This window comes from Nothobranchius furzeri, chromosome 2 (genome assembly GCF_043380555.1).
Source record: "Nothobranchius furzeri strain GRZ-AD chromosome 2, NfurGRZ-RIMD1, whole genome shotgun sequence".
In the NCBI taxonomy this organism is placed as follows: Eukaryota; Metazoa; Chordata; class Actinopteri; order Cyprinodontiformes; family Nothobranchiidae; genus Nothobranchius; species Nothobranchius furzeri.
Window position 1 is genome coordinate 52,055,366 of NC_091742.1, and position 52,106 is coordinate 52,107,471.

The 52,106-nt window shown below is 52.2% G+C and overlaps 6 protein-coding genes across 6 annotated transcripts; all 6 read left to right on the top strand.

Annotated features, from left to right (window-relative positions):
* Positions 1–15,910: 15,910 nt before the first annotated feature.
* LOC139062006 (integumentary mucin C.1-like) lies at positions 15,911–19,983 on the top strand (the record flags this gene model as incomplete). The annotated part of the gene is made up of 5 exons (XM_070542063.1): positions 15,911–16,723; positions 17,477–17,947; positions 17,994–18,184; positions 19,629–19,697; positions 19,854–19,983. Coding segments are annotated over 5 exons (1,674 nt in total), but the record flags the coding sequence as incomplete, so codon positions are not given.
* A 3,508-nt stretch (positions 19,984–23,491) lies between these two features.
* LOC139062010 (mucin-5AC-like) lies at positions 23,492–27,531 on the top strand (the record flags this gene model as incomplete). Its single annotated transcript, XM_070542069.1, has 4 exons — positions 23,492–24,013; positions 24,536–25,531; positions 26,613–26,719; positions 27,258–27,531. Coding segments are annotated over 4 exons (1,899 nt in total), but the record flags the coding sequence as incomplete, so codon positions are not given.
* Positions 27,532–28,828: 1,297 nt separating this feature from the next.
* LOC139062012 (integumentary mucin C.1-like) lies at positions 28,829–35,520 on the top strand (the record flags this gene model as incomplete). Its single annotated transcript, XM_070542070.1, has 6 exons — positions 28,829–29,407; positions 30,408–30,430; positions 30,867–31,054; positions 31,116–31,945; positions 32,940–33,151; positions 35,289–35,520. Coding segments are annotated over 6 exons (2,064 nt in total), but the record flags the coding sequence as incomplete, so codon positions are not given.
* Positions 35,521–36,316: 796 nt separating this feature from the next.
* Positions 36,317–40,817, top strand: LOC139062013 (mucin-5AC-like; the record flags this gene model as incomplete). The annotated part of the gene is made up of 3 exons (XM_070542074.1): positions 36,317–37,076; positions 37,998–39,484; positions 40,758–40,817. Coding segments are annotated over 3 exons (2,307 nt in total), but the record flags the coding sequence as incomplete, so codon positions are not given.
* A 281-nt stretch (positions 40,818–41,098) lies between these two features.
* Positions 41,099–43,731, top strand: LOC139062014 (mucin-7-like; the record flags this gene model as incomplete). Its single annotated transcript, XM_070542077.1, has 2 exons — positions 41,099–41,686; positions 43,546–43,731. Coding segments are annotated over 2 exons (774 nt in total), but the record flags the coding sequence as incomplete, so codon positions are not given.
* Positions 43,732–45,094: 1,363 nt separating this feature from the next.
* On the top strand, positions 45,095–47,248 carry LOC139066296 (mucin-5AC-like; the record flags this gene model as incomplete). Its single annotated transcript, XM_070548736.1, has 1 exon — positions 45,095–47,248. A coding segment is annotated over one exon (2,154 nt), but the record flags the coding sequence as incomplete, so codon positions are not given.
* Positions 47,249–52,106: the final 4,858 nt, after the last annotated feature.

Below are 52,106 nucleotides of genomic sequence, written 5' to 3' on the forward strand. Positions count from 1 at the left end.
ATCAACCACAACTGCACCAACAACCACAGCTGCTTCAACTACAACCACAGCTGCATCAACAACAACCACAGCTGCACCAACAACAAACACAGCTGCACCAACAACAACCACAGCTGCTCCAACAACAACCACAGCTGCTCCAAAAACAACCACAGCTGCACCAACAACAACCACAGCTGCACCAACAGCAACCACAGCTATACTAACAACAACAACAACCATAGCTGCACCAACAACAACCACAGCTGCACCAACATCAACCACAGCTGCACCAACAACAACCACAGCTGCCCCAACAACAACCACGGCTGCACCAACAACAACCACAGCTGCTCCAACAACAACCACAGCTGCACCAACAGCAACCACAGCTGCCCCAGCTACAACCACAGCTGCACCAACAACAACCACAACTGCACCAACAAACACAGCTGCTTCAACCACAACCACAGCTGCCCCAGCTACAACCACAGCTGCACCAACATCAACCACAGCTGCACCAACAACAACCACAGCTGCACCAACAACAACCACATTTGCTCCAACAACAACCACAGCTGCACCAACAACAACCACAGCTGCACCAACAACAACTACAGCTGCCCCAACAACAACCATAGCTGCGCCAGCAACCACAGCCGCTCCAGCATCAACCACAGCTGCTTCAACAACAACCACAGCTGCACCAACAACAACCACAGCTGCACCAACAACCACAGCTGCTTCGACTACAACCACAGCTGCCCCAGCTACAACCACAGCTGCCCCAACAACAACCACAGCTGCCCCAGCTACAACCACAGCTGCTCCAACATCAACCACAACTGCACCAACAACCACAGCTGCTTCAACTACAACCACAGCTGCACCAACAACAACCACAGCTGCACCAACAACAACCACAGCTGCACCAACAACAACCACAGCTGCACCAACAGCAACCACAGCTATACTAACAACAACAACAACCATAGCTGCACCAACAACAACCACAGCTGCACCAACAACAACCACAGCTGCTCCAACAACAACCACAGCTGCTCCAACAACAACCACAGCTGCACCAACAACAACCACAGCTGCACCAACAACAACCACAGCTATACCAACAACAACAACAACCATAGCTGCACCAACATCAACCACAGCTGCACCAACATCAACCACAGCTGCACCAACAACAACCACAGCTGCACCAACAACAACCATAGCTGAACCAACAACAAAAGCTGCTTCAACAACAACCACAGCTGCCCCAGCTACAACCACAGCTGCTCCAACATCAACCACAACTGCACCAACAACCATAGCTGCACCAACATCAACCACAGCTGCACCAACATCAACCACAGCTGCACCAACAACAACCACAGCTGCCCCAACAACAACCACGGCAGCACCAACAACAACCACAGCTGCTCCAACAACAACCACAGCTGCACCAACAACAACCACAGCTGCCCCAGCTACACCCACAGCTGCTCCAACATCAACCACAACTGCACCAACAACCACAGCTGCTTCAACTACAACCACAGCTGCCCCAGCTACAACCACAGCTGCACCAACAACAACCACAGCTGCACCAACAACAACCACAGCTGCTCCAACAACAACCACAGCTGCTCCAACAACAACCACAGCTGCACCAACAAAAACCACAGCTGCTTCAACAACAACCACAGCCTCACCAACAACAGCCACAGCTGCACCAACAGCAACCACAACTGCACCAACAACCACAGCTGCTCCAACATCAACCACAACTGCAGCAACAACCACAGCTGCTTCAACTACAACCACAACTGCCCCAGCTACAACCACAGCTGCACCAACAACAACCACAGCTGCCCCAGCTACAACCACAGCTGCTTCAACAACAACCACAGCTGCACCAACAACAACCACAGCTGCACCAACAACAACCACAGCTGCACCAACAAAAACCACAGCTGCACCAACAACAACCACAGCTGCACCAACAACAACCACAGCTGCTCCAACAACAACCACAGCTGCTCCAACAACAACCACAGCTGCACCAACAACAACTACAGCTGCACCAACAACAACCACAGCTATACCAACAACAACAACAACCATAGCTGCACCAACATCAACCACAGCTGCACCAACAACAACCACAGCTGCCCCAACAACAACCACGGCTGCACCAACAACCACCACAGCTGCTCCAACAACAACCACAGCTGCACCAACAACAACCACAGCTGCCCCAGCTACAACCACAGCTGCTCCAACATCAACCACAACTGCACCAACAACCACAGCTGCTTCAACTACAACCACAGCTGCCCCAGCTACAACCACAGCTGCACCAACAACAACCACAGCTGCACCAACAACAACCACAGCTGCTCCAACAACAACCACAGCTGCTCCAACAACAACCACAGCTGCACCAACAAAAACCACAGCTGCTTCAACAACAACCACAGCTGCGCCAACAACAACCACAATTGCACCAACAACCACAGCTGCTTCAACTACAACCACAGCTGCCCCAGCTACAACGACAGCTGCACCAACAAAAACCACAGCTGCACCAACCACAACCACAGCTGCACCAACAACAACCACAGCTGCTCCAAAAACAACCACAGCTGTACCAACAACAACCACAGCTGCCCCAACAACAACCACAGCTGCGCCAACAACCACAGCCGCTCCAACATCAACCACAGCTGCTTCAACAACAACCACAGCTGCACCAACAACAACCACAGCTGCACCAACAACAACTACAGCTGCCCCAACAACAACCATAGCTGCGCCAGCAACCACAGCCGCTCCAGCATCAACCACAGCTGCTTCAACAACAACCACAGCTGCACCAACAACAACCACAGCTGCACCAACAACCACAGCTGCTTCGACTACAACCACAGCTGCCCCAGCTACAACCACAGCTGCTCCAACATCAACCACAACTGCACCAACAACCACAGCTGCTTCAACTACAACCACAGCTGCACCAACAACAACCACAGCTGCACCAACAACAACCACAGCTGCACCAACAACAACCACAGCTGCACCAACAGCAACCACAGCTATACTAACAACAACAACAACCATAGCTGCACCAACAACAACCACAGCTGCACCAACAACAACCACAGCTGCTCCAACAACAACCACAGCTGCTCCAACAACAACCACAGCTGCACCAACAACAACCACAGCTGCACCAACAACAACCACAGCTATACCAACAACAACAACAACCATAGCTGCACCAACATCAACCACAGCTGCACCAACATCAACCACAGCTGCACCAACAACAACCACAGCTGCCCCAACAACAACCACGGCTGCACCAACAACAACCACAGCTGCTCCAACAACAACCACAGCTGCACCAACAACAACCACAGCTGCCCCAGCTACAACCACAGCTGCTCCAACATCAACCACAACTGCACCAACAACCACAGCTGCTTCAACTACAACCACATCTGCCCCAGCTACAACCACAGCTGCACCAAGTACAACCACAGCTGCACCAACAACAACCACAGCTGCTCCAACAACAACTACAGCTGCTCCAACACCAACCACAGCTGCACCAACAAAAACCACAGCTGCTTCAACAACAACCACAGCTGCACCAACAACAGCCACAGCTGCACCAACAGCAACCACAACTGCACCAACAACCACAGCTGCTTCAACTACAACCACAGCTGCCCCAGCTACAACCACAGCTGCACCAACAACAACCACAGCTGCACCAACCACAACCACAGCTGCACCAACCACAACCACAGCTGCACCAACAACAACCACAGCTGCTCCAACAACAACCACAGCTGTACCAACAACAACCACAGCTGCACCAACAAAAACCACAGCTGTACCAACAACAACAAAGATAGCTGCACCAACAACAACCACAGCTGCACCAACATCAACCACAGCTGCACCAACAACAACCACAGCTGCACCAATAACAACCACAGCTGCACCAACAACAACCACAGCTGCCCCAACAACAACCACAGCTGCGCCAACAACCACAGCCGCTCCAACATCAACCACAGCTGCTTCAACAACAACCACAGCTGCACCAACAACAACCATAGCTGAACCAACAACAAAAGCTGCTTCAACTACAACCACAGCTGCCCCAGCTACAACCACAGCCGCACCAACAACAACCACAGCTGCCCCAGCTACAACCACAGCTGCTCCAACATCAACCACAACTGCACCAACAACCATAGCTGCACCAACATCAACCACAGCTGCACCAACATCAACCACAGCTGCACCAACAACAACCACAGCTGCACCAACAACAACCACGGCTGCACCAACAACAACCACAGCTGCTCCAACAACAACCACAGCTGCACCAACAACAACCACAGCTGCCCCAGCTACAACCACAGCTGCTCCAACATCAACCACAACTGCACCAACAACCACAGCTGCTTCAACTACAACCACAGCTGCCCCAGCTACAACCACAGCTGCACCAACAACAACCACAGCTGCACCAACAACAACCACAGCTGCTCCAACAACAACCACAGCTGCTCCAACAACAACCACAGCTGCACCAACAAAAACCACAGCTGCTTCAACAACAACCACAGCCTCACCAACAACAGCCACAGCTGCACCAACAGCAACCACAACTGCACCAACAACCACAGCTGCTCCAACATCAACCACAACTGCAGCAACAACCACAGCTGCTTCAACTACAACCACAACTGCCCCAGCTACAACCACAGCTGCACCAACAACAACCACAGCTGCCCCAGCTACAACCACAGCTGCTTCAACAACAACCACAGCTGCACCAACAACAACCACAGCTGCACCAACAACAACCACAGCTGCACCAACAAAAACCACAGCTGCACCAACAACAACCACAGCTGCACCAACAACAACCACAGCTGCTCCAACAACAACCACAGCTGCTCCAACAACAACCACAGCTGCACCAACAACAACTACAGCTGCACCAACAACAACCACAGCTATACCAACAACAACAACAACCATAGCTGCACCAACATCAACCACAGCTGCACCAACAACAACCACAGCTGCCCCAACAACAACCACGGCTGCACCAACAACAACCACAGCTGCTCCAACAACAACCACAGCTGCACCAACAACAACCACAGCTGCCCCAGCTACAACCACAGCTGCTCCAACATCAACCACAACTGCACCAACAACCACAGCTGCTTCAACTACAACCACAGCTGCACCAACAACAACCACAGCTGCTCCAACAACAACCACAGCTGCTCCAACAACAACCACAGCTGCACCAACAACAACCACAGCTGCTCCAACAACAACCACAGCTGCTCCAACAACAACCACAGCTGCACCAACAAAAACCACAGCTGCTTCAACAACAACCACAGCTGCGCCAACAACAACCACAATTGCACCAACAACCACAGCTGCTTCAACTACAACCACAGCTGCCCCAGCTACAACGACAGCTGCACCAACAAAAACCACAGCTGCACCAACCACAACCACAGCTGCACCAACCACAACCACAGCTGCACCAACAACAACCACAGCTGCTCTAAAAACAAACACAGCTGTACCAACAACAACCACAGCTGCCCCAACAACAACCACAGCTGCGCCAACAACCACAGCCGCTCCAACATCAACCACAGCTGCTTCAACAACAACCACAGCTGCACCAACAACAACCACAGCTGTACCAACAACAACAAAGATAGCTGCACCAACAACAACCACAGCTGCACCAACATCAACCACAGCTGCACCAACAACAACCACAGCTGCACCAACAACAACCACAGCTGCACCAACAACAACCACAGCTGCACCAACAACAACCACAGCTGCACCAACAACAACCACAGCTGCCCCAACAACAACCACAGCTGCGCCAACAACCACAGCCGCTCCAACATCAACCACAGCTGCTTCAACAACAACCACAGCTGCACCAACAACAACCACAGCTGTACCAACAACAACAAAGATAGCTGCACCAACAACAACCACAGCTGCACCAACATCAACCACAGCTGCACCAACAACAACCACAGCTGCACCAACAACAACCACAGCTGCACCAACAACAACCACAGCTGCACCAACTACAACCACAGCTGCCCCAGCTACAACCACAGCCGCACCAACAACAACCACAGCCGCACCAACAACAAGCACAGCTGCCCCAGCTACAACCACAGCTGCTCCAACATCAACCACAACTGCACCAACAACCACAGCTGCTTCAACTACAACCACAGCTGCACCAACAACAACCACAGCTGCACCAACAACAACCCCAGCTGCACAAACAACAACCCCAGCTGCTCCAACAACAACCACAGCTGCTCCAACAACAACCACAGCTGCACCAACAACAACCACAGCTGCACCAACAACAACCACAGCTATACCAACAACAACAACAACCATAGCTGCACCAACAACAACCACAGCTGCACCAACATCAACCACAGCTGCACCAACAACAACCACAGCTGCCCCAACAACAACCACGGCTGCACCAACAACAACCACAGCTGCTCCAACAAAACCCACAGCTGCACCAACAACAACCACAGCTGCCCCAGCTACAACCACAGCTGCTCCAACATCAACCACAACAGCACCAACAACCACAGCTGCTTCAACTACAACCACAGCTGCCCCAGCTACAACCACAGCTGCACCAACAACAAGCACAGCTGCACCAACAACAACCACAGCTGCTCCAACAACAACCACAGGTGCTCCAACAACAACCACAGCTGCACCAACAAAAACCACAGCTGCTTCAACATCAACCACGGCTGCACCAACAACAACCACAGCTGCACCAACAACAACCACAACTGCACCAACAAACACAGCTGCTTCAACTACAACCACAGCTGCCCCAGCTACAACGACAGCTGCACCAACATCAACAACAGCTGCACCAACAACAACCACAGCTTCACCAACAAAAACCACAGCTGCACCAAACACAACCACAGCTGACCCAACAACAACCACAGCTGCGCCAACAACCACAGCCGCTCCAACATCAACCACAGCTGCTTCAACAACAACCACAGCTGCACCAACAACAACCACAGCTGCACCAACAACCACAGCTGCTTCAACTACAACCACAGCTACCCCAGCTACAACCACAGCCGCACCAACAACAACCACAGCTGCCCCAGCTACAACCACAGCTGCTCCAACATCAACCACAACTGCACCAACAACCACAGCTGCTTCAACTACAACCACAGCTGCACCAACAACAACCACAGCTGCACCATCAACAACCACAGCTGCACCAACAACAACCAAAGCTGCTCCAAAAACAACCACAGCTGCTCCAACAACAACCACAGCTGCACCAACAACAACCACAGCTATACCAACAACAAAAACAACCATAGCTGCACCAACAACAACCACAGCTGCACCAACATCAACCACAGCTGCACCAACAACAACCACAGCTGCCCCAACAACAATCACGGCTGCACCAACAACAACCACAGCTGCTCCAACAACAACCACAGCTGCACCAACAACAACCACAGCTGCCCCAGCTACAACCACAGCTGCTCCAACATCAACCACAACTGCACCAACAACCACAGCTGCTTCAACTACAACCACAGCTGCCCCAGCTACAACCACAGCTGCACCAACAACAACCACAGCTGCACCAACAACAACCACAGCTGCTCCAACAACAACCATAGCTGCTCCAACAACAACCACAGCTGCACCAACAAAAACCACAGCTGCTTCAACAACAAACACAGCTGCACCAACAACAACCACAGCTGCACCAACAACAACCACAACTGCACCAACAAACACAGCTGCTTCAACTACAACCACAGCTGCCCCAGCTACAACCACAGCTGCACCAACATCAACAACAGCTGCACCAACAACAACCACAGCTGCACCAACAAAAACCACAGCTGCACCAACAACAACCACAGCTGCCCCAACAACAACCACAGCTGCGCCAACAACCACAGCCGCTCCAACATCAACCACAGCTGCTTCAACAACAACCACAGCTGCACCAACAACAACCACAGCTGCACCAACAACCACAGCTGCTTCAACTACAACCACAGCTGCCCCAGCTACAACCACAGCCGCACCAACAACAACCACAGCTGCCCCAGCTACAACCACAGCTGCTCCAACATCAACCACAACTGCACCAACAACCACAGCTGATTCAACTACAACCACAGCTGCACCAACAACAACCACAGCTGCACCATCAACAACCACAGCTGCACCAACAACAACCACAGCTGCTCCAAAAACAACCACAGCTGCTCCAACAACAACCATAGCTGCACCAACAACAACCACAGCTATACCAACAACAAAAACAACCATAGCTGCACCAACAACAACCACAGCTGCACCAACATCAACCACAGCTGCACCAACAACAACCACAGCTGCCCCAACAACAACCACGGCTGCACCAACAACAACCACAGCTGCTCCAACAACAACCACAGCTGCACCAACAACAACCACAGCTGCCCCAGCTACAACCACAGCTGCTCCAACATCAACCACAACTGCACCAACAACCACAGCTGCTTCAACTACAACCACAGCTTCCCCAGCTACAACCACAGCTGCACCAACAACAACCACAGCTGCACCAACAACAACCACAGCTGCTCCAACAACAACCACAGCTTCTCCAACAACAACCACAGCTGCACCAACAAAAACCACAGCTGCTTCAACAACAACCACAGCTGCACCAACAACAACCACAGCTGCACCAACAACAACCACAACTGCACCAACAACCACAGCTGCTTCAACTACAACCACAGCTGCCCCCGCTACAACCACAGCTGCACCAACAACAACCACAGCTGCACCAACCACAACCACAGCTGCACCAAGAACAACCACAGCTGCTTCAACAACAACCACAGCTGCCCCAGCTACAACCACAGCTGCTCCAACATCAACCACAACTGCACCAACAACCACAGCTGCTTCAACTACAACCACAGCTGCCCCAGCTACAACCACAGCTGCACCAACAACAACCACAGCTGCACCAACAACAACCACAGCTGCTCCAACAACAACCACAGCTGCTCCAACAACAACCACAGCTGCACCAACAAAAACCACAGCTGCACCAACAACAACCACAGCTGCACCAACAACAACCACAGCTGCACCAACAACCACAGCTGCTTCAACTACAACCACAGCTGCCCCAGCTACAACCACAGCTGCACCAACAACAACCACAGCTGCAACAACAACAACAACCACAGCTGCTCCAACAACAACCACAGCTGTACCAACAACAACCACAGCTGTACCAACAACAACAAAGATAGCTGCACCAACAACAACCACAGCTGCACCAACATCAACCACAGCTGCACCAACAACAACCACAGCTGCACCAACAACAACCACAGCTGCTCCAACAGCAACCACAGCTGCACCAACAACACCCACAGCTGCCCCAACAACAACCACAGCTGACCCAAAAACAACCACAGCTGCACCAACAACAACCACAGCTGCCCCAACAACAACCACAGCTGTGCCAACAACCACAGCCGCTCCAACATCAACCACAGCTGCTTCAACTACAACCACAGCTGCACCAACAACAACCACAGCTGCACCAACAACCACAGCTGCTTCAACTACAACCACAGCTGCACCAACAACAACCACAGCTGCACCAACAACCACAGCTGCTTCAACTACAACCAAAGCTGCCCCAGCTACAACCACAGCCGCAACAACAACAACCACAGCTGCCCCAGCTACAACCACAGCTGCTCCAACATCAACCACAACTGCACCAACAACCACAGCTGCTTCAACTACAACCACAGCTGCATCAACAACAACCACAGCTGCACCAACAACAAACACAGCTGCACCAACAACAACCACAGCTGCTCCAACAACAACCACAGCTGCTCCAAAAACAACCACAGCTGCACCAACAACAACCACAGCTGCACCAACAGCAACCACAGCTATACTAACAACAACAACAACCATAGCTGCACCAACAACAACCACAGCTGCACCAACATCAACCACAGCTGCACCAACAACAACCACAGCTGCCCCAACAACAACCACGGCTGCACCAACAACAACCACAGCTGCTCCAACAACAACCACAGCTGCACCAACAGCAACCACAGCTGCCCCAGCTACAACCACAGCTGCACCAACAACAACCACAACTGCACCAACAAACACAGCTGCTTCAACCACAACCACAGCTGCCCCAGCTACAACCACAGCTGCACCAACATCAACCACAGCTGCACCAACAACAACCACAGCTGCACCAACAACAACCACAGCTGCTCCAACAACAACCACAGCTGCACCAACAACAACCACAGCTGCACCAACAACAACTACAGCTGCCCCAACAACAACCATAGCTGCGCCAGCAACCACAGCCGCTCCAGCATCAACCACAGCTGCTTCAACAACAACCACAGCTGCACCAACAACAACCACAGCTGCACCAACAACCACAGCTGCTTCGACTACAACCACAGCTGCCCCAGCTACAACCACAGCTGCCCCAACAACAACCACAGCTGCCCCAGCTACAACCACAGCTGCTCCAACATCAACCACAACTGCACCAACAACCACAGCTGCTTCAACTACAACCACAGCTGCACCAACAACAACCACAGCTGCACCAACAACAACCACAGCTGCACCAACAACAACCACAGCTGCACCAACAGCAACCACAGCTATACTAACAACAACAACAACCATAGCTGCACCAACAACAACCACAGCTGCACCAACAACAACCACAGCTGCTCCAACAACAACCACAGCTGCTCCAACAACAACCACAGCTGCACCAACAACAACCACAGCTGCACCAACAACAACCACAGCTATACCAACAACAACAACAACCATAGCTGCACCAACATCAACCACAGCTGCACCAACATCAACCACAGCTGCACCAACAACAACCACAGCTGCACCAACAACAACCATAGCTGAACCAACAACAAAAGCTGCTTCAACAACAACCACAGCTGCCCCAGCTACAACCACAGCTGCTCCAACATCAACCACAACTGCACCAACAACCATAGCTGCACCAACATCAACCACAGCTGCACCAACATCAACCACAGCTGCACCAACAACAACCACAGCTGCCCCAACAACAACCACGGCAGCACCAACAACAACCACAGCTGCTCCAACAACAACCACAGCTGCACCAACAACAACCACAGCTGCCCCAGCTACACCCACAGCTGCTCCAACATCAACCACAACTGCACCAACAACCACAGCTGCTTCAACTACAACCACAGCTGCCCCAGCTACAACCACAGCTGCACCAACAACAACCACAGCTGCACCAACAACAACCACAGCTGCTCCAACAACAACCACAGCTGCTCCAACAACAACCACAGCTGCACCAACAAAAACCACAGCTGCTTCAACAACAACCACAGCCTCACCAACAACAGCCACAGCTGCACCAACAGCAACCACAACTGCACCAACAACCACAGCTGCTCCAACATCAACCACAACTGCAGCAACAACCACAGCTGCTTCAACTACAACCACAACTGCCCCAGCTACAACCACAGCTGCACCAACAACAACCACAGCTGCCCCAGCTACAACCACAGCTGCTTCAACAACAACCACAGCTGCACCAACAACAACCACAGCTGCACCAACAACAACCACAGCTGCACCAACAAAAACCACAGCTGCACCAACAACAACCACAGCTGCACCAACAACAACCACAGCTGCTCCAACAACAACCACAGCTGCTCCAACAACAACCACAGCTGCACCAACAACAACTACAGCTGCACCAACAACAACCACAGCTATACCAACAACAACAACAACCATAGCTGCACCAACATCAACCACAGCTGCACCAACAACAACCACAGCTGCCCCAACAACAACCACGGCTGCACCAACAACCACCACAGCTGCTCCAACAACAACCACAGCTGCACCAACAACAACCACAGCTGCCCCAGCTACAACCACAGCTGCTCCAACATCAACCACAACTGCACCAACAACCACAGCTGCTTCAACTACAACCACAGCTGCCCCAGCTACAACCACAGCTGCACCAACAACAACCACAGCTGCACCAACAACAACCACAGCTGCTCCAACAACAACCACAGCTGCTCCAACAACAACCACAGCTGCACCAACAAAAACCACAGCTGCTTCAACAACAACCACAGCTGCGCCAACAACAACCACAATTGCACCAACAACCACAGCTGCTTCAACTACAACCACAGCTGCCCCAGCTACAACGACAGCTGCACCAACAAAAACCACAGCTGCACCAACCACAACCACAGCTGCACCAACAACAACCACAGCTGCTCCAAAAACAACCACAGCTGTACCAACAACAACCACAGCTGCCCCAACAACAACCACAGCTGCGCCAACAACCACAGCCGCTCCAACATCAACCACAGCTGCTTCAACAACAACCACAGCTGCACCAACAACAACCACAGCTGCACCAACAACAACTACAGCTGCCCCAACAACAACCATAGCTGCGCCAGCAACCACAGCCGCTCCAGCATCAACCACAGCTGCTTCAACAACAACCACAGCTGCACCAACAACAACCACAGCTGCACCAACAACCACAGCTGCTTCGACTACAACCACAGCTGCCCCAGCTACAACCACAGCTGCTCCAACATCAACCACAACTGCACCAACAACCACAGCTGCTTCAACTACAACCACAGCTGCACCAACAACAACCACAGCTGCACCAACAACAACCACAGCTGCACCAACAACAACCACAGCTGCACCAACAGCAACCACAGCTATACTAACAACAACAACAACCATAGCTGCACCAACAACAACCACAGCTGCACCAACAACAACCACAGCTGCTCCAACAACAACCACAGCTGCTCCAACAACAACCACAGCTGCACCAACAACAACCACAGCTGCACCAACAACAACCACAGCTATACCAACAACAACAACAACCATAGCTGCACCAACATCAACCACAGCTGCACCAACATCAACCACAGCTGCACCAACAACAACCACAGCTGCCCCAACAACAACCACGGCTGCACCAACAACAACCACAGCTGCTCCAACAACAACCACAGCTGCACCAACAACAACCACAGCTGCCCCAGCTACAACCACAGCTGCTCCAACATCAACCACAACTGCACCAACAACCACAGCTGCTTCAACTACAACCACATCTGCCCCAGCTACAACCACAGCTGCACCAAGTACAACCACAGCTGCACCAACAACAACCACAGCTGCTCCAACAACAACTACAGCTGCTCCAACACCAACCACAGCTGCACCAACAAAAACCACAGCTGCTTCAACAACAACCACAGCTGCACCAACAACAGCCACAGCTGCACCAACAGCAACCACAACTGCACCAACAACCACAGCTGCTTCAACTACAACCACAGCTGCCCCAGCTACAACCACAGCTGCACCAACAACAACCACAGCTGCACCAACCACAACCACAGCTGCACCAACCACAACCACAGCTGCACCAACAACAACCACAGCTGCTCCAACAACAACCACAGCTGTACCAACAACAACCACAGCTGCACCAACAAAAACCACAGCTGTACCAACAACAACAAAGATAGCTGCACCAACAACAACCACAGCTGCACCAACATCAACCACAGCTGCACCAACAACAACCACAGCTGCACCAATAACAACCACAGCTGCACCAACAACAACCACAGCTGCCCCAACAACAACCACAGCTGCGCCAACAACCACAGCCGCTCCAACATCAACCACAGCTGCTTCAACAACAACCACAGCTGCACCAACAACAACCATAGCTGAACCAACAACAAAAGCTGCTTCAACTACAACCACAGCTGCCCCAGCTACAACCACAGCCGCACCAACAACAACCACAGCTGCCCCAGCTACAACCACAGCTGCTCCAACATCAACCACAACTGCACCAACAACCATAGCTGCACCAACATCAACCACAGCTGCACCAACATCAACCACAGCTGCACCAACAACAACCACAGCTGCACCAACAACAACCACGGCTGCACCAACAACAACCACAGCTGCTCCAACAACAACCACAGCTGCACCAACAACAACCACAGCTGCCCCAGCTACAACCACAGCTGCTCCAACATCAACCACAACTGCACCAACAACCACAGCTGCTTCAACTACAACCACAGCTGCCCCAGCTACAACCACAGCTGCACCAACAACAACCACAGCTGCACCAACAACAACCACAGCTGCTCCAACAACAACCACAGCTGCTCCAACAACAACCACAGCTGCACCAACAAAAACCACAGCTGCTTCAACAACAACCACAGCCTCACCAACAACAGCCACAGCTGCACCAACAGCAACCACAACTGCACCAACAACCACAGCTGCTCCAACATCAACCACAACTGCAGCAACAACCACAGCTGCTTCAACTACAACCACAACTGCCCCAGCTACAACCACAGCTGCACCAACAACAACCACAGCTGCCCCAGCTACAACCACAGCTGCTTCAACAACAACCACAGCTGCACCAACAACAACCACAGCTGCACCAACAACAACCACAGCTGCACCAACAAAAACCACAGCTGCACCAACAACAACCACAGCTGCACCAACAACAACCACAGCTGCTCCAACAACAACCACAGCTGCTCCAACAACAACCACAGCTGCACCAACAACAACTACAGCTGCACCAACAACAACCACAGCTATACCAACAACAACAACAACCATAGCTGCACCAACATCAACCACAGCTGCACCAACAACAACCACAGCTGCCCCAACAACAACCACGGCTGCACCAACAACAACCACAGCTGCTCCAACAACAACCACAGCTGCACCAACAACAACCACAGCTGCCCCAGCTACAACCACAGCTGCTCCAACATCAACCACAACTGCACCAACAACCACAGCTGCTTCAACTACAACCACAGCTGCACCAACAACAACCACAGCTGCTCCAACAACAACCACAGCTGCTCCAACAACAACCACAGCTGCACCAACAACAACCACAGCTGCTCCAACAACAACCACAGCTGCTCCAACAACAACCACAGCTGCACCAACAAAAACCACAGCTGCTTCAACAACAACCACAGCTGCGCCAACAACAACCACAATTGCACCAACAACCACAGCTGCTTCAACTACAACCACAGCTGCCCCAGCTACAACGACAGCTGCACCAACAAAAACCACAGCTGCACCAACCACAACCACAGCTGCACCAACCACAACCACAGCTGCACCAACAACAACCACAGCTGCTCCAAAAACAACCACAGCTGTACCAACAACAACCACAGCTGCCCCAACAACAACCACAGCTGCGCCAACAACCACAGCCGCTCCAACATCAACCACAGCTGCTTCAACAACAACCACAGCTGCACCAACAACAACCACAGCTGTACCAACAACAACAAAGATAGCTGCACCAACAACAACCACAGCTGCACCAACATCAACCACAGCTGCACCAACAACAACCACAGCTGCACCAACAACAACCACAGCTGCACCAACAACAACCACAGCTGCACCAACAACAACCACAGCTGCACCAACAACAACCACAGCTGCCCCAACAACAACCACAGCTGCGCCAACAACCACAGCCGCTCCAACATCAACCACAGCTGCTTCAACAACAACCACAGCTGCACCAACAACAACCACAGCTGTACCAACAACAACAAAGATAGCTGCACCAACAACAACCACAGCTGCACCAACATCAACCACAGCTGCACCAACAACAACCACAGCTGCACCAACAACAACCACAGCTGCACCAACAACAACCACAGCTGCACCAACTACAACCACAGCTGCCCCAGCTACAACCACAGCCGCACCAACAACAACCACAGCTCCCACACTAACAACCACAGCTGCTCCAACATCAACCACAACTGCACCAACAACCACAGCTGCTTCAACTACAACCACAGCTGCCCCAGCTACAACCACAGCTGTACCAACAACAACCACGGCTGCACCAACAACAACCACAGCTGCTCCAACAACAACCACAGCTGCACCAACAACAACCACAGCTGCACCAACAACAACCACAGCTGCTTCAACAACAACCACACTTGCACCAACAACAACCACAGCTGCACCAACAACAACCACAGCTGCACCAACAACAACCACAGCTGCTCCAACAACAACCACAGCTGCACTAACAACAACCACATCAGCACCAACAACAACTACAGCTATACCAACAACAACAACAACAACAACAACACCAGCTGCACAAACAACAACCACAGCTGCACCAACATCAACCACAGCTGCATCAAAAACAACCACAGCTGCACCAACAACAACCACAGCTGCTCCAACAACAACCACAGCTGCACCAACAACAACCAAAATTGCACCAACAACAACCACAGCTGCCCCAACAACAACCACAGCTGCACCAACTACAACCACAGCTGCACCAACAACAACCACAGCTGCCCCAACAACAACCACAGCTGCTCCAACAACAACCACAGCTGCTTCAACAACAACCACAGCTGCCCCAGCTACAACCACAGCTGTACCAACAACAACAACCATAGCTGAACCAACAACAACCACAGCTGCACCAACATCAACAACAGCTGCACCAACAACAACCACAGCTGCACCAACAACAACCACAGCTGCTCCAACAACAACCACAGCTGCCCCAACAAAAACCATAGCTGCACCAACAACAACCACAGCTGCCCCAACTACAACCACAGCTGCCCCAGCTACAACCACAGCTGCTCCAACATCAACCACAACTGCACCAACAACCACAGCTGCTTCAACTAAAACCACAGCTGCTCCAACATCAACCACAACTGCACCAACAACCACAGCTGCTTCAACTACAACCACAACTGCCCCAGCTACAACCACAGCTGCACCAACAACAACCACAGCTGCACCAACAACAACCACAGCTGCTCCAACAACAACCACAGCTGCACCAACAACAACCACAGCTGCACCAACAACAACCACAGCTGCTTCAACAACAACCACAGCGGCACCAACAACAACCACAACTGCACCAACAACCACAGCTGCTTCAACTACAACCACAGCTGCCCCAGCTACAACCACAGCTGCACCAACAACAACCACAGCTGCACCAACAACAACCACAGCTGCTCCAACAACAACCACAGCTGCTCCAACAACAACCACAGCTGCACCAACAACAACCACAGCTGCACCAACAACAACCACAGCTGTACCAACAACAACAACCATAGCTGCACCATTAACAACCACAGCTGCACCAACATCAACCACAGCTGCACCACCAACAACCACAGCTGCACCAACAACAACCACAGCTGCTCCAACAACAACCACAGCTGCACCAACAACAACCACAGCTGCACCAACAACAGCCACAGCTACCCCAACAACAACCACAGCTGCACCAACAACAACCACAGCTGCACCAACAACAACAAAAGCTGCACCAACAACAACCACAGCTGCACCAACAACAACCACAGCTGCGCCAACAACCACAGCCGCTCCAACATCAACCACAGCTGCTTCAACAACAACCACAGCTGCACCAACAACCACAGCTGCTTCAACTACAACCACAGCTGCCCCAGGTACAACCACAGCCGCACCAACAACAACCACAGCTGCCCCAGCTACAACCACAGCTGCTCCAACATCAACCACAACTGCACCAAAAACCACAGCTGCTTCAACTACAACCACAGCTGCCCCAGGTACAACCACAGCTGCACCAACAACCACAGCTGCACCAAAAACAACCACAGCTGCTCCAACAACAACCACAGCTGCTCCAACAACAACCACAGCAGCCCCCAAAACAACCACAGCTCATCCTACTACAACTACAGCTGCACCACCAACAACCAAAGCTGATCCTACTACAACTGCAGCTGCCCCAACAACAACCACAGCTGCTTCAACAACAACCACAGCTGCCCCAGCTACAACCACAGCTGTACCAACAACAACAACCATAGCTGCACCAACAACAACCACAGCTGCACCAACATCAACAACAGCTGCACCAACAACAACCACAGCTGCACCAACAACAACCACAGCTGCTCCAACAACAACCACAGCTGCCCCAACAAAAACCATAGCTGCACCAACAACAACCACAGCTGCCCCAACTACAACCACAGCTGCCCCAGCTACAACAACAGCTGCTCCAACATCAACCACAACTGCACCAACAACCACAGCTGCTTCAACTAAAACCACAGCTGCTCCAACATCAACCACAACTGCACCAACAACCACAGCTGCTTCAACTACAACCACAACTGCCCCAGCTACAACGACAGCTGCACCAACAACAACCACAGCTGCACCAACAACAACCACAGCTGCTCCAACAACAACCACAGCTGCACCAACAACAACCACAGCTGCACCAACAACAACCACAGCTGCTTCAACAACAACCACAGCTGCCCCAGCTACAACCACAGCTGCACCAACAACAACCGCAGCTGCACCAACAACAACCACAGCTGCTCCACCAACAACAACCACAACTGCACCAACAACCACAGCTGCTTCAACTACAACCACAACTGCCCCAGCTACAACCACAGCTGCACCAACAACAACCACAGCTGCACCAACAACAACCACAGCTGCTCCAACAACAACCACAGCTGCACCAACAACAACCACAACTGCACCAACAACCACAGCTGCTTCAACTACAACCACAGCTGCCCCAGCTACAACCACAGCTGCACCAACAACAACCGCAGCTGCACCAACAACAACCACAGCTGCTCCACCAACAACCACAGCTGCTCCAACAACAACCACAGCTGCACCAACAACAACCACAGCTGCACCAACAACAACCACAGCTGTACCAACAACAACAACCATAGCTGCACCAACAACAACCACAGCTGCACCAACATCAACCACAGCTACACCAACAACAACCACAGCTGCACCAACAACAACCACAGCTGCTCCAACAACAACCACAGCTGCACCAACAACAACCACAGCTGCACCAACAACAGCCACAGCTACCCCAACAACAACCACAGCTGCACCAACAACAACCACAGCTGTACCAACAACAACAACCATAGCTGCACCATTAACAACCACAGCTGCACCAACATCAACCACAGCTGCACCAACAACAACCACAGCTGCACCAACAACAACCACAACTGCTCCAACAACAACCACAGCTGCACCAACAACAACCACAGCTGCACCAACAACAGCCACAGCTACCCCAACAACAACCACAGCTGCACCAACAACAACCACAGCTGCACCAACAACAACCAAAGCTGCACCAACAACAACCACAGCTGCACCAACAACAACCACAGCTGCGCCAACAACCACAGCCGCTCCAACATCAACCACAGCTGCTTCAACAACAACCACAGCTGCACCAACAACAACCACAGCTGCACCAACAACCACCGCTGCTTCAACTACAACCACAGCTGCCCCAGGTACAAAGACAGCCGCACCAACAACAACCACAGCTGCCCCAGCTACAACCACAGCAGCTCCAACATCAACCACAACTGCACCAAAAACCACAGCTGCTTCAACTACAACCACAGCTGCCCCAGGTACAACCACAGCTGCACCGACAACAACCACAGCTGCACCAAAAACAACCACAGCTGCTCCAACAACAACCACAGCTGCTCCAACAACAACCACAGCAGCCCCCAAAACAACCACAGCTCATCCTACTACAACTACAGCTGCACCACCAACAACCAAAGCTGATCCTACTACAACTGCAGCTGCCCCAACAACAACCACAGCTGCCCTAACAACAACCACAGCTGCTTCAACAACAACCACAGCTGCCCCAGCTTCAACCACAGCTGTACCAACAACAACAACCATAGCTGCACCAACAACAATCACAGCTGCACCAACATCAACAACAGCTGCACCAACAACAACCACAGCTGCACCAACAACAACCACAGCTGCTCCAACAACAACCACAGCTGCCCCAACAAAAACCATAGCTGCACCAACAACAACCACAGCTGCCCCAACTACAACCACAGCTGCCCCAGCTACAACCACAGCTGCTCCAACATCAACCACAACTGCACCAACAACCACAGCTGCTTCAACTAAAACCACAGCTGCTTCAACTAAAACCACAGCTGCTCCAACATCAACCACAACTGCACCAACAACCACAGCTGCTTCAACTACAACCACAACTGCCCCAGCTACAACCACAGCTGCACCAACAACAACCACAGCTGCACCAACAACAACCACAGCTGCTCCAACAACAACCACAGTTGCACCAACAACAACCACAGCTGCACCAACAACAACCACAGCTGCTTCAACAACAACCACAGCGGCACCAACAACAACCACAACTGCACCAACAACCACAGCTGCTTCAACTACAACCACAGCTGCCCCAGCTACAACCACAGCTGCACCAACAACAACCGCAGCTGCACCAACAACAACCACAGCTGCTCCACCAACAACCACAGCTGCTCCAACAACAACCACAGCTGCACCAACAAAAACCACAGCTGCACCAACAACAACCACAGCTGTACCAACAACAACAACCATAGCTGCACCAACAACAACCACAGCTGCACCAACATCAACCACAGCTGCACCAACAACAACCACAGCTGCACCAACAACAACCACAGCTGCTCCAACAACAACCACAGCTGCACCAACAACAGCCACAGCTACCCCAACAACAACCACAGCTGCACCAACAACAACCAAAGCTGCACCAACAACAACCACAGCTGCACCAACAACAACCACAGCTGCGCCAACAACCACAGCTGCTCCAACATCAACCACAGCTGCTTCAACAACAACCACAGCTGCACCAACAACAACCACAGCTGCACCAAAAACCACAGCTGCTTCAACTACAACCACAGCTGCACCAAAAACAACCACAGCTGCTCCAACAACAACCACAGCAGCCCCCCAAACAACCACAGCTCATCCTACTACAACTACAGCTGCACCACCAACAACCAAAGCTGATCCTACTACAACTACAGCTGCCCCAACAACAACCACAGCTGCCCTAACAACAACCATAGCTGCTGCTACTACAACAACAGCTGCCCCAACAACAACCACTGCTAGCACAACAACAACAACCACAGCTGCCCCAGCTACAACCACAGCTGCTCCAACATCAACCACAACTGCACAAGCAACCACAGCTGCTTCAACTACAACCACAGCTGCACAAACAACAACCACAACTGCACCAACAACAACCACAGCTGCTCAAAAAAACACCACAGCTGCTCCAACAACAACCACAGCTGCTCCAACAACAACCACAGCTGCCCCAGCTACAACCACAGCTGCTCCAACATCAACCACAACTGCACCAACAACCACAGCTGCTTCAAATACAACCACAGCTACACCAACAACAACCACAGCTGCACCAACAACAACCACAGCTGCACCCACATCAACCACAGCTGCTTCAAAAACAACCACAGCTGCACCAACAACAACCACAGCTGCACCAACAACAACCACAGCTGCTCCAACATCAACCACAACTGCACCAACAACAACAGCTGCTTCAACTACAACCACAGCTGCCCCAGCTACAACCACAGCTGCACCAACAACAACCACAGCTGCACCAACAACAACCACAGCTGCTCGAACAACCACCACAGCTGCACCAACAACAACCACAGCTGCGCCAACAACAACCACAGCTGTACCAACAACAACAACAACCATAGCTGCACCAACAACAACCACAGCTGCACCAACATCAACCACAGCTGCACCAACAACAACCACAGCTGCACCAACAACAACCACAGCTTCTCCAACAACAACCACAGCTGCACCAACAACAACCACAGCTGCACCAACAACCACAGCTGCCCCAACTACAACCACAGCTGCCCCAACTACAACCACAGCTGCCCCAACATCAACCACAACTGCACCAACAACCACAGCTGCTTCAACTACAACCACAACTGCCCCAGCTACAACCACAGCTGCACCAACAACAACCACAGCTGCACCAACAACAACCACAGCTGCTCCAACAACAACCACAGCTGCTCCAACAACAACCACAGCTGCACCAACAACAACCACAGCTGCTTCAACAACAACAACAGCTGCACCAACAACAACCACAACTGCACCAACAACCACAGCTGCTTCAACTACAACCACAGCTGCCCCAGCTACAACCACAGCTGCACCAACAACAACCACAGCTGCACCAACAACAACCACAGCTGGACCAACAACCACAGCTGCTCCAACAACAACCACAGCTGCTCCAACAACAACCACAGCTGCACCAACATCAACCACAGCTGCACCAACAACAATGACAGCTGCACCAACAACAACCACAGCTGCTCCAACAACAACCACAGCTGCACCAACAACAACCACAGCTGCACCAACAACAGCCACAGCTGCCCCAACAACAACCACAGCTGCACCAACAACAACGACAGCTGCACCAACAACAACCACAGCTGCACCAACAACAACCACAGCTGCCCCAACAACAACCACAGCTGCGCCAACAACCAGAGCCGCTCCAACATCAACCACAGCTGCTTCAACTACAACCACAGCTGCCCCAGGTACAACCACAGCCGCACCAACAACAACCACAGCTGCCCCAGCTACAACCACAGCTGCTCCAACAACAACCACAGCTGCCCCAGCTACAACCACAGCTGCTTCAACTACAACCACAGCTGCCCCAGCTACAACCACAGCTGCACCAAAAACAACCACAGCTGCACCAACAACAACCACAGCTGCTCCAACAACAACCACAGCTGCTCCAACAACCACAGCTGCACCAACAACAACCACAGCTGCACCAACAACAACCACAGCTGCACCAACAACAACCACAGCTGCTCCAACAACAACCACAGCTGCTCCAACAACCACAACTGCACCAACAACCACAGCTGCTTCAACTACAACCACAGCTGCCCCAGCTACAACCACAGCTGCTTCAACAACAACCACAGCTGCACCAACAACAACCACAGCTGCACCAACAACAACCACAGCTGCACCAACATCAACAACAGCTGCACCAACAACAACCACAGCTGCACCAACAACAACCACAGCTGCTCCAACAACAACCACAGCTGCTCCAACATCAACCACAACTGCAGCAGCAATCACAGCTGCTTCAACTACAACCACAACTGCCCCAGCTACAACCACATTTGCACCAACAACAACCACAGCTGCCCCAGCTACAACCACAGCTGCTTCAACAACAACCACAGCTGCACCAACAACAACCACAGCTGCACCAACAACAACCACAGCTGCACCAACAACAACCACAGCTGCACCAACAACAACCACAGCTGCACCAACAAAAACCACAGCTGCACCAACAACAACCACAGCTGCACCAACAACAACCACAGCTGCTCCAACAACAACCACAGCTGCTCCAACAACAACCACAGCTGCACCAACAACAACCACAGCTATACCAACAACAACAACAACCATAGCTGCACCAACATCAACCACAGCTGCACCAACAACAACCACAGCTGCCCCAACAACAACCACAGCTGCACCAACAACAACCACAGCTGCTCCAACAACAACCACAGCTGCACCAACAACAACCACAGCTGCCCCAGCTACAACCACAGCTGCTCCAACATCAACCACAACTGCACCAACAACCACAGCTGCTTCAACTACAACCACAGCTGCCCCAACAACAACCACAGCTGCACCAACAACAACCACAGCTGCTCCAACAACAACCACAGCTGCTCCAACAACAACCACAGCTGCACCAACAAAAACCACAGCTGCTTCAACAACAACCACAGCTGCGCCAACAACAACCACAACTGCACCAACAACCACAGCTGCTTCAACTACAACCACAGCTGCCCCAGCTACAACGACAGCTGCACCAACAAAAACCACAGCTGCACTAACCACAACCACAGCTGCACTACCCACAACCACAGCTGCACCAACAACAACCACAGCTGCTCCAAAAACAACCACAGCTGTACCAACAACAACCACAACTGCCCCAACAACAACCACAGCTGCGCCAACAACCACAGCCGCTCCAACATCAACCACAGCTGCTTCAACAACAACCACAGCTGCACCAACAACAACCACAGCTGTACCAACAACAACAAAGATAGCCGCACCAACAACAACCACAACTGCACCAACATCAACCACAGCTGCATCAACAACAACCACAGCTGCACCAACAACAACCACAGCTGCACCAACAACAACCACAGCTGCACCAACAACAACCACAGCTGCCCCAACAACAACCACAGCTACGCCAACAACCACAGCCGCTCCAACATCAACCACAGCTGCTTCAACAACAACCACAGCTGCACCAACAACCACAGCTGCTTCAACTACAACCACAGCTGCCCCAGCTACAACCACAGCCGCACCAACAACAACCACAGCTCCCACACTAACAACCACAGCTGCTCCAACATCAACCACAACTGCACCAACAACCACAGCTGCTTCAACTACAACCACAGCTGCCCCAGCTACAACCACAGCTGTACCAACAACAACCACAGCTGCACCAACAAGAACCACAGCTGCTCCAACAACAACCACAGCTGCTCCAACAACAACCACAGCTGCACCAACAACAACCACAGCTGCTTCAACAACAACCACAGCTGCACCAACAACAACCACAGCTGCACCAACAACAACCACAGCTGCTCCAACAACAACCACAGCTGCACCAACAACAACCACAGCTGCACCAACAACAACTACAGCTATACCACCAACAACAACAACAACAACCACAGCTGCACCAACAACAACCACAGCTGCACCAACATCAACCACAGCTGCATCAACAACAACCACAGCTGCACCAACAACAACCACAGCTGCACCAACTACAACCACAGCTGCACCAACAACAACCACAGCTGCACCAACAACAACCAAAATTGCACCAACAACAACCACAGCTGCCCCGACAACAACCACAGCTGCACCAACTACAACCACAGCTGCACCAACAACAACCACAGCTGCCCCAACAACAACCACAGCTGCTCCAACAACAACCACAGCTGCTTCAACAACAACCACAGCTGCCCCAGCTACAACCACAGCTGTACCAACAACAACAACCATAGCTGCACCAACAACAACCACAGCTGCACCAACATCAACAACAGCTGCACCAACAACAACCACAGCTGCACCAACAACAACCACAGCTGCTCCAACAACAACCACAGCTGCCCCAACAAAAACCATAGCTGCACCAACAACAACCACAGCTGCCCCAACTACAACCACAGCTGCCCCAGCTACAACCACAGCTGCTCCAACATCAACCACAACTGCACCAACAACCACAGCTGCTTCAACTAAAACCACAGCTGCTCCAACATCAACCACAACTGCACCAACAACCACAGCTGCTTCAACTACAAACACAACTGCCCCAGCTACAACCACAGCTGCACCAACAACAACCACAGCTGCACCAACAACAACCACAGCTGCTCCAACAACAACCACAGCTGCACCAACAACAACCACAGCTGCTTCAACAACAACCACAGCGGCACCAACAACAACCACAACTGCACCAACAACCACAGCTGCTTCAACTACAACCACAGCTGCCCCAGCTACAACCACAGCTGCACCAACAACAACCACAGCTGCACCAACAACAACCACAGCTGCTCCAACAACAACCACAGCTGCTCCAACAACAACCACAGCTGCACCAACAACAACCACAGCTGCACCAACAACAACCACAGCTGTACCAACAACAACAACCATAGCTGCACCATTAACAACCACAGCTGCACCAACATCAACCACAGCTGCACCAACAACAACCACAGCTGCACCAACAACAACCACAGCTGCTCCAACAACAACCACAGCTGCACCAACAACAACCACAGCTGCACCAACAACAGCCACAGCTACCCCAACAACAACCACAGCTGCACCAACAACAACCACAGCTGCACCAACAACAACCAAAGCTGCACCAACAACAACCACAGCTGCACCAAAAACAACCACAGCTGCGCCAACAACCACAGCCGCTCCAACATCAACCACAGCTGCTTCAACAACAACCACAGCTGCACCAACAACAACCACAGCTGCACCAACAACCACAGCTGCTTCAACTACAACCACAGCTGCCCCAGGTACAACCACAGCCGCACCAACAACAACCACAGCTGCCCCAGCTACAACCACAGCTGCTCCAACATCAACCACAACTGCACCAAAAACCACAGCTGCTTCAACTACAACCACAGCTGCCCCAGGTACAACCACAGCTGCACCAACAACAACCACAGCTGCACCAAAAACAACCACAGCTGCTCCAACAACAACCACAGCAGCCCCCAAACCAACCACAGCTCATCCTACTACAACTACAGCTGCACCACCAACAACCAAAGCTGATCCTACTACAACTACAGCTGCCCCAACAACAACCACAGCTGCCCTAACAACAACCACAGCTGCTTCAACAACAACCACAGCTGCCCCAGCTACAACCACAGCTGTACCAACAACAACCATAGCTGCACCAACAACAACCACAGCTGCACCAACATCAACAACAGCTGCACCAACAACAACGACAGCTGCACCAACAACAACCACAGCTGCTCCAACAACAACCACAGCTGCCCCAACAAAAACCATAGCTGCACCAACAACAACCACAGCTGCCCCAACTATAACCACAGCTGCCCCAGCTACAACCACAGCTGCTCCAACATCAACCACAACTGCACCAACAACCACAGCTGCTTCAACTAAAACCACAGCTGCTCCAACATCAACCACAACTGCACCAACAACCACAGCTGCTTCAACTACAACCACAACTGCCCCAGCTACAACCACAGCTGCACCAACAACAACCACAGCTGCACCAACAACAACCACAGCTGCTCCAACAACAACCACAGCTGCACCAACAACAACCACAGCTGCACCAACAACAACCACAGCTGCTTCAACAACAACCACAGCGGCACCAATAACAACCACAACTGCACCAACAACCACAGCTGCTTCAACTACAACCACAGCTGCCCCAGCTACAACCACAGCTGCACCAACAACAACCACAGCTGCTCCAACAACAACCACAGCTGCTCCAACAACAACCACAGCAGCCCCCAAAACAACCACAGCTCATCCTACTACAACTACAGCTGCACCACCAACAACCAAAGCTGATCCTACTACAACTACAGCTGTCCCAACAACAACCACAGCTGCCCTAACAACAACCACAGCTGCTGCTACTACAACAACAGCTGCCCCAACAACAACCACTGCTAGCACAACAACAACAACCACAGCTGCCCCAGCTACAACCACAGCTGCTCCAACATCAACCACAACTGCACCAGCAACCACAGCTGCTTCAACTACAACCACAGCTGCACAAACAACAACCACAACTGCACCAACAACAACCACAGCTGCTCAAAAAAACACCACAGCTGCTCCAACAACAACCACAGCTGCTCCAACAACAACCACAGCTGCCCCAGCTAAAACCACAGCTGCTCCAACATCAACCACAACTGCACCAACAACCACAGCTGCTTCAACTACAACCACAGCTACACCAACAACAACCACAGCTGCACCAACAACAACCACAGCTGCACCCACAACAACCACAGCTGCTTCAAAAACAACCACAGCTGCACCAACAACAACCACAGCTGCACCAACAACAACCACAGCTGCCCCAGCTACAACCACAGCTGCTCCAACATCAACCACAACTGCACCAACAACCACAGCTGCTTCAACTACAACCACAGCTGCCCCAGCTACAACCACAGCTGCACCAACAACAACCACAGCTGCACCAACAACAACCACCGCTGCTCGAACAACAACCACAGCTGCACCAACAACAACCACAGCTGTACCAACAACAACAACCATAGCTGCACCAACAACAACCACAGCTGCACCAACATCAACCACAGCTGCACCAACAACAACCACAGCTGCACCAACAACAACCACAGCTTCTCCAACAACAACCACAGCTGCACCAACAACAACCACAGCTGCACCAACAACCACAGCTGCCCCAACTACAACCACAGCTGCCCCAACATCAACCACAACTGCACCAACAACCACAGCTGCTTCAACTACAACCACAACTGCCCCAGCTACAACCACAGCTGTACCAACAACAACCACAGCTGCACCAACAACAACCACAGCTGCTCCAACAACAACCACAGCTGCTCCAACAACAACCACAGCTGCACCAACAACAACCACAGCTGCTTCAACAACAACAACAGCTGCACCAACAACAACCACAACTGCACCAACAACCACAGCTGCTTCAACTACAACCACAGCTGCCCCAGCTACAACCACAGCTGCAACAACAACAACCACAGCTGCACCAACAACAACCACAGCTGGACCAACAACCACAGCTGCTCCAACAACAACCACAGCTGCTCCAACAACAACCACAGCTGCACCAACATCAACCACAGCTGCACCAACAACAATGACAGCTGCACCAACAACAACCACAGCTGCTCTAACAACAAACACAGCTGCACCAACAACAACCACAGCTGCACCAACAACAGCCACAGCTGCCCCAACAACAACCACAGCTGCACCAACAACAACCACAGCTGCACCAACAACAACCACAGCTGCCCCAACAACAACCACAGCTGCGCCAACAACCAGAGCCGCTCCAACATCAACCACAGCTGCTTCAACTACAACCACAGCTGCCCCAGGTACAACCACAGCCGCACCAACAACAACCACAGCTGCCCCAGCTACAACCACAGCTGCTCCAACAACAACCACAGCTTCCCCAGCTACAACCACAGCTGCTTCAACTACAACCACAGCTGCCCCAGCTACAACCACAGCTGCACCAACAACAACCACAGCTGCACCAACAACAACCACAGCTGCTCCAACAACAACCACAGCTGCTCCAACAACCACAGCTGCACCATTAACAAGCACAGCTGCACCAACAACAACAACAGCTGCACCAACAACAACCACAACTGCACCAACAACCACAGCTGCTTCAACTACAACCACAGCTGCCCCAGCTACAACCACAGCTGCACCAACAACAACCACAGCTGCACCAACAACAACCACAGCTGGACCAACAACCACAGCTGCTCCAACAACAACCACAGCTGCTCCAACAACAACCACAGCTGCACCAACAACAATGACAGCTGCACCAACAACAACCACAGCTGCTCTAACAACAAACACAGCTGCACCAACAACAACCACAGCTGCACCAACAACAGCCACAGCTGCCCCAACAACAACCACAGCTGCACCAACAACAACCACAGCTGCACCAACAACAACCACAGCTGCCCCAACAATAACCACAGCTGCGCCAACAACCAGAGCCGCTCCAACATCAACCACAGCTGCTTCAACTACAACCACAGCTGCCCCAGGTACAACCACAGCCGCACCAACAACAACCACAGCTGCCCCAGCTACAACCACAGCTGCTCCAACAACAACCACAGCTGCTTCAACTACAACCACAGCTGCCCCAGCTACAACCACAGCTGCACCAACAACAACCACAGCTGCACCAACAACAACCACAGCTGCTCCAACAACAACCACAGCTGCTCCAACAACCACAGCTGCACCATTAACAACCACAGCTGCACCAACAACAGCCACAGCTGCCCCAACAACAACCACAGCTGCACCAACAACAACCACAGCTGCCCCAACAATAACCACAGCTGCGCCAACAACCAGAGCCGCTCCAACATCAACCACAGCTGCTTCAACTACAACCACAGCTGCCCCAGGTACAACCACAGCCGCACCAACAACAACCACAGCTGCCCCAGCTACAACCACAGCTGCTCCAACAACAACCACAGCTGCCCCAGCTACAACCACAGCTGCTTCAACTACAACCACAGCTGCCCCAGCTACAACCACAGCTGCACCAACAACAACCACAGCTGCACCAACAACAACCACAGCTGCTCCAACAACAACCACAGCTGCTCCAACAACCACAGCTGCACCATTAACAACCACAGCTGCACCAACAACAACCACAGCTGTACCACCAACAACAATCATAGCTGCACCAACAACAACCACAGCTGCACCAACATCAACCACAGCTGCACCAACAACAACCACAGCTGCACCAACAACAACCACAGCTGCTCCAACAACAACCACAGCTGCACCAACAACAACCACAGCTGCACCAACAACAGCCACAGCTGCCCCAACAACAACCACAGCTGCACCAACAACAACCAAAGCTGCACCAACAACAACCACAGCTGCACCAACAACAACCACAGCTGCGCCAACAACCACAGCCGCTCCAACATCAACCATAGCTGCTTCAACAACAACCACAGCTGCACCAACAACAACCACAGCTGCACCAACAACCACAGCTGTTTCAACTACAACCACAGCTGCCCCAGGTACAACCACAGCCGCACCAACAACAACCACAGCTGCCCCAGCTACAACCACAGCTGCTCCAACATCAACCACAACTGCACCAAAAACCACAGCTGCTTCAACTACAACAACAGCTGCCCCAGGTACAACCACAGCTGCACCAACAACAACCACAGCTGCACAAAAAACAACCACAGCTGCTCCAACAACAACCACAGCAGCCCCCAAAACAACCACAGCTCATCCTACTACAACTACAGCTGCACCACCAACAACCAAAGCTGATCCTACTACAACTACAGCTGCCCCAACAACAACCACAGCTGCCCTAACAACAACCACAGCTGCTGCTACTACAACAACAGCTGCCCCAACAACAACCACTGCTAGCACAACAACAACAACCACAGCTGCCCAAGCTACAACCACAGCTGCTCCAACATCAACCACAACTGCACCAGCAACCACAGCTGCTTCAACTACAACCACAGCTGCCCCAGCTACAACCACAGCTGCACAAACAACAACCACAACTGCACCAACAACAACCACAGCTGCTCAAAAAAACACCACAGCTGCTCCAACAACAACCACAGCTGCTCCAACAACAACCACAGCTGCCCCAGCTACAACCACAGCTGCTCCAACATCAACCACAACTGCACCAACAACCACAGCTGCTTCAACTACAACCACAGCTAAACCAACAACAACCACAGCTTCACCAACAACAACCACAGCTGCACCCACAACAACCACAGCTGCTTCAAAAACAACCACAGCTGCACCAACAACAACCACAGCTGCACCAACAACAACCACAGCTGCCCCAGCTACAACCACAGCTGCTCCAACATCAACCACAACTGCACCAACAACCACAGCTGCTTCAACTACAACCACAGCTGCCCCAGCTACAACCACAGCTGCACCAACAACAACCACAGCTGCACCAACAACAACCACAGCTGCTCGAACAACAACCACAGCTGCACCAACAACAACCACAGCTGCGCCAACAACAACCACAGCTGTACCAACAACAACAACCATAGCTGCACCAACAACAACCACAGCTGCACCAACATCAACCACAGCTGCACCAACAACAACCACAGCTGCACCAACAACAACCACAGCTGCTCCAACAACAACCACAGCTGCACCAACAACAACCACAGCTGCACCAACAACCACAGCTGCCCCAACAACAACCACAGCTGCACCAACAACAACCACAGCTGCTCCAACAACAACCATAGCTGCTCCAACAACAACCACAGCTGCACCAACAACAACCACAGCTGCACCAACAACAACCACAGCTGCTCCAACAACAACCATAGCTGCTCCAACAACAACCACAGCTGCACCAACAAAAACCACAGCTGCTTCAACAACAACCACAGCTGCACCAACAACAACCACAACTGCACCAACAAACACAGCTGCTTCAACTACAACCACAGCTGCCCCAGCTACAACCACAGCTGCCCCAACATCAACCACAACTGCACCAACAACCACAGCTGCTTCAACTACAACCACAACTGCCCCAGCTACAAGCACAGCTGCACCAACAACAACCACAGCTGCACCAACAACAACCACAGCTGCTCCAACAACAACCACAGCTGCACCAACAACAACCAAAGCTGCTTCAACAACAACAACAGCTGCACCAACAACAACCACAACTGCACCAACAACCACAGCTGCTTCAACTACAACCACAGCTGCCCCAGCTACAACCACAGCTGCACCAACAACAACCACAGCTGCACCAACAACAACCACAGCTGCACCAACAACAGCCACAGCTGCCCCAACAACAACCACAGCTGCACCAACAACAACCACAGCTGCACCAACAACAACCAAAGCTGCACCAACAACAACCACAGCTTCACCAACAACAACCACAGCTGCGCCAACAACCACAGCCGCTCCAACATCAACCACAGCTGCTTCAACAACAACCACAGCTGCACCAACAACAACCACAGCTGCACCAACAACCACAGCTGCTTCAACTACAACCACAGCTGCCCCAGGTACAACCACAGCCGCACCAACAACAACCACAGCTGCCCCAGCTACAACCACAGCTGCTCCAACATCAACCACAACTGCACCAAAAACCACAGCTGCTTCAACTACAACAACAGCTGCCCCAGGTACAACCACAGCTGCACCAACAACAACCACAGCTGCACAAAAAACAACCACAGCTGCTCCAACAACAACCACAGCTGCTCCAACAACAACCACAGCAGCCCCCAAAACAACCACAGCTCATCCTACTACAACTACAGCTGCACCACCAACAACCAAAGCTGATCCTACTACAACTACAGATGTCCCAACAACAACCACAGCTGCCCTAACAACAACCACAGCTGCTGCTACTACAACAACAGCTGCCCCAACAACAACCACTGCTAGCACAACAACAACAACCACAGCTGCCCCAGCTACAACCACAGCTGCTCCAACATCAACCACAACTGCACCAGCAACCACAGCTGCTCCAACTACAACCACAGCTGCCCCAGCTACAACCACAGCTGCACAAACAACAACCACAACTGCACCAACAACAACCACAGCTGCTCAAAAAAACACCACAGCTGCTCCAACAACAACCACAGCTGCTCCAACAACAACCACAGCTGCCCCAGCTACAACCACAGCTGCTCCAACATCAACCACAACTGCACCAACAACCACAGCTGCTTCAACTACAACCACAGCTACACCACCAACAACCACAGCTGCTCCAACAACAACAACAGCTGCACCCACAACAACCACAGCTGCTTCAAAAACAACCACAGCTGCACCAACAACAACCACAGCTGCACCAACAACAACCACAGCTGCCCCAGCTAAAACCACAGCTGCTCCAACATCAACCACAACTGCACCAACAACCACAGCTGCTTCAACTACAACCACAGCTGCCCCAGCTACAACCACAGCTGCACCAACATCAACCACAGCTGCACCAACAACAACCACAGCTGCACCAACAACAACCACAGCTTCTCCAACAACAACCACAGCTGCACCAACAACCACAGCTGCCCCAACTACAACCACAGCTGCCCCAACATCAACCACAACTGCACCAACAACCACAGCTGCTTCAACTACACCCACAACTGCCCCAGCTACAACCACAGCTGTACCAACAACAACCACAGCTGCACCAACAACAACCACAGCTGCTCCACCAACAACCACAGCTGCTCCAACAACAACCACAGCTGCACCAACAACAACCACAGCTGCTTCAACAACAACAACAGCTGCACCAACAACAACCACAACTGCACCAACAACCACAGCTTCTTTAACTACAACTACAGCTGCCCCAGCTACAACCACAGCTGCACCAACAACAACCACAGCTGTACCAACAACAACCACAGCTGGACCAACAACCACAGCTGCTCCAACAACAACCACAGCTGCTCCAACAACAACCACAGCTGCACCAACAAAAATGACAGCTGCACCAACAACAACCACAGCTGCTCTAACAACAAACACAGCTGCACCAACAACAACCACAGCTGCACCAACAACAGCCACAGCTGCCCCAACAACAACCACAGCTGCACCAACAACAACAGCAGCTGCACCAACAACAACCACAGCTGCACCAACAACAACCACAGCTGCCCCAACAACAACCACAGCTGCGCCAACAACCAGAGCCGCTCCAACATCAACCACAGCTGCTTCAACTACAACCACAGCTGCCCCAGCTACAACCACAGCTGCTTCAACTACAACCACAGCTGCCCCAGCAACAACCACAGCTGCACCAACAACAACCACAGCTGCCCCAGCTACAACCACAGCTGCTCCAACAACAACCACAGCTGCCCCAGCTACAACCACAGCTGCTTCAACTACAACCACAGCTGCCCCAGCTACAACCACAGCTGCACTAACAACAACCACAGCTGCACCAACAACAACCACAGCTGCTCCAACAACAACCACAGCTGCTCCAACAACCACAGCTGCACCATTAACAACCACAGCTGCACCAACAACAACCACAGCTGTACCAACAACAACAACCATAGCTGCACCAACAACAACCACAGCTGCACCAACATCAACCACAGCTGCACCAACAACAACCACAGCTGCACCAACAACAACCACAGCTGCTCGAACAACAACCACAGCCACACCAACAACAACCACAGCTGCACCAACAACAGCCACAGCTGCCCCAACAACAACCACAGCTGCACCAACAACAACCAAAGCTGCACCAACAACAACCACAAGGTCACCAACAACAACCACAGCTGCGCCAACAACCACAGCCGCTCCAACATCAACCACAGCTGCTTCAACAACAACCACAGCTGCACCAACAACAACCACAGCTGCTTCAACTACAACCACAGCTGCCCCAGGTACAACCACAGCCGCACCAACAACAACCACAGCTGCCCCAGCTACAACCACAGCTGCTCCAACATCAACCACAACTGCACCAAAAACCACAGCTGCTTCAACTACAACAACAGCTGCCCCAGGTACAACCACAGCTGCACCAACAACAACCACAGCTGCACAAAAAACAACCACAGCTGCTCCAACAACAACCACAGCTGCTCCAACAACAACCACAGCAGCCCCCAAAACAACCACAGCTCATCCTACTACAACTACAGCTGCACCACCAACAACCAAAGCTGATCCTACTACAACTACAGCTGCCCCAACAACAACCACAGCTGCCCTAACAACATCCACAGCTGCTGCTACTACAACAACAGCTGCCCCAACAACAACCACAGCTGCCCCAGCTACAACCACAGCTGCTCCAACATCAACCACAACTGCACCAACAACCACAGCTGCTTCAACTACAACCACAGCTACACCAACAACAACCACAGCTGCACCAACAACAACAGCTGCACCCACAACAACCACAGCTGCTTCAAAAACAACCACAGCTGCACCAACAACAACCACAGCTGCCCCAGCTACAACCACAGCTGCTCCAACATCAACCACAACTGCACCAACAACCACAGCTGCTTCAACTACAACCACAGCTGCCCCAGCTACAACCACAGCTGCACCAACATCAACCACAGCTGCACCAACAACAACCACAGCTGCACCAACAACAACCACAGCTTCTCCAACAACAACCACAGCTGCACCAACAACAACCACAGCTGCTTCAACAACAACAACAGCTGCACCAACAACAACCACAACTGCACCAACAACCACAGCTTCTTTAACTACAACTACAGCTGCCCCAGCTACAACCACAGCTGCACCAACAACAACCACAGCTGCACCAACAACAACCACAGCTGGACCAACAACCACAGCTGCTCCAACAACAACCACAGCTGCTCCAACAACAACCACAGCTGCACCAACATCAACCACAGCTGCACCAACAAAAATGACAGCTGCACCAACAACAACCACAGCTGCTCTAACAACAAACACAGCTGCACCAGCAACAACCACAGCTGCACCAACAACAGCCACAGCTGCCCCAACAACAACCACAGCTGCACCAACAACAAGGACAGCTGCTTCAACTACAACCACAGCTGCCCCAGCTACAACCACAGCTGCACCAACATCAACCACAGCTGCACCAACAACAACCACAGCTGCACCAACAACAACCACAGCTTCTCCAACAACAACCACAGCTGCACCAACAACAACCACAGCTGCACCAACAACCACAGCTGCCCCAACTACAACCACAGCTGCCCCAACATCAACCACAACTGCACCAACAACCACAGCTGCTTCAACTACAACCACAACTGCCCCAGCTACAACCACAGCTGTACCAACAACAACCACAGCTGCACCAACAACAACCACAGCTGCTCCACCAAAAACCACAGCTGCTCCAACAACAACCACAGCTGCACCAACAACAACCACAGCTGCTTCAACAACAACAACAGCTGCACCAACAACAACCACAACTGCACCAACAACCACAGCTTCTTTAACTACAACTACAGCTGCCCCAGCTACAACCACAGCTGCACCAACAACAACCACAGCTGCACCAACAACAACCACAGCTGGACCAACAACCACAGCTGCTCCAACAACAACCACAGCTGCTCCAACAACAACCACAGCTGCACCAACATCAACCACAGCTGCACCAACAAAAATGACAGCTGCACCACCAACAACCACAGCTGCTCTAACAACAAACACAGCTGCACCAACAACAACCACAGCTGCACCAACAACAGCCACAGCTGCCCCAACAACAACCACAGCTGCACCAACAACAACGACAGCTGCACCAACAACAACCACAGCTGCACCAACAACAACCACAGCTGCCCCAACAACAACCACAGCTGCGCCAACAACCAGAGCCGCTCCAACATCAACCACAGCTGCTTCAACTACAACCACAGCTGCCCCAGGTACAACCACAGCCGCACCAACAACAACCACAGCTGCCCCAGCTACAACCACAGCTGCTCCAACAACAACCACAGCTGCCCCAGCTACAACCACAGCTGCTTCAACTACAACCACAGCTGCCCCAGCTACAACCACAGCTGCACCAACAACAACCACAGCTGCACCAACAACAACCACAGCTGCTCCAACAACAACCACAGCTGCTCCAACAACCACAGCTGCACCATTAACAACCACAGCTGCACCAACAACAACCACAGCTGTACCAACAACAACAACCATAGCTGCACCAACAACAACCACAGCTGCACCAACATCAACCACAGCTGCACCAACAACAACCACAGCTGCACCAACAACAACCACAGCTGCTCCAACAACAACCACAGCTGCACCAACAACAACCACAGCTGCACCAACAACAGCCACAGCTGCCCCAACAACAACCACAGCTGCACCAACAACAACCAAAGCTGCACCAACAACAACCACAGCTGCACCAACAACAACCACAGCTGCGCCAACAACCACAGCCGCTCCAACATCAACCACAGCTGCTTCAACAACAACCACAGCTGCACCAACAACAACCACAGCTGCACCAACAACCACAGCTGCTTCAACTACAACCACAGCTGCCCCAGGTACAACCACAGCCGCACCAACAACAACCACAGCTGCCCCAGCTACAACCACAGCTGCTCCAACATCAACCACAACTGCACCAAAAACCACAGCTGCTTCAACTACAACAACAGCTGCCCCAGGTACAACCACAGCTGCACCAACAACAACCACAGCTGCACAAAAAACAACCACAGCTGCTCCAACAACAACCACAGCTGCTCCAACAACAACCACAGCAGCCCCCAAAACAACCACAGCTCATCCTACTACAACTACAGCTGCACCACCAACAACCAAAGCTGATCCTACTACAACTACAGCTGCCCCAACAACAACCACAGCTGCCCTAACAACATCCACAGCTGCTGCTACTACAACAACAGCTGCCCCAACAACAACCACTGCTAGCACAACAACAACAACCACAGCTGCCCCAGCTACAACCACAGCTGCTCCAACATCAACCACAACTGCACCAGCAACCACAGCTGCTTCAACTACAACCACAGCTGCCCCAGCTAAACCCACAGCTGCACAAACAACATCCACAACTGCACCAACAACAACCACAGCTGTTCAAAAAAACACCACAGCTGCTCCAACAACAACCACAGCTGCTCCAACAACAACCACAGCTGCCCCAGCTACAACCACAGCTGCTCCAACATCAACCACAACTGCACCAACAACCACAGCTGCTTCAACTACAACCACAGCTGCACCAACAACAACCACAGCTTCACCAACAACAACCACAGCTGCACCCACAACAACCACAGCTGCTTCAAAAACAACCACAGCTGCACCAACAACAACCACAGCTGCACCAACAACAACCACAGCTGCCCCAGCTACAACCACAGCTGCTCCAACATCAACCATTACTGCACCAACAACCACAGCTGCTTCAACTACAACCACAGCTGCCCCAGCGACAACCACAGCTGCACCAACAACAACCACAGCTGCACCAACAACAACCACAGCTGCTCGAACAACAACCACAGCTGCACCAACAACAACCACAGCTGCGCCAACAACAACCACAGCTGTACCAACAACAACAACCATAGCTGCACCAACAACAACCACAGCTGCACCAACATCAACCACAGCTGCACCAACAACAACCACAGCTGCACCAACAACAACCACAGCTGCCCCAGGTACAACCACAGCCGCACCAACAACAACCACAGCTGCCCCAGCTACAACCACAGCTGCTCCAACATCAACCACAACTGCACCAAAAACCACAGCTGCTTCAACTACAACAACAGCTGCCCCAGGTACAACCACAGCTGCACCAACAACAACCACAGCTGCACAAAAAACAACCACAGCTGCTCCAACAACAACCACAGCTGCTCCAACAACAACCACAGCAGCCCCCAAAACAACCACAGCTCATCCTACTACAACTACAGCTGCACCACCAACAACCAAAGCTGATCCTACTACAACTACAGCTGCCCCAACAACAACCACAGCTGCCCTAACAACATCCACAGCTGCTGCTACTACAACAACAGCTGCCCCAACAACAACCACAGCTGCCCCAGCTACAACCACAGCTGCTCCAACATCAACCACAACTGCACCAACAACCACAGCTGCTTCAACTACAACCACAGCTACACCAACAACAACCACAGCTGCACCAACAACAACAGCTGCACCCACAACAACCACAGCTGCTTCAAAAACAACCACAGCTGCACCAACAACAACCACAGCTGCCCCAGCTACAACCACAGCTGCTCCAACATCAACCACAACTGCACCAACAACCACAGCTGCTTCAACTACAACCACAGCTGCCCCAGCTACAACCACAGCTGCACCAACATCAACCACAGCTGCACCAACAACAACCACAGCTGCACCAACAACAACCACAGCTTCTCCAACAACAACCACAGCTGCACCAACAACAACCACAGCTGCTTCAACAACAACAACAGCTGCACCAACAACAACCACAACTGCACCAACAACCACAGCTTCTTTAACTACAACTACAGCTGCCCCAGCTACAACCACAGCTGCACCAACAACAACCACAGCTGCACCAACAACAACCACAGCTGGACCAACAACCACAGCTGCTCCAACAACAACCACAGCTGCTCCAACAACAACCACAGCTGCACCAACATCAACCACAGCTGCACCAACAAAAATGACAGCTGCACCAACAACAACCACAGCTGCTCTAACAACAAACACAGCTGCACCAGCAACAACCACAGCTGCACCAACAACAGCCACAGCTGCCCCAACAACAACCACAGCTGCACCAACAACAAGGACAGCTGCTTCAACTACAACCACAGCTGCCCCAGCTACAACCACAGCTGCACCAACATCAACCACAGCTGCACCAACAACAACCACAGCTGCACCAACAACAACCACAGCTTCTCCAACAACAACCACAGCTGCACCAACAACAACCACAGCTGCACCAACAACCACAGCTGCCCCAACTACAACCACAGCTGCCCCAACATCAACCACAACTGCACCAACAACCACAGCTGCTTCAACTACAACCACAACTGCCCCAGCTACAACCACAGCTGTACCAACAACAACCACAGCTGCACCAACAACAACCACAGCTGCTCCACCAAAAACCACAGCTGCTCCAACAACAACCACAGCTGCACCAACAACAACCACAGCTGCTTCAACAACAACAACAGCTGCACCAACAACAACCACAACTGCACCAACAACCACAGCTTCTTTAACTACAACTACAGCTGCCCCAGCTACAACCACAGCTGCACCAACAACAACCACAGCTGCACCAACAACAACCACAGCTGGACCAACAACCACAGCTGCTCCAACAACAACCACAGCTGCTCCAACAACAACCACAGCTGCACCAACATCAACCACAGCTGCACCAACAAAAATGACAGCTGCACCACCAACAACCACAGCTGCTCTAACAACAAACACAGCTGCACCAACAACAACCACAGCTGCACCAACAACAGCCACAGCTGCCCCAACAACAACCACAGCTGCACCAACAACAACGACAGCTGCACCAACAACAACCACAGCTGCACCAACAACAACCAGAGCTGCCCCAACAACAACCACAGCTGCGCCAACAACCAGAGCCGCTCCAACATCAACCACAGCTGCTTCAACTACAACCACAGCTGCCCCAGGTACAACCACAGCCGCACCAACAACAACCACAGCTGCCCCAGCTACAACCACAGCTGCTCCAACAACAACCACAGCTGCCCCAGCTACAACCACAGCTGCTTCAACTACAACCACAGCTGCCCCAGCTACAACCACAGCTGCACCAACAACAACCACAGCTGCACCAACAACAACCACAGCTGCTCCAACAACAACCACAGCTGCTCCAACAACCACAGCTGCACCATTAACAACCACAGCTGCACCAACAACAACCACAGCTGTACCAACAACAACAACCATAGCTGCACCAACAACAACCACAGCTGCACCAACATCAACCACAGCTGCACCAACAACAACCACAGCTGCACCAACAACAACCACAGCTGCTCCAACAACAACCACAGCTGCACCAACAACAACCACAGCTGCACCAACAACAGCCACAGCTGCCCCAACAACAACCACAGCTGCACCAACAACAACCAAAGCTGCACCAACAACAACCACAGCTGCACCAACAACAACCACAGCTGCGCCAACAACCACAGCCGCTCCAACATCAACCACAGCTGCTTCAACAACAACCACAGCTGCACCAACAACAACCACAGCTGCACCAACAACCACAGCTGCTTCAACTACAACCACAGCTGCCCCAGGTACAACCACAGCCGCTCCAACAACAACCACAGCTGCCCCAGCTACAACCACAGCTGCTCCAACATCAACCACAACTGCACCAAAAACCACAGCTGCTTCAACTACAACAACAGCTGCCCCAGGTACAACCACAGCTGCACCAACAACAACCACAGCTGCACAAAAAACAACCACAGCTGCTCCAACAACAACCACAGCTGCTCCAACAACAACCACAGCAGCCCCCAAAACAACCACAGCTCATCCTACTACAACTACAGCTGCACCACCAACAACCAAAGCTGATCCTACTACAACTACAGCTGCCCCAACAACAACCACAGCTGCCCTAACAACATCCACAGCTGCTGCTACTACAACAACAGCTGCCCCAACAACAACCACTGCTAGCACAACAACAACAACCACAGCTGCCCCAGCTACAACCACAGCTGCTCCAACATCAACCACAACTGCACCAGCAACCACAGCTGCTTCAACTACAACCACAGCTGCCCCAGCTAAACCCACAGCTGCACAAACAACATCCACAACTGCACCAACAACAACCACAGCTGTTCAAAAAAACACCACAGCTGCTCCAACAACAACCACAGCTGCTCCAACAACAACCACAGCTGCCCCAGCTACAACCACAGCTGCTCCAACATCAACCACAACTGCACCAACAACCACAGCTGCTTCAACTACAACCACAGCTACACCAACAACAACCACAGCTTCACCAACAACAACCACAGCTGCACCCACAACAACCACAGCTGCTTCAAAAACAACCACAGCTGCACCAACAACAACCACAGCTGCACCAACAACAACCACAGCTGCCCCAGCTACAACCACAGCTGCTCCAACATCAACCATTACTGCACCAACAACCACAGCTGCTTCAACTACAACCACAGCTGCCCCAGCGACAACCACAGCTGCACCAACAACAACCACAGCTGCACCAACAACAACCACAGCTGCTCGAACAACAACCACAGCTGCACCAACAACAACCACAGCTGCGCCAACAACAACCACAGCTGTACCAACAACAACAACCATAGCTGCACCAACAACAACCACAGCTGCACCAACATCAACCACAGCTGCACCAACAACAACCACAGCTGCACCAACAACAACCACAGCTGCTCCAACAACAACCACAGCTGCACCAACAACAACCACAGCTGCACCAACAACCACAGCTGCCCCAACTACAACCACAGCTGCCCCAACATCAACCACAACTGCACCAACAACCACAGCTGCTTCAACTACAACCACAACTGCCCCAGCTACAAGCACAGCTGCACCAACAACAACCACAGCTGCACCAACAACAACCACAGCTGCTGCAACAACAACCACAGCTGCACCAACAACAACCACAGCTGCTTCAACAACCACAACAGCTGCACCAACAACAACCACAACTGCACCAACAACCACTGCTGCTTCAACTACAACCACAGCTGCCCCAGCTACAACCACAGCTGCACCAACAACAACCACAGCTGCACCAACAACAACCACAGCTGCACCAACAACAGCCACATGTGCCCCAACAACAACCACAGCTGCACCAACAACAACCACAGCTGCACCAACAACAACCAAAGCTGCACCAACAACAACCACAGCTGCACCAACAACAACCACAGCTGCGCCAACAACCACAGCCGCTCCAACATCAACCACAGCTGCTTCAACAACAACCACAGCTGCACCAACAATCACAGCTGCTTCAACTACAACCACAGCTGCCCCAGGATCAACCACAGCCGCACCAACAACAACCACAGCTGCCCCAGCTACAACCACAGCTAGTCCAACATCAACCACAACTGCACCAAAAACCACAGCCTCTTCAACTACAACAACAGCTGCCCCAGGTACAACCACAGCTGCACCAACAACAACCACAGCTGCTCCAACAACAACCACAGCAGCCCCCAAAACAACCACAGCTCATCCTACTACAACTACAGCTGCACCACCAACAACCAAAGCTGATCCTACTTCAACTACAGCTGTCCCAACAACAACCACAGCTGCCCTAACAACAACCACAGCTGCTGCTACTACAACAACAGCTGCCCCAACAACAACCACTGCTAGCACAACAACAACAACCACAGCTGCCCCAGCTACAACCACAGCTGCTCCAACATCAACCACAACTGCACCAGCAACCACAGCTGCTCCAACTACAACCACAGCTGCCCCAGCTACAACCACAGCTGCACAAACAACAACCACAACTGCACCAACAACAACCACAGCTGCTCAAAAAAACACCACAGCTGCTCCAACAACAACCACAGCTGCTCCAACAACAATCACAGCTGCCCCAGCTACAACCACAGCTGCTCCAACATCAACCACAACTGCACCAACAACCACAGCTGCTTCAACTACAACCACAGCTACACCAACAACAACCACAGCTGCACCCACAACAACCACAGCTGCTTCAAAAACAACCACAGCTGCACCAACAACAACCACAGCTGCACCAACAACAACCACAGCTGCCCCAGCTACAACCACAGCTGCTCCAACATCAACCACAACTGCACCAACAACCACAGCTGCTTCAACTACAACCACAGCTGCCCCAGCTACAACCACAGCTGCACCAACAACAACCACAGATGCACCAACAACAACCACAGCTGCTCGAGCAACAACCACAGCTGCACCAACAACAACCACAGCTGCGCCAACAACAACCACAGCTGTACCAACAACAACAACCATAGCTGCACCAACAACAACCAAAGCTGCACCAACATCAACCACAGCTGCACCAACAACAACCACAGCTGCACCAACAACAACCACAGCTGCTCCAACAACAACCACAGCTGCCCCAACTACAACCACAGCTGCCCCAACATCAACCACAATTGCACCAACAACCACAGCTGCTTCAACTACAACCACAACTGCCCCAGCTACAACCACAGCTGCACCAACAACAACCACAGCTGCACCAACAACAACCACAGCTGCTCCAACAACAACCACAGCTGCACCAACAACAACCACAGCTGCTTCAACAACAACAACAGCTGCACCAACAACAACCACAACTGCACCAACAACCACAGCTGCTTCAACTACAACCACAGCTGCCCCAGCTACAACCACAGCTGCACCAACAACAACCACAGCTGCACCAACAACAACAACAGCTGCACCAACAACCACAGCTGCTCCACCAACAACCACAGCTGCTCCAACAACAACCACAGCTGCACCAACATCAACCACAGCTGCACCAACAACAATGACAGCTGCACCAACAACAACCACAGCTGCTCCAACAACAACCACAGCTGCACCAACAACAACCACAGCTGCACCAACAACAGCCACAGCTGCACCAACAACAACCACAGCTGCACCAACAACAACCACAGCTGCACCAACAACAACCACAGCTGCCCCGACAACAACCACAGCTGCGCCAACAACCAGAGCCGCTCCAACATCAACCACAGCTGCTTCAACTACAACCACAGCTGCCCCAGGTACAACCACAGCCGCACCAACAACAACCACAGATGCCCCAGCTACAACCACAGCTGCTCCAACAACAACCACAGCTGCCCCAGCTACAACCACATCTGCTTCAACTACAACCACAGCTGCCCCAGCTACAACCTCAGCTGCACCAACAACAACCACAGCTGCACCAACAATAACCACAGCTGCTCCAACAACAACCACAGCTGCTCCAACTACAACCACAGCTGCTCCAACAACAACCACAGCTGCTCCAACAACAACCACAGCTGCAGCAACAACAACCACAGCTGCTTCAACAACAACCACAGCTGCACCAACAACAACCACAGCTGCACCAAAAACAACCACTGCTGCACCAACAACAACCACAGCTGCTCCAACAACAACCACAGCTGCTCCAACAACAACAACCATAGCTGCACCAACAACAACCACAGCTGCACCAACATCAACCACAGCTGCACAAACAAGAACCACATCTGCACCAACAACAACCACAGCTGCTCCAACAACAACCACAGCTGCACCAACAACAACCACAGCTGCACCAACAACAACCACAGCTGCCCCAACAACAACCACAGCTGCACCAACTACAACCACAGCTGCACCAAGAACAACCACAGCTGCCCCAACAACAACCACGGCTGCACCAACAACAACCACAGCTGCTCCAACAACAACCACAGCTGCACCAACAACAACCACAGCTGCTTCAACAACAACCACAGCTGCCCCAGCTACAACCACAGCTGCTCCAACATCAACCACAACTGCACCAACAACCACAGCTGTTTCAACTACAACCACAGCTGCCCCAGCTACAACCACAGCTGCACCAACAACAACCACAGCTGCACCAACAACAACCACAGCTGCTCCAACAACAACCACAGCTGCTCCAACAACAACCACAGCTGCACCAACAAAAACCACAGCTGCACCAACAACCACAGCTGCTTCAACTACAACCACAGCTGCCCCAGCTACAACCACAGCTGCACCAGCAACAACCACAGCTGCACAAAAAACAACCACAGCTGCTCCAACAACAACCACAGCTGCACCAACAACAACCACAGCTGCACCAACAACAACAAAGATAGCGGCACCAACAACAACCACAGCTGCACCAACATCAACCACAGCTGCACCAACAACAACCACAGCTGCACCAACAACAACCACAGCTGCTCCAACAACAACCACAGCTGCACCAACAACAACCACAGCTGCCCCAACAACAACCACAGCTGCACCAACAACAACCACAGCTGCACCAACAACAACCACAGCTGCTCCAACAACAACCACAGCTGCGCCAACAACCACAGCCGCTCCAACATCAACCACAACTGCTTCAACAACAACCACAGCTGCACCAACAACCACAGCTGCTTCAACTTTAACCAAAGCTGCCCCAGCTACAACCACAGCCGCACCAACAACAACCACAGCTGCCCCAGCTACAACCACAGCTGCTCAAACATCAACCACAACTGCACCAACAACCACAGCTGCTTCAACTACAACCACAGCTGCACCAACAACAACCACAGCTGCACCAACAACAACCACAGCTGCACCAACAACAACCAAAGCTGCTCCAACAACAACCACAGCTGCTCCAACAACAACCACAGCTGCACCAAACACAACCACAGCTGCACCAACAACAACCACAGCTATACCAACAACAACAACAACCATAGCTGCACCAACAACAACCACAGCTGCACCAACATCAACCACAGCTGCACCAACAACAACCACAGCTGCCCCAACAACAACCACGGCTGCACCAACAACAACCACAGCTGCTCCAACAACAACCACAGCTGCACCAACAACAACGACAGCTGCCCCAGCTACAACCACAGCTGCTCCAACATCAACCACAACTGCACCAACAACCACAGCTGCTTCAACTACAACCACAGCTGTCCCAGCTACAACCACAGCTGCACCAACAACAACCACAGCTGCACCAACAACAACCACAGCTGCTCCAACAACAACCACAGCTGCTCCAACAACAACCACAGCTGCACCAACAAAAACCACAGCTGCTTCAACAACAACCACAGCTGCACCAACAACAACCACAGCTGCACCAACAACAACCACAACTGCACCAACAAACACAGCTGCTTCAACTACAACCACAGCTGCCGCAGCTACAACCACAGCTGCACCAACATCAACAACAGCTGCACCAACAACAACCACAGCTGCACCAACAACAACCACAGCTGCACCAACAACAACCACAGCTGCCCCAACAACAACCACAGCTGCGCCAACAACCACAGCCGCTCCAACATCAACCACAGCTGCTTCAACAACAACCATAGCTGCACCAACAGCAACCACAGCTATACTAACAACAACAACAACCATAGCTGCACCAACAACAACCACAGCTGCAGCAACATCAACCACAGCTGCACATACAACAACCACAGCTGCCCCAACAACAACCACAGCTGCACCAACAACAACCACAGCTGCCCCAGCTACAACCACAGCTGCTCCACCATCAACCACAACTGCACCAACAACCACAGCTGCTTCAACTACAACCACAGCTGCACGAACAACAACCACATCTGCACCATCAACAACCACAGCTGCACCATTAACAACCACAGCTGCTCCAAAAACAACGACAGCTGCTCCATCAACAACCACAGCTGCACCAACAACAACCACAGCTATACCAACAACAACAACAAACATAGCTGCACCAACAACAACCACAGCTGCACCAACATCAACCACAGCTGCACCAACAACAACCACAGCTGCCCCAACAACAACCACGGCTGCACCAACAACAACCACAGCTGCTCCAACAACAACCACAGCTGCACCAACAACAACCACAGCTGCCCCAGCTACAACCACAGCTGCTCCAACAGCAACCACATCTGCACCAACAACCACAGCTGCTTCAACTACAACCACAGCTGCCCCAGCTACAACCACAGCTGCACCAACAACAACCACAGCTGCACCAACAACAACCACAGCTGCTCCAACAACAACCACAGCTGCACCAACAAAAACCAAAGCTGCTTCAACAATAACCACAGCTGCACCAACAACAACCACAGCTGCACCAAACACAACCACAACTGCACCAACAACCACAGCTGCTTCAACTACAACCACAGCTGCCCCCGCTACAACCACAGCTGCACCAACCACAACCACAGCTGCACTACCCACAACCACAGCTGCACCAAGAACAACCACAGCTGCCCCAGCTACAACCACAGCTGCTCCAACATCAACCACAACTGCACCAACAACCACAGCTGCTTCAACTACAACCACAGCTGCCCCAGGTACAACCACAGCTGCACCAACAACAACCACAGCTGCTCCAACAACAACCACAGCAGCCCCCAAAACAACCACAGCTCATCCTACTACAACTACAGCTGCACCACCAACAACCAAAGCTGATCCTACTACAACTACAGCTGTCCCAACAACAACCACAGCTGCCCTAACAACAACCACAGCTGCTGCTACTACAACAACAGCTGCCCCAACAACAACCACTGCTAGCACAACAACAACAACCACAGCTGCCCCAGCTACAACCACAGCTGCTCCAACATCAACCACAACTGCACCAGCAACCACAGCTGCTCCAACTACAACCACAGCTGCCCCAGCTACAACCACAGCTGCACAAACAACAACCACAACTGCACCAACAACAACCACAGCTGCTCAAAAAAACACCACAGCTGCTCCAACAACAACCACAGCTGCTCCAACAACAATCACAGCTGCCCCAGCTACAACCACAGCTGCTCCAACATCAACCACAGCTGCTTCAACTACAACCACAGCTACACCAACAACAACCACAGCTGCACCCACAACAACCACAGCTGCACCAACAACAACCACAGCTGCACCAACAACAACCACAGCTGCTCCAACAACAACCACAGCTGCGCCAACAACCACAGCCGCTCCAACATCAACCACAACTGCTTCAACAACAACCACAGCTGCACCAACAACCACAGCTGCTTCAACTTTAACCAAAGCTGCCCCAGCTACAACCACAGCCGCACCAACAACAACCACAGCTGCCCCAGCTACAACCATAGCTGCTCAAACATCAACCACAACTGCACCAACAACCACAGCTGCTTCAACTACAACCACAGCTGCACCAACAACAACCACAGCTGCACCAACAACAACCACAGCTGCACCAACAACAACCACAGCTGCTCCAACAACAACCACAGCTGCTCCAACAACAACCACAGCTGCACCAAACACAACCACAGCTGCACCAACAACAACCACAGCTATACCAACAACAACAACAACCATAGCTGCACCAACAACAACCACAGCTGCACCAACATCAACCACAGCTGCACCAACAACAACCACAGCTGCCCCAACAACAACCACGGCTGCACCAACAACAACCACAGCTGCTCCAACAACAACCACAGCTGCACCAACAACAACCACAGCTGCCCCAGCTACAACCACAGCTGCTCCAACATCAACCACAACTGCACCAACAACCACAGCTGCTTCAACTACAACCACAGCTGTCCCAGCTACAACCACAGCTGCACCAACAACAACCACAGCTGCACCAACAACAACCACAGCTGCTCCAACAACAACCACAGCTGCTCCAACAACAACCACAGCTGCACCAACAAAAACCACAGCTGCTTCAACAACAACCACAGCTGCACCAACAACAACCACAGCTGCACCAACAACAACCACAACTGCACCAACAAACACAGCTGCTTCAACTACAACCACAGCTGCCGCAGCTACAACCACAGCTGCACCAACATCAACAACAGCTGCACCAACAACAACCACAGCTGCACCAACAACAACCACAGCTGCACCAACAACAACCACAGCTGCCCCAACAACAACCACAGCTGCGCCAACAACCACAGCCGCTCCAACATCAACCACAGCTGCTTCAACAACAACCACAGCTGCACCAACAGCAACCACAGCTATACTAACAACAACAACAACCATAGCTGCACCAACAACAACCACAGCTGCAGCAACATCAACCACAGCTGCACATACCTCAACCACAGCTGCCCCAACAACAACCACAGCTGCACCAACAACAACCACAGCTGCCCCAGCTACAACCACAGCTGCTCCAACATCAACCACAACTGCACCAACAACCACAGCTGCTTCAACTACAACCACAGCTGCACGAACAACAACCACATCTGCACCATCAACAACCACAGCTGCACCATTAACAACCACAGCTGCTCTAAAAACAACGACAGCTGCTCCATCAACAACCACAGCTGCACCAACAACAACCACAGCTATACCAACAACAACAACAAACATAGCTGCACCAACAACAACCACAGCTGCACCAACATCAACCACAGCTGCACCAACAACAACCACAGCTGCCCCAACAACAACCACGGCTGCACCAACAACAACCACAGCTGCTCCAACAACAACCACAGCTGCACCAACAACAACCACAGCTGCCCCAGCTACAACCACAGCTGCTCCAACAGCAACCACATCTGCACCAACAACCACAGCTGCTTCAACTACAACCACAGCTGCCCCAGCTACAACCACAGCTCTACCAACAACAACCACAGCTGCACCAACAACAACCACAGCTGCTCCAACAACAACCACAGCTGCACCAACAAAAACCAAAGCTGCTTCAACAATAACCACAGCTGCACCAACAACAACCACAGCTGCACCAAACACAACCACAACTGCACCAACAACCACAGCTGCTTCAACTACAACCACAGCTGCCCCCGCTACAACCACAGCTGCACCAACCACAACCACAGCTGCACCAACCACAACCACAGCTGCACCAAGAACAACCACAGCTGCCCCAGCTACAACCACAGCTGCTCCAACATCAACCACAACTGCACCAACAACCACAGCTGCTTCAACTACAACCACAGCTGCCCCAGGTACAACTACAGCTGCACCAACAACAACCACAGCTGCTCCAACAACAACCACAGCAGCCCCCAAAACAACCACAGCTCATCCTACTACAACTACAGCTGCACCACCAACAACCAAAGCTGATCCTACTACAACTACAGCTGTCCCAACAACAACCACAGCTGCCCTAACAACAACCACAGCTGCTGCTACTACAACAACAGCTGCCCCAACAACAACCACTGCTAGCACAACAACAACAACCACAGCTGCCCCAGCTACAACCACAGCTGCTCCAACATCAACCACAACTGCACCAGCAACCACAGCTGCTCCAACTACAACCACAGCTGCCCCAGCTACAACCACAGCTGCACAAACAACAACCACAGCTGCTCCAACAACAACCACAGCTGCTCCAACAACAATCACAGCTGCCCCAGCTACAACCACAGCTGCTCCAACATCAACCACAACTGCACCAACAACCACAGCTGCTTCAACTACAACCACAGCTACACCAACAACAACCACAGCTGCACCCACAACAACCACAGCTGCTTCAAAAACAACCACAGCTGCACCAACAACAACCACAGCTGCACCAACAACAACCACAGCTGCCCCAGCTACAACCACAGCTGCTCCAACATCAACCACAACTGCACCAACAACCACAGCTGCTTCAACTACAACCACAGCTGCCCCAGCTACAACCACAGCTGCACCAACAACAACCACAGATGCACCAACAACAACCACAGCTGCTCGAGCAACAACCACAGCTGCACCAACAACAACCACAGCTGCGCCAACAACAACCACAGCTGTACCAACAACAACAACCATAGCTGCACCAACAACAACCAAAG